This window comes from Gadus morhua, chromosome 22 (genome assembly GCF_902167405.1).
Source record: "Gadus morhua chromosome 22, gadMor3.0, whole genome shotgun sequence".
Taxonomy (NCBI): Eukaryota; Metazoa; Chordata; class Actinopteri; order Gadiformes; family Gadidae; genus Gadus; species Gadus morhua.
Genome location: NC_044069.1, coordinates 23,022,121 through 23,094,209, shown reverse-complemented (window position 1 = coordinate 23,094,209; position 72,089 = coordinate 23,022,121). Strand labels below are relative to the sequence as shown.

Genomic DNA, 72,089 nt, shown 5'->3' with positions numbered 1-72,089 from the left:
GGGTGTTTAGGACCCAGCGGAATGCATTCTCTCCAGTGCTGCCCGAGCCAATGAGGTAGCTGTAATAGGTTGTTTTCTGAAGTTCAAGCGCACGATTCCTACATTTAAAGAAAGTAATTGATACAATTATATTCTAAATATACGGGAGATAAATACAAACGGGTGATAAGCGGGATAACGGCCTTCGAGGTCGACCGGTTCGATGGAAATAATGGACAGGTAGAGGCAACTCTGGCTTCATGCTGCGCTCGTCGCCAGAGTTCTAAGCCTCGTCGGCCGTTATCCCTTACATGTTACACTCAGTGCACCATGTTTTCAAATGCATTTAGGGGAACATTTATTGCACAAAAAAGCCTTGCAAGTTGTCTGATTGCAGTCAATTAACACATTGCAAATAGCCTGTGGGTCTCATTCATTTTTGTGTTTCTCCCCCAAACCCTCCGTCAAAAAAAAGTCAGCCTTTTTACTACCACGGACATGATCCTAATCCGAACCGTATCCAAAACCGAGGCCCAAAACGGTTATCTGAACCGAACCGTGGACACACTGATCCGTTTCACCCCTACTATCTACCCCACTAACCAATACTCTATTTCTGCGGAAATGTATCGGTGCAGGTACATGCAGAGTGTAGGGATCCTGCTTCAGCAGCCATTTCTTGATATATTTTAGAGGAGGTACTGCACCCTCACTATGCGCGAGGGCTGTTCGTAGCTTATTGATACCTCCGTAACCCCCTGGTCCAGCGGGGTCATAATAAGTCTTGTCGCGATTGCTCTATGATTTGCTCTCCAGACATTGGTTCTTAGACAGGTGAGGGGCGTGGCGAGCTGAGCGGGGCACCGCAACGTGGGACACCTGGACTTCATCAACTAATCACACGCCTTCTTAAGCCTGGCGGGGACTTCTCGTCGGCGCCAGATTATTCCGTCTCATTCGGTATTTTGGCTGACGTGTATACATTGATTCCCTAACCTAATCCTTTGATTCCTAACGTCGTGTTATCCTTTCATTCGTTCCTCGCCAGTGGATGATCCCCGGACTGCAACACTCTCCGGTGCCTCCGCCAGCTACGCCCACCCGCTCCTGTCTTCGCCTTGCACGCTGGTTATCTCTTGAGTTATTCTTTACTGACAATAAACCGTGGATTGTCCGTACTGACTCTGTCTCTGCATCCTGGGTCCTAACCAACCTTTCGCCAACCGTAACAGAATAATCTGGCCAACATGGACCCCGCGGAGTCAGACAAGGTTCGGCAGGCGCTATCCTCGCAGGGCACGAGGATCGGTCAACACGACGCCGCATTACAGGAGTTTTCTGAGGTTCTTCGAGGTTTCTCCGTCGGCATGACTCGGGTTCTGATGAGAACTTTATTGACTTTGATTTTTGTTCTCAGGCCCAGCTGAGACTGGACCTACTCCCTGAGCCCAAGGAGGTCTTTGCCTTGGATGGCCGCCTCTTGGCTCGGGTCACTCACCGGACCACTCCTGTTTCACTCCTGCTCTCGGGCAACCATCAAGAATTAATTAGTTTTTTTGTTATTCCCTCCCGCACTTCCCCCGTTGTCCTCGGTCTTCCCTGGCTGAGATTGCATAATCCCCACATTGACTGGTCCACCTCATCCTTAGTCAGCTGGAGCACTTTTTGTCATTCTCACTGCCTTCGGTCGGCCACGCCCCCTAGTAAGTGTGCCGTTCCCCCTCACTCACCTGACCCCATAGACCTCTCTGGAGTTCCCTCCTCTTACCATGACCTCAAGGAGGTATTTAGTAAGGATAGGGCCCTGTCCCTGCCCCCTCACCGTCCCTATGACTGCTCTATTGACTTGTTGCCCGGTGCCCCCCTGCCTTCCAGCAAACTGTTCAACTTGTCTAAGCCGGAGAGAGAGTCCATGGAGAACTATATATCCGAGTCACTGGCGAACGGTCTCATTCGTCCTTCTTCCTCTCCCGTGGGAGCAGGATTCTTCTTTGTGGAGAAGAAGGACAAATCCCTGCGCCCCTGTGTGGACTACAGGGGAATAAACGACATCACGGTCAAGAACAAGTACCCTCTTCCGCTTCTTGATTCTGCCTTTGCTCCTCTTCACCAGGCCACCATCTTCACTAAGCTGGATCTCCGGAACGCCTACCATCTGGTTCGCGTCCGGGAGGGGGACGAATGGAAGACGGCATTCAACACTCCACTGGGTCACTTCGAATATCTCGTTATGCCTTTCGGGCTCACAAATGCACCAGCCGTTTTCCAGGCTCTAATCTATGACGTTCTCCGGGATATGTTACACCGATTTGTAGTAGTCTATCTCGATGACATTTTGATTTTTTCTAGGGACCTCGCTGAACACAAGCAGCAGGTTCGGTTGGTGTTACGGCGGTTATGGGAGAACAAGCTGTTCGTCAAGGCGGAGAAATGTTCCTTCCACACCGACTCGGTCAGTTTCCTGGACTTCGTGGTGCAGAGGGGTCAACTGCAGGCGGATCCTGAGAAGGTGAGGGCGGTTTCTGAGTGGCCGGTTCCTACCACTCGGAAACAGCTACAGAGGTTCCTGGGATTTGCCAACTTTTATAGGAGGTTCATAAGGGATTATAGTCGGGTGGCTGCTCCCCTAACCCAATTAACCTCCACTAAGGTTCCTTTCGGTTGGCCGCAGACGGCTCAGTCCGCGTTTCTGCGGCTTAAGAAATTGTTCTCCTCGGCTCCAGTACTGTGTCATCCCGATCCAGCTGTCCAGTTCGTGGTGGAGGTGGATGCCTCCAACTCTGGGGTGGGAGCAATGTTGTCCCAGCGCTCGGCGCTGGACAACAAATTACATCCCTGTTCCTTTTTCTCCCGTCGTCTTAGCTCGGCTGAGACTAACTATGACGTTGGTAACAGGGAGCTGCTAGCAGTGGTGCTGGCATTGCAGGAGTGGAGGCACTGGTTGGAGGGAGCGGCGCATCCATTTATCATGTGGACGGACCATCGGAACCTGGCCTACATCCAGACCGCCCGTAGGCTGAACTCCAACCAGGCGCGTTGGGCTCTCTTCCTGGGTCGGTTTCATTTTACCCTCACCTACCGTCCAGATTCCAAGAACGGCAAGGCCGACGCTCTCTCTCGCCAGTACGACTCCCCGGTGTTGCAGTCGGAGGAGGAAAGGATTCTCTCTCCCGCCTGTGTCATCGGGGCAGCCCGATGGGAGATTGAGCGGGTGGTGCTGGATGCCCAGCAAGGACTACCTACCCCCGAGGGTTGCCCTCCGGGTCGTATGTTTGTTCCACCGGCGCCCCGCACGCCCGTTCTCCAGTGGGGGCACGAGTCCAGAGTTGCCTGCCATCCAGGGTTTCTCCGCTGTCTCTCTCTTCTCCGACAGCGGTTTTGGTGGTCCTCCATGGCTGCCGACACCAAGGATTTCGTGGCTGCCTGTTCCGTCTGTGCCCGCGGCAAATCATCACACAGTGCTCCGGCTGGTCTTCTGCGTCCTCTACCTGTTCCACACCGGCCGTGGTCGCACATAGCGGTGGACTTCGTGACTGGTCTGCCGTCCTCAGACGGTAATACGGTCATACTGACTATTGTCGATCGTTTCTCCAAGGCTGTGCATTTTGTTCCGCTCTCAAAACTCCCCTCAGCTCTGGAGACGGCGAACCTGCTGGTCCTGCACGTGTTCCGGCTCCACGGTATCCCCCAGGACATTGTGTCGGACCGGGGACCGCAGTTCTCCTCACGGGTTTGGAAGGCGTTTTGTCAGGCGTTAGGGGCGTCTGCCAGTCTCTACTCCGGCTACCACCCACAGACTAACGGCCAGACAGAGCGAGCTAACCAGGACCTCGGGTCGGCATTACGTTGCGTCGCCGCCGAACACCCTGTCTCCTGGTCCACTCACCTGCCGTGGATCGAATACGCCAGGAATTCTCTGGTCTGCTCCGCCACAGGTATGTCTCCCTTCCATGTGTCTATGGGCTTCCAGCCTCCACTCTTCCCGGTGCAGGAGACAGTGGTGGCGGTCCCGTCAGTCCAGGAACATCTCCGGCGCATCCGCCGGGTGTGGCGCGAGGCGAGGGAGGCACTCATGCGCACGGCAGCCCGGAACAGGCAGATGGCGGACCGTCACCGCACTCCTGCTCCCGACTACCAGGTGGGGCAGAGCGTCTGGCTCTCCTCTCGGGACCTGCCCCTTCAGACTGAGTGTAAGAAGCTGACACCCAAGTACATTGGTCCGTATGTGATTTCGGGTATCATTAATCCGTGTGCTATCAAGCTCAAGCTACCCCCTGCGCTCAACGTTCATCCAGTCTTCCACGTTTCACTGCTAAAGCCTGTTTCTGCCAGCATTCTCAATCCTCCGTCCGAACCCCCTCCACCCCCTCGGCTCATCGATGACCACCCGGCCTATTCTGTCCGGGAACTGTTGGATGTACGCAGACGGGGTAGGGGGTTCCAGTTTCTGGTGGACTGGGAGGGGTACGGGCCGGAGGAGCGGTCCTGGGTCTCCCGATCCTTTATTTTGGATCCTGAGCTTATCAGGGAATTTTATGAACGTTTTCCAGATAGGCCTGGTGGGCCGCCAGGAGGCGTCCGTTGAGGGGGGGGTACTGTCGCCTTTGCTCTATGATTTGCTCCCCAGACATTGGTTCTTAGACAGGTGAGGGGCGTGGCGAGCTGAGCGGGGCACCGCAACGTGGGACACCTGGACTTCATCAACTAATCACACGCCTTCTTAAGCCTGGCGGGGACTTCTCGTCGGCGCCAGATTATTCCGTCTCATTCGGTATTTTGGCTGACGTGTATACATTGATTCCCTAACCTAATCCTTTGATTCCTAACGTCGTGTTATCCTTTCATTCGTTCCTCGCCAGTGGATGTTCCCCGGACTGCAACACTCTCCGGTGCCTCCGCCAGCTACGCCCACCCGCTCCTGTCTTCGCCTTGCACGCTGGTTATCTCTTGAGTTATTCTTTACTGACAATAAACCGTGGATTGTCCGTACTGACTCTGTCTCTGCATCCTGGGTCCTAACCAACCTTTCGCCAACCGTAACAAAGTCTTATGCATCAGTTTATCCATGTCGTATGACTGCAACAAAAAACGAATACTGAAACAATGATCAGAGTTATCCATCCTTTTATTTAAAATGTCTGTCCACGCGATACAATGCGCAGATATAGTTTACAGGCAGTTTTATTTTTCTGCACCATTTTACAAGACATCATGCGAGCAGTTCTAATACCCTCTGCGTTTGAGGGATTATTCAACTTCAAGACATCCGATACAAAAGCACATATACACATGACATGTCCGACGGTAAAACAGTCCCCATCGGGGAAATGGGTAAATATTTCAGCTAACATTTGATCAGTAGGTTTATCATACAAGAATTTCATGACCAAATCATTCCAATCCTTATACATACATCTGATATAAGCATTATGATGGACATACGTATCATTTTCTATGGCAGCATACATCAAAATGGATAGTCTATCTGATACATACTTGCTATCCGCATCATATGCATAAGAAAACAACACCCCCATTATAAACAACGCTTGACACCAGGCCTTGTATTACCGAATGACAATGTATTACGCCACATTTGTGTGGCTTCATATATCAAAAGCAGCTGTTCATCGGGCACACCTTCGCTGGTTATTAAATCCAGTTTTTTGGTATCATAGGTGGTGCCCAATAAATCACATAGAAAAGAATCGTCCACACCATAGATTTTTCCTGGGGACACAGTCAACCCTATGGTCTTCTTTAAAACAGTTTCTAAAAGTAGCAGGAATGGGGGTCTATCCAATATATCACATATGGTATCGTAATGGGATTCATAGTGATGATGTGTCGATCCTTGCATGCAGCAATGGCGTCGTTGACTTGGGCAATCACTTTGGCACCCCCAGCAGTCCGCTTGCTTCTGATGTGTGATGATGGCTGCCACGCAGATACCAGTGGTAAATCGCAGAACACCCAGTGCCGCAGGGTTAAGACGGATCTGTGTCGATACAGGCCATCCGTCATCTCTCATAGCAGTGTCCACCTCCAGCTCACTGTCCTCTCCGATGTGTAGGAAGGACAGATTCAATCCGGCCAGATAGATGGCATATTCCTGAAGCCAGTGGTTGTACGGCTTGTACGGCCGGGTTGTACGGCCTTTAAATCACCAGTCTCCATAGCCACGCCCCCACTTTGTACATGTTCATCATTGTCCTGTGCTGCATAGCGTATCAGAATATATCATTAGAATATGAACAAAAAAAAAACACATTTAAAACACACTTAATACTACTAATGTAGCGGTATCGTATTCACTGTGTATGTTGTATGGTGCGTGCCCCCTTTAAGGGAAGGGGGCGTGGCACCCACCTGGTGTTACAACGCAGGTCTTAAGGAACGCACCTCTGGCTGTGCGGGTTCTGTGTTTTGGGAAATAAATCCTTCTAGTGTTTTTCACCGGCAATCAAGTCTCCGTCTCCATTTCATTGCGATCTCCTACATTGGTGACCCTGACAGTTTCCGGACGTTTTACCGAATTACTGTTCTATGCGCTGGAAGAGCGAGGACGCGCAGATCGGAGATTGGGCTATGGAGTTCGATTCGGCGGAAGGTTCCTGTGTCTGCTGCTCCGGTGATGGCAGTCTCCCTGAAGCTCCCGGAGTTTTGGGAACGGCAGCCGCGGGTCTGGTTCGCGCAAGTGGAGGCGCAATTCGCGCTGAAGGGGATTACTGCGGTTGAAACCAAGTTTTATTATGTAGTCTCCGCGCTTGGTGGCTCGACGGCAGCCAGAGCGATGTATATTCTCGAGGACCCCCCGGCCCGTGGGAAGTATGCATTGCTAAAGGGGTTCCTGATGGAGACGTTCTGTTTGTCGGAGGCTGAACGGGGCGAGCAGCTTCTGGCATTGAATGGCCTCGGGGACTCCAAACCATCGGAGCTCATGGATCACATGCTCAATCTCCTGGGGAGTAATAGGCCTTGTTTTTTGTTTCGGGCTTTATTTATGCAGCAGCTGCGAGTGCGTGTTAGGGCAGCTCTAGCCAACAGCGACACCACAGACTTTCGGGCTCTGGCTAGGGAGGCGGATCGCTTTTTCGCCGCCGGGCGCGAGCGCTGCACGGCCGTATTGGCTCACACCAGGTCACACTGGCGACCTGGAGATGACGGACACCATCGCTGTGGCCGCGGCGACACGACGACAGCCACAGCAGTCTGCAGGCCTGTGCTATTTCCACGCCCTGTATGGACCCAAAGCTAGGAGGTGCCGCCCCCCGTGCAGTTTCGTGGCATCGGGAAATGCACGGGCCGGCACTCGCTAGCTGCCGTGTGTGTCGGCCGTTCTGGGGGTCTGTTATTCATCACAGATACAGGCTCTGGGCGACGGTTCCTGTGTGACACGGGGGCCCAGGTGAGCGTTCTGCCCGCGTCACGCATTGACAGAATAGGGGGCGGCCACGGTCACTGATTGCCCTGACCACCGACGCTTCGGACTATGCTGTTGGTGCCGTGCACGAGCAGTTGGTGAACGGCGTCTGGCAGCCGCTGGCATTCTTCAGCCGGCAGCTCCGCCCCTGCGAACGGAAATATAGCACCTTCGATCGAGAGCTCCTCGGCCTTTACCTCGCCATTAGGCATTTCCGTTTCCTGTTGGAGGCTCGGCCATTCTCCGTTTTCGTGGACCACAAGCCGTTGACGTTCGCGATGGCGAAGGTTTCGGAGCCGTGGTCTGCCCGTCAGCAGCGACAGCTGGCCTACATCTCCGAGTTTACCACGGACATCCGCCATGTGGCGGGTAAGGACAATCACGTGGCTGATTGCCTCTCCCGGGCCATCGCAGGAGCTGTCCACCTGGGAATCGACTACACCAGCATGGCAGGTGATCAGGCCTCCGACCCGGAGGTCCAGGCTCTGAGGACAGCTGTCACGGGACTCAGGTTGGAGGACATCAAGTACGACAACGTCGGTGCCACGCTCCTGTGTGACGTCTCCACTGGACAGCCAAGGCCGGTCGTGCCCGGCAGTTGGAGGCGTCAGGTTTTCGATGCCGTGCACGGCCTTGCCCATCCTGGGCGGAGGACATCACAGCAGCTGGTGGCCGGGAAGTTTGTCTGGCATGGCCTTAAGAAGGACATTCGGGACTGGGCTCGGGCCTGCGTGGTTTGCCAGCGAGCCAAGGTGCATCGGCATGTGACTGCTCCGCTGGCGCATTTTTCAGTGCCGGAGCGGCGGTTCGACCACGTGCATGTGGACCTGGTGGGGCCCCTGCCGCCCTCTCAAGGGTTCAGCTACCTCCTAACGATGGTGGACAGGACCACCCGCTGGCCGGAGGCTGTCCCGCTGGCATCCACTACGACCTCTGACGTGGCCCGGGCGTTCATAGGCACCTGGGTCGCCCGGTTTGGCCCCCCTTCTGATGTCTCCTCTGACAGGGGACCTCAGTTCACTTCCGAGCTGTGGAATGCGGTCGCCGGGGGCCTGGGTGTGCGGCTCCATCGAACAACCGCTTATCACCCCCAGGCTAATGGGTTGTGTGAGCGGTTTCATCGCTCCTTGAAAGCTGCACTCCGGGCCAGCCTTACGGATGACGGTTGGGTCGATAGGCTCCCCTGGGTCATGTTGGGCCTCCGGACTGCCCCTAAGGAGGACCTGCGGGCTTCGTCGGCCGAGCTGATTTACGGACAGCCACTACGGGTTCCTGGGGATTTCATCCCCACCGCCACAGCTCCCTGGTCGGCAGCCCAGGAGCGGACCTCGCTCCAGGACAGGGTCCGGGGTTTCACGCCGGTGCCCACCTCGCAGCACGGCCTCCCGAAGGCTTGTGTGCCGCCCAGCCTGCGGACGGCGGGGTATGTGTTCATCCGCCATGATGCCCATCGGGGTCCTTTCCGTCCTCCCTACGACGGTCCGTTTCGCGTCCTGGAGGCCGGTGACAAGGCCTTCTTGGTAGACATCGGGGGCAGGCCTGACTACATTTCGGTCGATCGCCTCAAGCCAGCCCACCTGGATCTGGACCAGCCCGTGGGGTTGGCTCTGCCCCCGCGGCGGGGTCGTCCTCCGGTTTCCAAGCCACACCGCCTCATGACTCCTGCACTGCCTGCTGTGGCCCCCGCACCGGTTCCGCTGAGTCGTTTCGGGCGGGTGCTCAGGGCTCCTTCCCGTTGGCCTTGACTGTTCGGGAGTGTGAATTCTGGGGGGGCGTCTGTAGCGGTATCGTATTCACTGTGTATGTTGTATGGTGCGTGCCCCCTTTAAGGGAAGGGGGCGTGGCACCCACCTGGTGTTACAACGCAGGTCTTAAGGAACGCACCTCTGGCTGTGCGGGTTCTGTGTTTTGGGAAATAAATCCTTCTCGTGTTTTTCACCGGCAATCAAGTCTCCGTCTCCATTTCATTGCGATCTCCTACACTAACATGTATCCCACTTTCTTATACCTCTAAGACATTTTCTAATGCTAACATCGTCCTAAACATACTCATACACACCATATACCCCATCATCATCCCCAGTCGACTCAAACAGGCGCATTCTGTATTCATCAACAGTTGTGCTCCATGGTTCTTCATTCGCCTTAGCCATAGAATCAATCTCTGCAAAAATTCCACGTAGTGCAGACAGATCAGCCCACTGAATGAAGAAGACATTATCAAAATTATCAACAGCTTCTAAAACACTGGTGCGTAGAGGCAACACATTCTCACTCCGAGCGCGTCGATTTCTGACGAGCGGTCAGTGACTTTTGCTTCAGTTTCTGACGCAAAAGGGTACCCTTGCGCTGCTTTTTTAGACGCATGGGGTTTTCAACTAGTTACAATGTAACCCTTTGACGGGGGACCCGATGGCTGCACATAGAGACGCTATGAGCATTCATCCCATTGGCTAACGGAGGACATTGTGCTTCTTTTTTCGACGCAGGGGTTTTTCCACTCATTACAATGTAATCCCTCCACGGCAATATATGAAGCTATAAGCATTCATCCCATTGGCTAACGGAAGAGCCGATGGCTGCACAATAACGGCGATTTTACAGTGACATCTGTGACATTCCTCAACACAACTTGTCCTTGTTAATTACACAACATGTATGGGTTAAGGCTCTGGGCATCAGTTGTCCTGTTTGGTGCTTTGATTGAGAGAAACAATCGTTTTTTTGATCAGTGTTGGGTAGCTGAGGCTGATGCACATTCTCATTCCGAGCGCGTCGATTTCTGACGAACGGTCAGTGACTTTTGCTTCAGTTTCTGACGCAAAAGGGTACCCTTGCGCTGCTTTTTTAGACGCATGGGGTTTTCAACTAGTTACAATAACCCTTTGACGGGGGACCCGATGGCTGCTGAAAACCCCATGCGTCGAAAAAAGCAGCGCAAGGGTACCCTTTTGCGTCAGAAACTGAAGCAAAAGTCACTGACCGTTCGTCAGAAATCGACGCGCTCGGAGTGGCTTCAGTTTCTGACGCTGAGGTCGTTGCTATAGAGGCCACGTCCGTGCGCTTTTTTTGACAACTGACAGAGCAACCCTTTCTCATCAAAATTACGTTCCCAGAGAACTATTCGGCATTCTCAATTACGTTTGTCTAAAAAACGTATTTTGTCCGTGATTACGTTTTATTGAACATATTGTAATGACCTCGCCGGTGACATAACGATGTCGAGTCATTAGTAATTGAAGGAACTTTTAATGAACCAAAACCAGGTCACTGAAACCCGTAACCAACGGCAGAAATCCCAAACAAAACAAACCCCGGTTACCCCGGCAACCCCCAACACGGTCTCACTCATGTGCAGGCCCCCACCCTCGTGTTCTTCCAAGGCCCTCCCCCAGCTGACCTAATGATTCGCCCCCACACTGATTGACAAGAAGAACATTACAATACATGCACACAGAACAACTGGCATAACGGACAACGAAATACAATGCAACACATAACACACAAACTATTTAACTGTCCCAGGGTCGCTACAATATCGTAAATACGAATTCGTTCTCAGCCTATTTTTGCCATTTATTTACCGTGTTACTATGGCAGAATAAAGAATAAATTAATGCATTATCATTCGTCTTGAACATGTGTTTTTACAGTATAGAGTGGTGGAGAGGGATGACGTATGTTGGCAAACCCGGAAGTGAGCGTCGCCCTCGGTTCCCTTGACAAAAAGCCAACGGGTTTTCCATTGGATTTTGGATTATTGCAGAAAAATCCTCAACTCCTCAAAAACGGAAAATAAAAAAAATAAAAAAAATAACCGTGCTCCAAAGAACGAAGTGTAAACCAATGCATTCTGAATGGGAGCGTTTCTCCGATTTTTCCATGCTACACAACGAAATGTAAACCCATGCAAATAAAGACTTCATGGTCATAATAATTTAAATATCATTAATCTACTACTGAGTGTGTAGGGAGGTAGGCTATTCTATTTTTTTCAACGGGGCTGAATCCAGTCACTTGACCGTCATGGTTGCTATGGTGGTTGCTATCGACCGCCCCCTCTAATACTCGTGGCTCACGCGGCAAAAGAGCTGCCGTCAATTGGGTTGTTTTTGTCGTAAACTAGGGTCCGATGGTTGAAAAATAGACAGATACTCCAAGGTATCCTTGAAAGGCAGCTTGGATGTGTTTATTTTCTGCAGTTTAGACTTTTTCTATAACTAATTTTTGAAAGCAAAACACCAAGCTCATTGATTTAACGAGGGAGGGTTATTTGAAACAATTTATTAAATAAATATTTGTGAGATTTCATTCCTTCTCCTGATTTTACTTCCTATTTATGTCTAGGGTAAACCCCTACTGTCCACAAGCATCCCCCCCCTCCCCATATGGATTTGGAGAATTGTTGCCACGTCCCAGTGGTGGAGGTATCATATATATATGAAAGAGGGCATTCAATTATAGCCTACAATGATCAATTAGGAGGCCGAAGCCTTAAAGGAAGTGATGCAATAGGTGACTGAGTCGACAACATTTAAGTAAGCTGTATATGTATAGGGTCTCTTATATATCAAAGAGGGTCTCAAAGGACGCATACGCTTCAACCTGTGGCTCCAGCACTACAGGAAATGACTCAGCAAGTGCTCCATCTCGTTGCAACTCACCCAGCGGCTCGCTTGCAAGATTTTGGCCTGAAGTTCTTCCCAGACCGACACCCTAGCCATCCAACATGCATATCTGAGAATCAGGCCTCTCTTTAATAATGACAAAAAGTTATGAGAGAAACACACATTAACTTTTTGTTATCTCATAAGCGGCGTGGTGCCGGCTCCTTTTGACCTTTTGACCCCCGACTTCAAAAACGTGGCCACAGGCCAGCTGTGTCTACACACCTTTAGCCACAAATGTACACCTCCATCCCACAAAAAATGGGGACTAGAAACTAACCTCTGTCTTATGTACATTTACTGTACTGTTGGAGGTCACGCCCCTTTGCCGACCTTTTCGAGATAGCTAGGGATGCTAAAATGTTTACACACATTTCCCGGGGCCCCGTGAACGACATATCCGAGATTTGGAGTTCTAGGCCTTAGAGAAAAAAGGTTTTCCCAAATGGAGTGTCATTTGGACAAAGCCCCTCAGAAGTGTAGCCTGCAAGACCTAATGGTTCAGTATGTGGTGGAAAAACAGTTTTTGAGATAGGAAGGTCCTACCGCCCTGAAATTTTAATACCTTATTCTAGGGCCTAACTGGGACCTCCGCACCGAAACTTGGCCCGGTCGGACCCCGAGGGCAGGAAGGGGGGGGCCTGCCCTCGGGGTCTGACCGGGCCAAGTTTCGGGCAGGAAGGGCCCCCCCTTCCTGCCCTCGGGGTCCGACCGGTCCAAGTTTCGGTGCGGAGGTTAGTGTGGCCGTACCATTAGTCGATGGATCCATGATGAATGCAACAATTGCCTCGCAACTGGCTGTTTATATCTAGCCGGTGCCTTGTTTGGGTGTCTGTGCCGTAAAGCATTTTCGAAACTACAATCTGACTACATTTTCGAGGATACTTCCGCTGCGTCACATCCGGATTGTGTCGGTCCGAACAGATCAAGTTGCATATGCGCTTTTTCACTGGAGAGGCGACATGGGTAAATGACACACCCACCAATTGACCCAGAAATGGATGCAGAACCATCAGCATAACTCTCAACCTGCATACTTAATGTAATTTTGGCTAAAAAAGTTGCATAGTGGGCCTTTAAATAGTTTGTGTGTTATGTGTTGCATTGTATTTCGTTGTCCGTTATGCCAGTTGTTCTGTGTGCATGTATTGTAATGTTCTTCTTGTCAATCAGTGTGGGGACGAATCATTAGGTCAGCTGGGGGAGGGCCTTGGAAGAACACGAGGGTGGGGGCCTGCACATGAGTGAGACCGTGTTGGGGGTTGCCGGGGTAACCGGGGTTTGTTTTGGGTGGGATTTCTGCCGTTGGTTACGGGTTTCAGTGACCTGGTTTTGGTTCATTAAAAGTTCCTTCAATTACTAATGACTCGACATCGTTATGTCACCGGCGAGGTCATTACAATATGTTCAATAAAACGTAATCACGGACAAAATACGTTTTTTAGACAAACGTAATTGAGAATGCCGAATAGTTCTCTGGGAACGTAATTTTGATGAGAAAGGGTTGCTCTGTCAGTTGTCAAAAAAAGCGCACGGACGTGGCCTCTATAGCAACGACCTCAGCGTCAGAAACTGAAGCCACTCCGAGCGCGTCGATTTCTGACGAACGGTCAGTGACTTTTGCTTCAGTTTCTGACGCAAAAGGGTACCCTTGCGCTGCTTTTTTCGACGCATGGGGTTTTCAGCAGCCATCGGGTCCCCCGTCAAAGGGTTATTGTAACTAGTTGAAAACCCCATGCGTCTAAAAAAGCAGCGCAAGGGTACCCTTTTGCGTCAGAAACTGAAGCAAAAGTCACTGACCGTTCGTCAGAAATCGACGCGCTCGGAATGAGAATGTGCATCAGCCTCAGCTACCTAACACTGATCAAAAAAACGATTGTTTCTCTCAATCAAAGCACCAAACAGGACAACTGATGCCCAGAGCCTTAACCCATGCATGTTGTGTAATTAACAAGGACACGTTGGTGTAGTTGTGTTGATGAATGTCACAGATGTCACTGTAAAATCGCCGTTATTGTGCAGCCATCGGCTCTTCCGTTAGCCAATGGGATGAATGCTTATAGCTTCATATATTGCCGTGGAGGGATTACATTGTAATGAGTGGAAAAACCCCTGCGTCGAAAAAAGAAGCACAAGGTCCTCCGTTAGCCAATGGGATGAATGCTCATAGCGTCTCTATGTGCAGCCATCGGGTCCCCCGTCAAAGGGTTACATTGTAACTAGTTGAAAACCCCATGCGTCTAAAAAAGCAGCGCAAGGGTACCCTTTTGCGTCAGAAACTGAAGCAAAAGTCACTGACCGTTCGTCAGAAATCGACGCGCTCGGAGTGAGAATGTGTTGCTAGAGGAGAGCTACCGATGCAATGCATATCACAGCACTGTGGTAGCTCATCTGTATCAACACAGCGTCTGAAAAAAAATGATCTCCTGTGGTCTCTTCGTATGATAGTTTGTATCCACTCGATGAATCCTCGACTCATACTCAAAAGTCCATTGGATTACATATGTTCCTGCATTCCAAGTGTCCCGGACGTCGGCTAGCTTGGGGCATAAATTCTCAAAAAAAAAATCCCACTCGTGAATGTTCAACCGCCACTCTGTAGCACAATCTTTAACTTTCAAAATAACACCTCCATCGACCCATGATATTACGTACTCCAAGCCGTATTCGCCAACGTGTGTGAATGAATCCCCAGCAGTCCGGTCTCTCAAGCCTGGAACAGGCCTCGTCTTTTTGAGCGGAGCATTTAGCAGTGCCTCATCTCCATACCTATTGACATAGTTAGACACAGGTGTACTAAAGCCGGACATACCCTCAGACAACTGGCTTTCACCGTCCACAATGCTCGATGTGTAGTCCTTGGCGGGAGAAGACAGGGGCGACAGGGTGCGAGGGTCCCTATACATCCATTTAGTGCTGTTTGATCCTTGGGTATCTTCTGATGAGCAGTCCATGTTTGAACGAAAAGAACACTGACGACAATCTGTTGAATGCTATGACCCTACAGCAGGCGTCTCACCCCTTTTTAAACTATTTGAGGTACACACCCACAATACAAGCTCACAAGCCCCCTAAGTGCACACACAATGCCCTTACAGATCCCAGCACCCTGCGACCCCTACAGGCGCAACGCAGACATTATACATGACATAACAACACAAAGGGGTCTATATATTATGACAAGTCATAAACACCCCCACCACCCCCCCTCCCCTCCCCCCAACCGGAAGTTGCTATTTTCATAAACATACCCAGGGAGTGTCTATTATATACTACTCACCAGGACCAAGAACGCACCTTATAAGAGCACTGAGACTTTTAACTACACATGTATCGCTCCACTTTACAGGTGTTGTAAATAAGTGATAATAACTTGTAGAACGTCGCCGGTCATTATCGGGAAAATAAGCCCCTTCAGGGCGAAGCAAGACACCTCCGATTCGCATAAGGGTTATTTTCCCGATAATGACCAGCGACGTTCTATACATTATCCCACTTATTACACAGCTACTTGCCAAAACAAAAAGACACACAGTGTGTATTTTTACAATTCATTTGTAACCAGCAAATTCGCAGTGTTGATCAGCAGAGAAATAGTCTGCCAAAGACGTTGACGTCGCTCAGCAACCGAGTACGCCGGGGTTGATAAGTTACCGGACTACTTGCAGAATGGTACGAAAGACGTCAAAAAAACAACAACTTTCCTTGACAGCAGTCTTTATATGCTTAGCAACGGTGAATTATCAAAAATAATTTACCTCCGGAAGTTGCGAAGGCCCATGCAAGTGAACGGAGCATTCCAGAGCATTGAGAAGAGCCGTGTAATAATGCTTAACTAGAAAATGCATTACCTGCAGAAAATGCGGTGAGTGCTGTTATTGTGCAAAGTGAGGCTGAAAATATTTTTTAATAAAGCCACATTAAGACATAAATAAAATGGCTTAAATCAAGTGAAGGGATTTCAACAAAGGTTCAAAAGTCTAAATGGAGTAAACAATGTAAACATGCCCACCATTTAAGAAAAGTAAATGGTTGGAAACAAATTAAATGACCGCTGATGAAAAGCGCAAAGCATTGCTAAAAATGCAGAAATGTAAAATGAATTGAACTGAAGAATCTGAAACGTGAAATGTATTGCCCTGCACTGTGTGTGTGTGTGTGTGTGTGTGTGTGTGTGTGTGTGTGTGTGTGTGTGTGTGTGTGTGCGTGTGCGTGTGCGTGTGCGTGTGTGTGTGCGTGTGTGTCTTTAAGAGAATAGCTAGCCGGTGTGATTAAAGTAGCTCAATAGAGTGGGAAAAACCGCCCAATCAGGCAACACTGCCTGATCGTCCTCCAAAAGCAGCCCAATCTGGCGGGAAAACCGCCCAATCTGGCAACACTGCTGAACGTCATCCCCACCGGCGTCAACGTAAATCAATGAGACCAACTGAAAACGAAGCCGGTGTTGTGCCGTATTATGCACCCTTGGCGTGAAAAGCACCCCCTCGCGGGAGCGCGCTTGAGCCGCTCCGCTGTTGGAAAAGTGAAGCAATTCGCCTCAATATCGCAAACAAACACTGGGGGAAATGCTGCCTCTTGATTAAATGATTTGTAATTCGCCTCAATATCGCAAACAAACACTGGGGGAAATGCTGCCTCGTGATTTAATGATTTGTAATTCGCCTCAATATCGCAAACAAACACTGGGGGAAATGCTGCCTCGTGATTTAATGATTTGTGAAGGGAATAGAAGGGAATGACATTGGTTCGCGGGACTTATTGAGCTCTAATGCTCAGTATAAAATATATAAAAATTAATATAAAAATTACATGTGTTCAAATGCAATAAAAAAAGGTGAGAGTCATAGAGGAGGCTTAGATCTTCTGTTCTGTGTTGATTTTGAGCAAATAGTTCACATGACCTGGGAGTTATTGAGCTCTAATGCTCATATTTACAGTATAAAATATATTAAAATTAATATAAAATATTGCATGTGTTCAAATGCAATAACAAAGGAGTGTATCATAGAGCAGGCTTGGCTAAATATTATGTAGCTTTTCCTGCAATTCAGGTTAATTTAGGTCAACAACAATAACATTCTGATCTAGAATGTGGCCTGCAATGAAAAGGTAAAGGTGAAGGAATTTGAAGTGCACTGATTGTCATGTGTTTCTCAATATTAAAGGATATGCTCTCTCTGTCTTGTTTTTAAGATATGAAATATTTTTCATGCTGCTTAATAAAATGAAATATAATAAATATATCCACATCTGTAGCCTACGCTGTTTAAAGTACCTGATGCTGGGATAAAAGAGGCAGGGCAGGGCTGTGTTTTTCTACTTGCCACGATGTGCACCCCTGGTTAACTTGAACTAGGAAAGTGTCACATGGATGAAACTCACTCTGGTTATACACACTAGTCCCATCTCTAGACTGTGAAAAGCGTTTGATGCTGGGATCAACCAAAAAGAAACACAGGGGGGGGGGGGGGGTGCTTTTCAGGGCAGGGCTGTTTTGTTGTAGGCTACTTGCCACGATGTGCACCCCTGGGTAACTTGAACTAGGAAAGGTCCACATGGATGAAACTCACTCTGGTTATACACACTAGTCCCATCTCTAGACTGAAAAGCGTTTGATGCTGGGATCAACCAAAAAGAAATACAGGGGGGGGTGCTTTTCAGGGCAGGGCTGTTTTGTTGTAGGCTACTTGCCACGATGTGCACCCCTGGGTAACTTGTAGCCTACAACAAAACAGCCCTGCCCTGAAAAGCACCCCCCCCCTGTATTTCTTTTTGGTTGATCCCAGCATCAAATGCTTTTCACAGTCTAGAGATGGGACTAGTGTGTATAACCAGAGTGAGTTTCATCCATGTGACACTTTCCTAGCTCAAGTTAACCAGGGGTGCACATCGTGGCAAGTACAACAAAACAGCCCTGCCCTGAAAAGCACCCCCCCTGTATTTCTTTTTGGTTGATCCCAGCATCAAACGCTTTTCACAGTCTCGAGATGGGACTAGTGTGTATAACCAGAGTGAGTTTCATCCATGTGGACCTTTCCTAGTTCAAGTTAACCAGGGGTGCACATCGTGGCAAGTAGCCTACAACAAAACAGCCCTGCCCTGAAAAGCATCCCCCCTGTATTTATTTTTGGTTGATCCCAGCATCAAACGCTTTTCACAGTCTCGAGATGGGACTAGTGTGTATAACCAGAGTGAGTTTCATCCATGTGGACCTTTCCTAGTTCAAGTTAACCAGGGGTGCACATCGTGGCAAGTAGCCTACAACAAAACAGCCCTGCCCTGAAAAGCACCCCCCCCTGTATTTCTTTTTGGTTGATCCCAGCATCAAATGCTTTTCACAGTCTAGAGATGGGAATAGTGTGTATAACCAGAGTGAGTTTCATCCATGTGGACCTTTCCTAGTTCAAGTTAACCAGGGGTGCACATCGTGGCAAGTACAACAAAACAGCCCTGCCCTGAAAAGCACCCCCCCTGTATTTATTTTTGGTTGATCCCAGCATCAAACGCTTTTCACAGTCTAGAGATGGGACTAGTGTGTATAACCAGAGTGAGTTTCATCCATGTGGACCTTTCCTAGTTCAAGTTACCCAGGGGTGCACATCGTGGCAAGTAGCCTACAACAAAACAGCCCTGCCCTGAAAAGCACCCCCCCCTGTATTTATTTTTGGTTGATCCCAGCATCAAACGCTTTTCACAGTCTAGAGATGGGACTAGTGTGTATAACCAGAGTGAGTTTCATCCATGTGGACCTTTCCTAGTTCAAGTTAACCAGGGGTGCACATCGTGGCAAGTAGAAAAACACAGCCCTGCCCTGCCTCTTTTATCCCAGCATCAGGTACTTTAAACAGCGTAGGCTACAGATGTGGATATATTTATTATATTTCATTTTATTAAGCAGCATGAAAAATATTTCATATCTTAAAAACAAGACAGAGAGAGCATATCCTTTAATATTGAGAAACACATGACAATCAGTGCACTTCAAATTCCTTCACCTTTACCTTTTCATTGCAGGCCACATTCTAGATCAGAATGTTATTGTTGTTGACCTAAATTAACCTGAATTGCAGGAAAAGCTACATAATATTTAGCCAAGCCTGCTCTATGATACACTCCTTTGTTATTGCATTTGAACACATGCAATATTTTATATTAATTTTAATATATTTTATACTGTAAATATGAGCATTAGAGCTCAATAACTCCCAGGTCATGTGACCTATTTGCTCAAAATCAACACAGAACAGAAGATCTAAGCCTCCTCTATGACTCTCACCTGTTTTTATTGCATTTGAACACATGTAATTTTTATATTAATTTTTATATATTTTATACTGAGCATTAGAGCTCAATAAGTCCCGCGAACCAATGCCATTCCCTTCTATTCCCTTCACAAATCATTAAATCACGAGGCAGCATTTCCCCCAGTGTTTGTTTGCGATATTGAGGCGAATTACAAATCATTAAATCACGAGGCAGCATTTCCCCCAGTGTTTGTTTGCGATATTGAGGCGAATTACAAATCATTAAATCAAGAGGCAGCATTTCCCCCAGTGTTTGTTTGCGATATTGAGGCGAATTGCTTCACTTTTCCAACAGCGGAGCGGCTCAAGCGCGCTCCCGCGAGGGGGTGCTTTTCACGCCAAGGGTGCATAATACGGCACAACACCGGTATGAAACTAAAACTGTCATTCTGAAGAAAGTTTAAATCAAATCGAAATTCCGTTTAGAATAGAATAGAATAGAATAGAATCTTTATTTGTCATTGGGTTAAATGCAGTGTATTTACACAACGAAATTAAGGTGCAGATCTTGTTCAGTGCTTTTTTTTTTTAATTGAAAAGAATAATAACAATAACCCCAATAACCCCTTCCCCTGCATTCCACTTAAGGCACATTTAAGTGTCCGACGCCCTCCCCTCCCTCCCAGACAACAACCCTGCCGCCCACATATGTCTAAATAGCAGCAGGGCCAGGAAGGTCAGCATAATGAGGAATGTCCAGAGGTAGTGGTGATCGTTCATGTGGTTATTTATATATTGCACAGGGGTTATTATTTGTTTAGTGTACGTATGGCCCAGGGGAAGAAGCTGTTGGTTAGTCTGGTGGTGCATGATTTCATTGACCTGTATCGCCTGCCAGAGGGAAGCAGATCGAACAGGTGGTGAGCAGGGTGCGCAGCGTCTTTTAGAATGGACCTGGTCCTGTTTCGGCAGCGGGAGCTGGCCAGCTCTTTCAGGGAGGGCAGTGGGCAGCCTGTGATCTTCTGAGCTGTGCCTATGACCCTCTGAAGGGCCGTCCTGTCTGCCGCCGAACTCCCAGCATACCATGCTGTGATGCAGTAAGTGAGCACACTTTCAATGGTTGACCGGTAGAAGGACACCAGCAGCTTTTGTTCAAGATGGTTTTTTCTGAGAATTCTCATAGTCGCTGCTGGTCCTTCTTTTTTATTGCTGTTGTGTTTGTGGACCAAGAAAGCTCCTGAGAGATGTATGTTCCCAGGAACTTGCAGGACGGAGCCCTCTCCACGCAATCCCCGTTAATGTGCAGGGGGGCATGGGCTGTGCTGTGTCGTCTGAAGTCTATGATGATTTCCTCAGTTTTTGATGTGTTTATTTGGAGGTTATTTGCTGAACCCCATGCTGACAGCTGCTGGACCTCATCTCTATATGCCGTCTTGTCGCCCCCAGAGATGAGTCAGACCACAGTGGTGTCGTCAGCAAATTTTATAATGAGGTTAGAGGGGTGGGAGGGGGAGCAGTCAGATGTGTGTAGAGTATACAGAAGTGGGCTCAGCACGCAGCCTTGGGGGGAGCCAGTGCTGAGTGTGAGGGGGGAGGGGAGATGGGGGCCGAGTCTCTCTTGTTGTGGTCTGTTGGAAAGAAAGTCCTTTATCCAAGTGCAGGTGGAGGCAGGGAGGTGTAGGCCGCGTAGTTTATTTATCAGGATGTCCGGGATTATTGTATTGAAGGCTGAGCTGTAATCTATGAAGAGCAGTCTTGCATAGGTGCCTGGGTGTTCGAGGTGGCTCAGTGTAGAGTGGAGGGTGATGGCGATGGCGTCCTCAGTAGAGCGGTTAGACCTATAAGCAAACTGGTGGGGATCAAATTATGCTGGGAGGCAGGCCTTGATGTGCTGGGCAACCAGCCTCTCCAGGCATTTCATCACCACTGACGTGAGTGCAATGGGCCTGGGGTAATTTCCGCTTTTGCCAGCTGACGTTTTTGGGACTGGGATGATAATTGCTGATTTCCAGCAGGATGGGATGGTGGCTAGGGACGGAGAGATGTTGATCTTGGTGAGAATCCCTGTGATTTGGTCTGCACAAGCTCTGAGTACTTTCCCCGGTACGCCGTCGGCTCCAGCCGCCTTCCTCGGGTTCACTTGCCTCAGTGTCCTTCTAACCTGATGTTCCTGGAGGGTCAGCGGGGTGTTGGTGAAGGCTGGGGGGGGCGTTGGTTGTCTATCCGCCTAAAACCGGGCAAAGAAACTGTTTAATTCCTCTGCCCTTGTAGCATCAGAGTTGGTAGTTGTGATGTTGTGGCCCTTGTAGTTAGAGAAATGCTGTATTCCCTGCCACACCTGACGTGGGTTTTTGTCCATGATGTAGCCCTCTATTTTCCTTTTATATGCTAATTTAGCAGTTCCAAGCCATTCCAAGCTATTGTGAATATTTAAAAACGTGAATCTAGTCTCTAGGCAAAAGATTTAGGAAGGAGATAGGTCCCAAAGTTTGTAGAGAATAAGAAAGAAAGAAAGAAAGAAAGAAAGAAAGAAAGAAAGAAAGAAAGAAAGAAAGAAAGAAAGAAAGAAAGAAAGAATTATGAAGAACAATAGTTGAATCCTGCATGCAGCACTCATGCAGGTAATTAGAACACCTGTAAAGCATAAAATGACCGCTGTCAAGGAAAGTGGATTTTTTTTGCCGTCTTTCGTATCACTACGCAATTAGTCCGGTAATTTATCAACGTCTTTGGCTGACTATTTCTCTGCTGATCAACACTACGAATGCTGGTAACAAATAAATAGTAAAAAGGCACACCGTTTGAAGTTATCTTTTCGTTTCGGCAAGTAGCCGTGTAATAAGCGGCATAATGAACGTCGCCGGTCATTATCGAAAATAAGCCCCTTCAGGGCGAAGCAAGACACCTCCGCTTCGCATCGATGTCCTGTCGGGCTTATTTTCCCGATAATGACGGGCCTTCTATCGATTATCATGATATCACATTCGGGGGGAGTGCTGTTGTACTGAATAGCACGGCTGTGATTCGGTTGTAGGTAGGCCTACGAGGCCGTAGGCCGAGTGCCGAAGATAATCACACTGTGCTGATATTCAGTATAACAGCAGCACAACCTCTAGTGTGATATTGCTTTTATACAACAGTTCTAAAAGCACCATTAATTAGTTAACAGTAATAAGCAACAACAGATTATGATTTGTTTATTTAATGATTTATATGGCTCCGCCAACACAAATAGATCTGTTACTGGACTGGGACTGAACTGTTGCCAAGCAACACATAAACACACTAGCTTAATAACATTTGCACATTTGCACTATACATGTATCACTCCGCTTTACAGGTGTTTTAACAACCGTTAATGATATTAACAGTGTTTTTCGTTGTGAATATGACATGAACCATCTTGAAAAACAGCCACATCCTTTGTTTAAAAATGAAGGCATTCAAAATTGACTACTGGTCCTCCAAAATTTTTACATGAATATGCCCGTCCTTGGAAACAAAAAGGTTGAGAACCCCTGATCGAATCCATTATAGAGCTACTAATTATCTGCACTTCATTGACATCACGTCAGTCACGCACTGGGCGGAAGTGACGAATAAGGCCAACAGCATGACGCTCGTGACGCTCGACAATACAACACGGAAGTTGGCATTATTGAAGAAGAGCATAACCCTCAGACGCGGTGTTTTTATTTGTATAAACCCAATTTGTCTTCCACTGTCAATTATCGGGGGGTACAGGGGGTACGGTCTCTGTGGACCCACCCAGCAGCCCGTGTGTCCGGACATCTGAACACAACAGCGTTTAGCCCACTAGGAGCTATGAACACGGACGTTGAGTTCCACATCAGGCAGAACGACCCGTGGAGCAAGATACCAGCAAACGTCAAGCAGGTACTATCTTGTCCCTTATATGATATATTAACCTGTCAGGGAAGGACACCGTGCTGTGCGATCGAACCAGCTGTCAGTTTCGAGACAACATGCACAAGAAGGATGCATGCATTGAACCGAATAAATCAACATTATTTATTTTATTCTAGGGAGCAAAGCCATGTCTATATTATAGGGAGCATGTCTTTATTATAGGGAGAATGTCTTTATTATAGGGACCATGCGTTTTAATATAGGGACCATGTCTTTAATATAGGGAGTTTGTCTATAATATAGGAACCATGTCTTTAATATAGGGAGCATGTCTTTATTATAGGGAGCAGAGCCATGTTTTATTATAGGGACCATGTCTTTATTATAGGGACCATGTCTTTAATATAGGGACCATGTCTTTATTAAAGGGAGCGTAGCCATGTTTTATTAAAGGGAGCATGTCTTTATTAAAGGGAGCAGGTCAATGTCTTTAGACTCGAGTCGTCACATGATCACCGGTTCACAGTTCTTCATTATATAGCATCAAGACTTTTCTCCACAATGTCGATATATATCAATGCATTCTGTAGCCGCTACCGTGATGCTGTTAATGACATGGATTGTAGCTCCAATACGTTTTATTTATTGGAGCTTGAGATGTTCAATGTGAGACTGAATTGAGCGGATTTGAATTCCGCTCATATTCCATCGGATAAATCACATCTCCGATTACCGATGACCTGCTGAAATGTGCATTCCTTCCTTTTCTTTCTGCAGAGTTTGGGAAACTCTCAGCGGGAGTATGAGAAACATGTCCTGCTGTACAGTATCCGCAACCAGCTGCGATTCCGCAATAACCTAGGTGAGCACATTTACTACACATGTAAATGGGTCTTGATGGGCCACCATGAAAGATTACATTTGTACCTATAATATAATCCACACCCGTTATACCCTAAATTATATCAATCCTATTATTCCCGACACCAGAAAGGTTGTAGCGAAATGAATCCACCTATATTTAGCTTGTCTCTTTATATAAGTTTTTGTGTGATGAAATGATCTTCAGCAAGGTTTCAGTACCCCTTTTTATACACGCAAATACCAACAATAAAGAGGTGTGTGTGTGTGTGTGTGTGTGTGTGTGTGTGTGTGTGTGTGTGTGTAGTGCGTCACGTGAGGAAGGATGAGCGTAAATACTATGAGGAGCTGCTGAAGTACAGCCGGGACCACCTGATGCTGTACCCCTACCACCTGTCTGACATCATGGTGAAGGGCCTGCGCGTCACCCCCTTCTCCTACTACATAGGGATCATGGAGGTAAGGACGTACTCGCAATAGAATAACTATGCAGACAAAATGCTCTGGGTTCAAACCCTAGTGTATGGCGGGCTCCTTGAGGCCTAACCCCCACCAGCTCATAAATTACATGCATCAGAGAAAATAAACAGTGACTTTGGATACGTTAAATGGCCTAAATATATGAATGCATAGAGTAAACTTTGGCAGATGGTTTCTTCCAAAGCAACTTTAAGTTATTGAAATGATATGCACTGACAGAGAAACCCACCAGGCTTTGGTTCCAGTCTGTTGAGTGGCGTAGCCCTGTTTTTCCCCTGGACCTCTCTCATTGAAACGCCAACTGCAGAAACTCTAGTTGTTAGTTTATTTCAGCCTGGCCCTTGGGGGGCTAAAGCAGCACAACCTAAACTTTGTGTTTCTTACTGGTCAGAGGAGATTGAGACTGGTTTTGGTTATATTTTAAAATCCTAGTCTTTCGGTCTCATCTAAATCTTCTTCAGAGATAACCATTCTCAGAACCATTCCGAAATGGAGAATACAATTATGGATTCAAAGCTCATTCTATTAATACACAACAAATACTATCCCAAGTTAAAGCAATAATGCCCTTCCAGAGGTGTGTGTTCAAATAAATCCCTTAATCATGGAAACTTGCACTACTGGGAAAGAATTAAGCAATATACAGTACAGTGATGTTGATAGGTTTTCAATGTAGTGAGTCCCCGGGACCCACAGGTGGCGAGTTGGGTGGGTCCCTGAGAAATTCAATGGGTCCCGAGTCGACTCCCCAGTTTAAAAAATGTGTTTCTTTTTTATTATTATTCTATTTCTTAAATTAAATTAATAGTGTTAAACTCCTTGATGGTGGTATGATATGGTTAGAGCTGGAGTACTCAACCGTTCATGTTTAACACTAGAAACGCCGGGCCATTTTTACTTACTCCTAGCGCCGCAAGAGGGGTCAAATGACCCCCAAGTCATTTTAATGAGAGGCTGTGCATTTGCACATAATGATCACTAGGTGGCGCCAATGAGCTATTACCGCGCGAGCGCCACATTTGTGTGTGTGTGTGTGTCACAAGCCTAGTCCTCACGATTTTGTCATAAATGTACATATATTCAATCAGAAGGATTGCCAAAAAAATCCTGTTTGATTTGCTCATTCGACACGAATGAGCACAGCATCGAGCAGTGGAAACGTGGGTTTATTTACTATGAAGTTTGTATTTTAATTGTTGAAATGAAATCAGCGGTGACGAGCTAGTTGTTTTGGTAGCGGCTAAATTAGCATGTCGCGATACCTTGTACAGGGGATCACGTCTGCGCCAAGTAGATGCGCAGAGGGTTGAAACAGCGCTTGTCCGATCTGCTCACAAGAAGGTTTCTTTGGCCAGTTACTGTGATTAAACACGAGTTGTTTAATGTTCACAATGTATCGTTTTTCATGGGGAAAATGAGATGCGTCCCCGGGACGCATGGATAGTGAGTTTAGTGCGTCCTTTCAGATTTTAATGCGTCAGGGACGCAGGACGCGTGCCTAGCAACATCACTTAATACATCAACTAACATAACATAATAACTAGGCCATGAAACAATAATTCATTCCACTGCATTTTGAACATGCTTAAAAACAAATTGATATCTCAGATAGATTTTCTATTCTATGATCAAAAGGCTAAACTTATTCTAGTCAATTTATGAACAAACCACCCCTTTAAATGGTATTAGTTAATCAATCCCTCACCTGACATAACCAGGAAGCCTAAATATAGGTGCTTGTGTTATCTATGTCGAGACCAGAGCTCCAAAAAACATTTTTTAGCCATTCTAGATGCAAGGAATTGGACTAAAGAACTGAAGTGAATCAAAACATCGGTTACATCCTCTCTACTTAGGCATGACTGTTCACACATGTATGCCGTCATGCTCACCTGATATTAAATGTCTTGTTGTGGACTCTGGTTGGCAAGAATACCCCTCAGGTGATTTGATCTTAGTTGGGCACTAGGTGTCACTCAGACTCTGAATAAATCTCTGCTACAACTGGCCGTGATTGAAATACACTGACACCATGGAGAATGTGAGCTCTTTGCACTGTTTATCGGTCTTTGTTGATGAGCCGATAAGCATGACGCCAACAGGCTCTTATTTAATGTGAACTCTGACCTGTTCATCCGTTCTCATCCTTTTTCACGTTGAACTGCATTGTACTATAAAGAATTGATTGACCAATATTAAAAATATAAGGAAATTATATTCCTGCCATAGCAACTTTATTATGAGTAGCTAAGACAGGAACATTGATTTATACTGTGATACACGCATTGTTCTCTTGTTCTATTACAGTTCTCTCTCTGAAGATTTACAACTCGTAGTATTTCAGTTGAGCTTATTCATGCCAACACTACCGATGTAAACCGCTTACACTGCCCAGGGCCACAGCATTTTTTCTGTTTAATTTAACGAACTAAAGTGTGGAACATGAAGGAGTGCAGCAGCCTTATCTTAATCCTGGTATTAATCAGAGAAAGGAGACGCACATAAGGGATTGAGATGAAGAAATTGGTTTAATTCTCCCCTTTCCCTCCAGGACATCATGAACAGCGAGAAGAGCTACGACTCACTGCCCAACTTCACTGCTGCTGACTGTGAGTTTCCCCCCCATCTCCTTCACTTCAGAACTTTTCTCATACTCTTTCCTGTCAGCCTGAAACGTCTACTGGGCTTTCATCTCTTTAGCGCAGTCCGCATCTCACTCAAATAAGAAATAGAATCTGGCGCGTGATGCGGTACCGACGCCTCAGAACAAGTCTGGGAACGCTGACCTTGAACAGTTTGACCCTGCCGGGCTTTCATCTGGTGACTCAAAGCAGCGTTTGATTTTGCAGTAACGTTTGCGATGCTTGGAGTGCGTTTATCTACAGAGAGGTTTGGAGAGCTCTGGAGTCCACACAGGGTTTCACTCGGCTACGCCAGGAGGATACTGTTATTTCATTTTTCCATCGAGAATGAGTCAACATGAAAAAATGCTACTTTTCTGTATCTTTCCTTAAGGTCAAGATACAAACCCTGCTAATATCTTCCTGAGATCATTTATGATTTTGTTGTGAACAGCTTCAGAATGTTCTATAAAACGGTACTGTACACGGAGACCATACACAACTGAGCTTGTTATTTGTCAAGTTTTGTAACTCGTATTGTAAAAACAACATAACATTTCTCTGAAAAGATTGAAATCATATTGTCTGCGTTTCGAGAGAGAGAGAGAGAGGGAGAGAGAGAGAGAGAGAGAGAGAGAGAGAGAGAGAGAGAGAGAGAGAGGCACACTCACAGAGTAATCCCTACAGCCCTCTTATTGTTCTGTTAGTAGTAAGTGATGGTGTGCCACTGGAGAGATGGAATGAGACACTCTCCTGGCCACTGGGTGCCTTCTCCAATCAAAATAACTTACCAATATGAGGCTGTCAATTTGTCCTGAGGGTCTGTAATTTAAAAATGCCAAAGATACTTTCCTGCTAGCAGGGCTGCAGCATGGATTGGCTGTAGTGTTTTGCGCATGTGTACACACAGTAATCATTGAGAGTGACCATGGGGCATTTATTTGACTCAACCAAACTCATCCCCAGGTCTGAGGCTGCTGGGCATCGGGAGAAACCAGTACATCGACCTGATGAACCAGTGCAGATCTTCTAAGGTAAGAAACGTTCTGTTTCCTGCTATTCATCCACTCATATAGTGCTGTTGAATTCCACTGCCAACCGGGTGGTGTTTTTCTCTTCCCTCCGTGTTTGAACCTCAGCTCACCCACTTTTCCTCCCCCCTCCCCCACCCTTTTATCTCTCTCTATCTCTCATTGCTCGCCAGAAATTCTTCCGCAGGAAAACAGCCCGGGACCTGCTGCCCGCCAAGCCGGTGGAGATCTCGGTTGAGCCGTGGTGGGTGGCCCAGACCGGCTTCATCACCGAGGACGACATCAGGGTAGGAGGAAGGCCTTATTGTTCCAACATTTGGGATCCTTTTATTGAGATTCCCAAGATTCACGTCTCCCAAACCTATAGAGATCTTTAAGTGATTGTATGTCAACCTTGGAAGGTGACTTTGTTTTTTGCGACGATATCAAACCTCTAAATACTATCACAGTTTTATCCAAATCACCTTGGAACAAAGGTCTAATCCATGAGGGGAGCGGACATTTGGGGTTCAGCGCGGTCGGCTTTCCCTGGGCCCCTAACACCCTAGCCCCTACAATAATTTTTCATTGGGGGCCACATAAGAAATTCTGAATACCTTTGCGGGTCGAGGACATTCTGTCAAGTCTTAACTATAGCATAACATTAGATTGGATTAAAGAAAATATATGATTGTAACTCTTATTAAGCATTTTTAATTAAAAGTCATTACAAATTTATATGAATAAAATAATTAAATGTATGTGCACAACAGAATTGCAGGGACATATAATGCCCGACCACATCCTGCTCTACACCATCCTGCCCCAACACCTCAACACCTTTTTTTATTGTAGTGATGTATTCTAACATTCATTCAGGAGCTGTTTTAATATCTCAGTTCCCGTTGTTGCATCAATTACATGTCTAATGCAACCATAGAAAAATCTATTTGCTTTAAACGAATGTCCCTGCAAACTGCATTTTCCACTGTGGGGAAAAAATCCCTCTAGCAATATGGAATTTTTGGGCAATCTTCAAATTCAAGGGCTCTGATTAAAATGACCTTTTCTGCCACTTCAAGGCAACTGGGGCCCGCTTGGGGTGCTTATTCTCTCTCGCTCTCTCTCTCACGGTCCTCCTTTGCTGTCTGATTGCAGATCTGCTCCCCGGCCGAAAAGAAGGCCATTGATAAGATGATAGATACAGGTCCCCAGCTGCTCGGATCAATGGAGTATAATGTGGTCCTTAGTGAGTACCTCTCTCTTTTCTTTAACCATCCACTGTTCTGATCTAGTAGCAACAATCGGTGAATCTGCAGCCAGCTGAGCAACCACCCTCCTCATCCAACCATTCTGCTGGGCTGGCCTGTATTTGAATGGTGCTGTCACGTTAAAATTGTACCGGGGGCGAAAATTGTACCGGCCTACGTCATCAGTTGTTGACAACTTGACAACTGATTTGATTGGGTTGTCCGTTGCCGGGCAGGTTTCAAAAAACATTCAGCTCATGTTTCCAAAGACGAAATAACATAATACAGATAACGGATCGCTAGATAACACGTGTTTTTACTTTATATTTGTATTGTATTGAATTGTTTAATCGAATTTAGCTAGTAAACTGAGTGTTTAAGGCAGGTTTCAAAAACCATTCGCGCTTATGTTGCCGAACACCAAATAACATAATACAGATAACGGATCGCTAGATAACACTTGTTTTTACTTTATATTTGTATTGTATTGAATTGTTTAATCGAATTTAGCTAGTAAACTGAGTGTTTAAAGCAGGTTTCAAAAACCTGTTTTGTCACGCTCAATGAAGGAGTGCAATGAACGAGCATGAAAGTTCGCGAATGTTCAAGAACCTTCCTACGTCATTCGACGCGATCGCCCGTTGCCAGGCAACAGACGATCGCGTCGTCTGTTGCCAGGCAGGTTTGGAATTTGTCAACAACTGATGACGTAGACCGGTACAATTTTCGCCCCCGGTACAATTTTAACGTGACAGTGCCAGTAGTATTTACGTTTTGTGAAAAAGCGACTTAATCACACCAAGGTTGTTTTAGGTGACTCTAGCCTGTGAATAAATTAGTTAAACAAAACACAATCGGGAATCATCAGCTTTGGTCAAAGTCCCTGCTTGCCTATTAAGCCTATTAATTTTTTCAACAAACGGCCCTTAATGCATCCATAGTTGCAAACTACATTCACAGACCTATAATTATTGCTAATTTATGTGTATTAATTATTAATTTTGAGAGGAGTCTGCGCTGAAGCCAGTGTTAATGCATTTCAGTACGTCAATATCGGTGGCCTTTAATAACATGACTTTGTGCAGTTGTATCGCAAGAGCTTCGTTTTGGATACCAGCTTTCTCGGAATGGGGGATAGTTTACTTTATTTTAGGTAAGGTATGGGAAATACCCTCCAACGCATAAAAAATTATCATAATTCCCCTTTTCCACCAACTGCAATCCACTACACTATTTTAAAAAGTGAAAATCCATTTCATTTGAATCTGCTGAATGCATTGGATCCTTTAGTGAAAGGACGGAGTAGGCCGATTTTCACATTAAGCTTCTCCGACACTTTTGTTGACAGCGTTGGGTGAACTAGAACCAGCCTACAAGCTAGGGCTGGGAGATTTTCCATACAAATAAAATCTCTGCTTTTTCCTAACCAAACCCAATTATCGATTTTAATATTTCTTTTCTACAAATGACAAATATATATACATATATCTTAAGTTTGGATTTAATTTGAAGACAAGCAATGATTAACAAAAGCAAAATAAATGACAAACATCTCCCACTCTGCTGCGTGCTTCAGTTTAAGATATTGGGATAAATGTGTTGTGCTGCTGCTTTTGGTTGCCACAGACTTTAAGCAAACTCTACACACACTTTTTTGAGCGCATGCTGAAATGTTGATATTTAGCTTTTTTTTTAAATAGTTCATTTAAAAAAATAAATTTGAAGACATATAATGGTGTTTTCCCAACAAGTAAACATAGTATATGAGTTCCAGTCTCTGGTACTTCCACAATAAGTAAAGACTCGTAGTGGGGGTTGTCTCGGCCATGGTTGAGAAGAATTGGGGGAAAGGAACTTTGGCTTTGACTCTCTGAAGTCCAGATTGAACCGCGATATGGAGGAGAAAGGGATAGTTCTCCCGAGCTGTGGCTGGACTGCCACGAACATCCCCTGCCAGAGCTATCGGACTGCCGCCAGAGCTTTGGCAGCAGTCCGGCATCACCGGCGGGGGGAGCTCGTGGCAGCTCCCCCGGATGCCCTGCCAGGCAGTCACATGGCAAACTTACAAATTAGACATCTATTTTTGTATGGCATTTCCCTTCTTCTGAAATGCTCGAACATCTCCTCCCAGCGCTTGTCCGCTGGTCCACAAAATCGTATCTATGCTCTGATTGGACGGGGGTGGGGAAGTGGGAAGTATATTCAAATGTGCCTCCTTCCTACATAGGAGGGGGCACCCAAACTGACTCGCTCGTTTGGTACTGAAGGTGGGGTACCTTCAGAAATGCATATCTCACTGAAAAAATCATGTACAGACTTATTTCAAAGTTTGAATGCGTGTGGGAGCACCAGAAATCCAAAACAACACCCCAAATCTCAGGAAAAGAGTTGTTTTCATAATGTCCCCTTTAATAATCGATTTTCTTTTTAAAAAATTGTCCGAAACCATAAATTCGAATTACAATTAAAAAACGATTAATCTCGCAGCTCACTACAAGCGGCCTACTTCCGTCAGCGCTGAAAAGAATGATCTGGAAAACCCATCAGGATCGGCGCTCTTAAACGGAGTGCAGCTGGACTGTAGTGACACCTCTAGGTTGGAGAACGAGACCCTATGATGTTGGACACGGTCACAGGAGCATATTCATACAAACAGAATAAATTCTAATCTATTATCTTTGTCTTCACCTAGGTCTATACAACCGTGGCTTCATCTATCTAGATGTCCCTATATCTGAGGACAGCTGCATCTCAGGTGTGTGTTTGTGTGTGTACTGTGTACAGATTCATGCATGTGTGTGTTCTTGTTGCATTTAAGTAATAACTTGCTTCTGTAGCACCAGTTATCATCCTGATTAGCCTTTAAGCACTATCTAATTCACAATCATGGGAAATGGGTGTCTCATCGATCCGGCCTAAGCTGCAGACCGGAGACCACAACAACGCTCACTTAGTGTAACGTCTCTGTCCCCCTCAGTGCCCCCGCTCGAGGGCTTCGTGATGAACCGAGTCCAGGGCGATTACTTCGAAACACTCCTTTATAAAATCTTTGTTTCAATTGACGAGCAGACCAACGTGTCAGAGGTAGGCTCTTATCTATTGCTGTGGTCGCATATCTCGCCCCGTTAACTGTTGTTGGTCTGACCATCGTCCGCTGGTTTGTGTGCGTATCGATCATGTGAACTGCTTCTTTCTTGGTTCCATAAATAGGTTTTAATTGGTTTCTTTTGTTGTGTCCCTCCCTTCTGTCGTTCTGTACTCCTCTCTTACCCTGATTCTCAGCTGGCCAACGTACTGGAGATTGACCAGGGCTTGGTTAAGGTGGGTAAACACTCTTCACTGACCTCTGAGAGAGTGATGAGGAAGAGGAAGGTTGTATTGTAGCATTTAGCTTATGTCTCATCTGTACGATAATGCTCTGTTTTAACGGGTGTTCCCACAATGTGTCTGATGGGCTTACTGGTTCACATTAATATGGTTCCATGCCTGGTGGGACATAGTGAAAAGCGTGTAAGTGTAAAATGTAATTGAACAATAAAAAACCTGAATGGATCTGACAAATTGAATCTTACATTAACCAATGGGCGTTTACTATGGAAGCATATATGTAGCAAAATTCAAATGGCAATGCAATTTGCAATATTGACAATTCATTATGCAATTTAATAATGAAATGAACGTTATGCAAAGTGTATTTTAATATGCAAAGTGACAATGAAATCCTCAATAAAATTTGGAGTTCCATTATTCCAATTGATAAGCTATAGCTTCCTCGTGATTTCATTGCACATTCACTTGGGATTCGAACTCATTCCATTTACTGGGGGTCTTTCAAGATGAGATTCCATTCCATCGTGCCGTTCAGCCACAAGACTTGATCAGCTGCAGTACTAAAAAGTACTACTAGACTTCCTAAGAGCAGGAGGCAGCCAGATCAACTTGTGACCCGACTGTCCATGTTATTATAGACCATGGTATTTGTCTCGTTTCCATTAAGAAGAGGCCATTACACCAGTTATTCAACACCTAATGTGTTTCCCTCCACTGCCTACAACCCAAACTAAAATTATGTTATTCGATCTTTCACTATCATTTCGGTCGCCTGATGTGTAGTCTCTTTCTCTGGATCGTCTCTAAGCAAAGCAGTGAGCTCGAGAATCAATGTGAGACCAGGCAGGCAGTATCACTCGAGACAACGTTTATTCAGATCAACAAAGCATACCTACAGATCGTCCAAGGGAGATAAGGCCCCTGACTAATTATTCCAGTAAAGTAGCACACGCGGTTTGCGCACCCTTCACCGGTGCGATCCGGTGCAGGCATGTTGGTCGCTGTTTCGGACCCTGCATCCCGCTGCTTATCTAGAGCTGCAGAGGCCCCCCGCAGCAGCTCCGCCGCCGTCTTTTCACCTTATTATTTTTGTAAAACTTTCGCCGCGCTCCGTGTGTTGCAAAATTCAAATTACATTTCAATCCGCCAAACGTTTTGCTAAATCTTTTGCAAAGCGTTTTGCATAATCTTTTACAAAACGTTTTGCAAAATCTTTTGCAAAGGGTTTTATGGATTGAAATGTCATTTGAATTTTGCAACGGACGGAGCTTGGCGAAGTGCAATGCAATCACGGGGACGCTAGCTTTTCAATTTGAATAAAGGAACTAAAAAAAATTGACAAAGTGTTATTCTATTTTTATTTATTATTCACTTTGCATATTAAAATACACTTTGAATAACGTATTTACAAATTATATTATTAAATTGCATAATGTAATTTCTTATTGAATTGCAAATTGCATTTCCATTTCAATTGCAAATTGCATTGCCATTTGAATTTTGCTACATATACAGGTCCTTCTCAAAAAATTAGCATATTGTGATAAAGTTCATTCTTTTCCATAATGTAATGATAAAAATTAAACTTTCATATATTTTAGATTCATTGCACACCAACTGAAATATTTCAGGTCTTTTATTGTTTTAATACTGATGATTTTGGCATACAGCTCATGAAAACACAAAATCCCTATCTCAAAAAATTGGCATATTTCATCCGACCAATGAAAGAAAAGAGTTTTTAATACAAAAAAAGTCAACCTTCAAATAATTATGTTCAGTTATGCACTCAATACTTGGTCGGGAATCCTTTTGCAGAAATGACTGCTTCAATGCGGCGTGGCACGGAGGCAATCAGCCTGTGGCACTGCTGAGGTCTTATGGAGGCCCAGGATGCTTCGATAGCGGCCTTAAGCTCATCCAGAGTGTTGGGTCTTCCGTCTCTCAACTTTCTCTTCACAATATCCCACAGATTCTCTATGGGGTTCAGGTCAGGAGAGTTGGCAGGCCAACTGAGCACAGTAATACCATGGTCAGTAAACCATTTACCAGTGGTTTTGGCACTGTGAGCAGGTGCCAGGTCGTGCTGAAAAATGAAATCTTCATCTCCATAAAGCTTTTCAGCAGATGGAAGCATGAAGTGCTCCAAAATCTCCTGGTAGCTAGCTGCATTGACCCTGCCCTTGATAAAACACAGTGGACCAACACCAGCAGCTGACATGGCACCCCAGACCATCACTGACTGTGGGTACTTGACACTGGACTTCAGGCATTTTGGCATTTCCTTCTCCCCAGTCTTCCTCCAGACTCTGGCACCTTGATTTCCGAATGACATGCAAAATTTGCTTTCATCCGAAAAAAGTACTTTGGACCACTGAGCAACAGTCCAGTGCTGCTTCTCTGTAGCCCAGGTCAGGCGCTTCTGCCGCTGTTTCTGGTTCAAAAGTGGCTTGACCTGGGGAATGTGGCACCTGTAGCCCATTTCCTGCACACGCCTGTACACGGTGGCTCTGGATGTTTCTACTCCAGACTCAGTCCACTGCTTCCGCAGGTCCCCCAAGGTCTGGAATCGGCCCTTTTCCACAATCTTCCTCAGGGTCCGGTCACCTCTTCTCGTCGTGCAGCGTTTTCTGCCACACTTTTTCCTTCCCACAGACTTCCCACTGAGGTGCCTTGATACGGCACTCTGGGAACAGCCTATTCGTTCAGAAATGTCTTTCTGTGTCTTACCCTCTTGCTTGACGGTGTCAATGATGGCCTTCTGGACAGCAGTCAGGTCGGCAGTCTTACCCATGATTGCGGTTTTGAGTAATGAACCAGGCTGGGAGTTTTTAAAAGCCTCAGGAATCTTTTGCAGGTGTTTAGAGTTAATTCGTTGATTCAGATGATTAGGTTAATAGCTCGTTTAGAGAACCTTTTCATGATATGCTAATTTTTTGAGATAGGAATTTTGGGTTTTCATGAGCTGTATGCCAAAATCATCAGTATTAAAACAATAAAAGACCTGAAATATTTCAGTTGGTGTGCAATGAATCTAAAATATATGAAAGTTAAATTTTTATCATTACATTATGGAAAAGAATGAACTTTATCACAATATGCTAATTTTTTGAGAAGGACCTGTATGCTTCCATAGTTTATAGTTTTTTTTTCTCCTACTTGTGTAATATCATCCTGGTCATCGGAGCTCCAAATAGATAAGATATTAAATTGACAAATTGATGCAACTGTGTAAAATATCACATATCATTATTTCATAAGCAAACATCATTGGTGTTTTGATTTCCATTTAAAATTGTACTCCTGTCTTGTTTGAAAGAAATCAAATGGAAATGGATGCCCTTGAGTTTGGTAAGGAAGGCACATTGAGAAGCAAGTTGAGATTCCTTCCGTTTTCATTCTTTTTTCGCTCTTCCTCTCACGGACAGAGAAAGAGAGGGAGAAAGATGAAATGTTTAAGATCCAGCATGCCTTATGGCAAAGGAGCGTGTGAATAGCCCTCTGATGTTGAGATGGTTTCTCTTTCTAACTGGTTTCGACCTAGTTTCCTCTCATTGGCTATTCACTGGCTGTCACACAGGCCCATTGGCATAACCTCCAGCTTAATGACTGAACCCGACCTGTGATTTGGATCCCAAGGGGAAGTCAATTTCTGGGGGGTCGCCGTTGCAGGCATTCCCCTTAGCAATGGAATTCCTGGAAACATTTTATTTATTACTATTTATTACTATATATTTTAGTTATTCTGAGGAGTTTTCCTTTTTCTATATATAAACTAAATTAATTCCAAATCATGTCGACATCCTTGCGTAATTAGGCAGGTATTGAATGATTAAAAAGCAATCAAAGTCTCATTACCAGTTTTGCTAACTAATGAAATTGAAAAGGGAAGGCAAAGTTTTGTGTTTTTAATAAACTTGATGATTTAGTGGTTTCATTCTTTCACGGATTGATCGGAGGGAAAACTTTATATATATTTATATAAAGTTTTATAATATATAATTATATGTTAACATGCAAACGCCTTTCGTCCTACCAGTTTATTCACAGTTTCTAAGTTTGAAATCGCACCTGTATCTATGAAATGATCACAATCATCCAATCAGAAAACACAACAGCAACAACCACAGTATTGACGCGCTAGCTAACTGATTATTCTTCGGCTCTTCCCTCTACCAGAATGCGGTTTCCATGTATTGTCGTCTGGGTTTTGCCATAAAGAAGGGCCAGGCATTCAGCTCCGACCAGCTCCACCTGACCTGGAAGAGCGCCCCCTCTGTCAACAGACTGAAGTATGCCCCCCGTTTAATATCAGTTAGATACAATTCTAGAGATAAGATTTACCGCAGCCAGCTGCCACTATGCTGCTCCCATCTTAATTATCCCCTTGTCCATTCATTCACACCTTTATAGATTTTTTAAATAATACAGACCTCAAATCCCCGACCCCTTGGATTATATTTTGGTGGACTTTGATATTTATGCAAGGAATCGCTGAACTATCTTTGTGTGTGTGTGTGTGTGTGTGTGTGTGTGTGTGTGTGTGTGTGTGTGTGTGTGTGTGTGTGTGTGTGTGTGTGTGTGTGTGTGTGTGTGTGTGTGTGTGTGTGTGTGTGTGTGTGTGTGTCAGGAGCACAGTGGACCCCCAGAAGATGCTCCTGTCCTGGGAGCAGGGTAGCCCCGTCATGGAGGGTGGGTCCTCAGCCACTGACACGGACACCACCAGTCTGGAGGACCAAGGTCTACACACACACACACACACACACACACACACACACACACACACACACACACACACACACACACACACACACACACACACACACACACACAGCTGCTTAGATGCAAACTCACATAGAAATACGCACATACACACAGACATCAATGTCTCCAGATTCTGTGCAATAAAACCGTTAATTGAGGCATTCATTACTCTTGGGCGGTACCAATTTTGTCATACCTTCCTGAAATTTCACCGTGACATGTTTTTTTAAGTCTGCGATAATTTCCACCGATGCACACATATGTACATCGGTGGAAACTGTATTCTATACAGTCTAAGTGATTTATACCCACACCACCCTGGCCACCCAGTCTCTACCCTGCTGTTAATGTTGTACAGCTGGCAGGATAGAATCCTAAACAGCCATTACATTTGTTTTAAACGTAACGTTGATCCCGTCTTTAGTTCACTATGTCACATCTGTTGAAATCCAATATCTTTCCAACTTAAACCATACATACTTTCAAACAATATAAACTGCTATTGTGATGTGTGATTGTTTTAATACACCATCATAGCAGCAGTGTGCTGCTATGACTGTCACTCTTGATGACGTTGGGGGTGGAATGCCACTTATCGTTGGCGACCACACCCTTTTCAGTCTCAACAACAATGCAACGGCTTTGACTTTAGTTTTGGATATTTTGACTTTTTCCTTTTGACTCTGAGGAAGGTAGGTTGGCTACCCAAGGAAAAAGGTTAACATTTTAGTCAACACATCTACAATGGTGGGTTGGCTGACCCAAGCACAAAGGTCATCATGTACATGACTCTGAGGATGGTAGGTTGGCTACCCAAGGAAAAAGGTTAACATTTTAGATGACACATCTGCATTGGTGGGTTGGCTGGCCCAAGCACAAAGGTAATAATTTAGATGACACTGAGGAAGGAAGGTAGGGTGGCTAGACAATACAAGAAGTAGGAAACACAGCTTTATATGACTAAAAGGAAACAACATATGGATTTTTTCATCAAACCTGTGATGCCACCAGAGGCCAGTATACATATAAACTGCTTCTAAGAATACACCGACACAATGAAATCCACTGCGGTGTGTAATGGATAGGAACCAGATGCAGGTGCAAAAGCACATGGCTGAGAGGCAGAGGCTCTCGGATTGATGCTTCAAACATTGACACAACAACAGCGCTAACGAATCCCACTGCAAGTCCAATGGCATTCTCTCATCCTCCATGTGAACTCTGTTAGCTGGAACGTTTGGAAACGTCAGTATTACATATGTTCAAACACTAACAAACACATCGGATTGCCATCAGGGTGTCTGTGAATACTTAAGTGAACACTTGATTTTTCATGTGCAGCTCCTTCATGTGTCCACACTCTGTTGTTAGTGGTTAGGGGGCAGAACCCAGAGGGCAGCCTCTGGGTTAGCCTCTGGGTTGGCCTCAGGGCACGCCCTGATTTGATTCTCTAATTAAAAGTAGATTCACTCAGTGTCTGTAACCAGCAATGTTGATGGAAAGATGACCGATAGAAAACTTAGACATGAAGATTTTAATGTTTGGACGTTAATGGGTCAGTAAAAACATGAAGAGCTCGGCAAATTTTTTTCAGCATGAAGACCCATAAAATAAGCCCTCCAGACAATTTTTTTCGTTGATAATCGAGTATAGAGCTTGCCCGCGAATGCCCGGAGTAACAGCCCAAATGGCTTCCATGTTAATGGTTAGGGGCAGTGTAAATTCTTCCATATCAGCATTTATTAATCATTAATATTGATCAAAATAGCCCCAAACCTCTGCAGTAGCATGACAAGGGTCCCTACACATATATCGAAGCATCAACACTGTTTTTCAAGTCTTTGCCTTACCCGGTAGGTCCATGTTTCCAGGAAGTCCACACAAGTCGATTACTGGCTACCGTAAATAATATAATAGACGCGCCAAAAATGTTTTCTTAACAATCTCCCCTCTTGATACTTGACTTTTTTAATGTTTGTACTGTACTGGGTCAGTAAAAACTTGACAAGCTTAATGTTCTTTCTGTAGTGGGTCAGTAAAAACAGGAAGAGCTCAATGTTTGTAGTGAAGGTCAGTAAACGTGCTTTGTCTCTCAGTGGTTCTGTCAGCTTCAGACACACACACACTGTCATTCTCGCGCCACACATACACTGCTCCTGTAACAGAAGCGTAGTGTGTACTGAATGCATGTTGATGATTATACACTTCCTATAGGGGGTAACTACATTGGCACGACACCGGCTTCCTCCATCACAACATTTCTCGCGATCGACTCCAACTCAGCCCGCGATTGACTGTTAGACTACGATCGACTTGTTGGGCACCCCTGTTATAGAGGTTGGCAACTATCAGGTTGAATAACCAGCAGGAGAACAACTGCCAGCTATGATGTAAATGCCAGTGGGAAAATGCATGAATTGACTGCCCAGAGGGGAGGCAACTCACAGGACTCTGGTTGACAGATTATCTGCTACATCCTGATTCCACAGTACTAGTATATGGCAGTTGGCAAACCTGTCTAAAGAAAAAACAAACACAAGCATAGCCATGCAGTGGAAACATGTCATGGGCATAATGTAGTTAACTAGCCATGGAAGAGATGGTGGTTCATGGCTCAGGGTACATTCAACTAATTGATGTGTCTTAATAATAAGATGTGTTCAGTACAGTTCTGCAAAATGTGCAGCTTGATACACCAATAGAATCCCACTTAACACATGTGATCTGCTAATGTCGCCATAGCAGCTGACACAGCCAGCGTCAGCAGCCTCAGCATCCCGGCCGGCCCCACCAAGAGGATCGCCTTCCTGTTCGACTCCACGCTCACCGCCTTCCTCATGATGGGGAACCTGTCCCCGGTCAGTACAGACAGACGTACAGACAGACTGAATAAAAAATTCTGTTTAAAACTCAAAAGACTGGGCTGCTGACACTGGTCTGTCAGCTGGAGAGGAATGATGTTACACTATTTAGTGCTGCTGTACTTTCCACAGTGACAGACGTACAGACAGACGTACAGACAGACGTACAGACAGACGTACAGACAGACGTACAGACAGACGTACTGACTGACGTACTGACTGACGTACTGACTGACTGACTGACTACTAAATAAAAAATTCTGTTTAAAACTCAAAAGACTGAGCTGCTGACACTGGTCTATCCGCTGGAGAGGAATGATGTTACACTATTTAGTGCTGCTGTACTTTCCACAGTGACTTGTAATGAATTCAGATCCATTTAATTATGGAGCATGTAGAGGCTTCTTGCTCAAGGGAACACCCTTTCCACTACACTATCCTGTCTAAGTGGTACTTTAAATGTTCAACAGAACCTGAAGAGCCACGCCGTAACCATGTTCGAGGTGGGCAAGCTGTCCGACGAAACTCTGGACAGCTTTCTGGCCGAGCTGGAGAAGGTGAGAAATAAAGATATTGATGCGCTTGATCATGAAGATCCTTTTGTTTACTTAACACTTTTGGATTAAATAAATATTTAGAATTATGTTTTTTATGATAATCCTTCATAATGTGTTTGTTTGATGTATGTATACGTGTCCGTCCATCTGTCAGGTGGAGAGCACGGCGGAGGGTGAGGCCCAGCGCTACTTTGACCACGCTCTTACCCTGAAGAACACCATCCTGTTCCTGCGCTACAACAAGGAGCTCACCCAGGACCAGGGCCCCGACATCCCCAACATAGGTACTGACCAGTACTGACCATACCACAACCCTCAACATATAAGTACTGACCAGTAGTAACCACAACCCTCCACAACCCTCAACACATGGGTACTGACCACAACCCTCAACATAGAGTGCAGCAAGGGAAGTGTGTGTGTGTATGTGCGTGTATCTGTGCGTTATTGTGTGTGTGTGTGTGTGTGTGTATGTCTGCCCATCAGTATTGTTGTGCCCAGCTCGTTGAAGAGCACAACCAAGAACTGGAGGTCCACACAGCGACAGTTAACTGTCCGTTACCTTTATTTAGTAACTCAAAGAAAACAACAAACAGTTAAACTAAGCTAAGAGAATGCAAACCAATGCTAAAGGGATGGAATAGCAACCCGAATCTTAAATCCTGTTGGATGCCAGGCAGGCCCCAGCCTTTCAGGTGGGAGAGAACGCCATGTTGGATTCCCCCCCACCTTATGCAGGCTTCCGGCAGGTGTGTTCACTCCCACAATGAGGTGGGAGGGGCCAGGCAATCAGCCTCCCTGGAAAGAGAACAGTCCAGCAGGAACGTTGAACTTGTTATGTTAAATCAAAATGTGATGCTTCAATTGCTTTGTCTGAGTCTATCTGTAGGCAATTGGAATTTTTGGCATAGAAGGTGGAAACAGCCAAGTCCCTCTCTATGACTGTTGTCGGGTGCTATAGGCCTCCATCTGCCACCAAGGAGGCATTATCGTCATCGAAGCATCTTTTGTCCAAAATAAATTATAATGAACTTTTAATGGCTAGAGATATGAATTGGGACAGTCTTAATGCAGTTTCTGATGAATTTAAATCTTCTTCACTTGAGTGATCATTTTGTTGTTGCTACTTGCAGGGAAAATAAAATCCTCAAATGTAAACCTCTTATTATTTTCGACGAGGAATTAAAAACAATTATATAATGAACAAGCTTATCATCATGATTTATCTTTGGTTAATTGGGGGCATATAGGTCTGTTGCCAGAAGTTGAGCTAACTTGGACATTCTTTGTGGACAATGTTATGAAAATTGTAAATAAATATGCTCCTATCAGGAAATTAAGGGTGAAGGGAGGAGAAAACCCCTGGTTTTCCCCAAAGTTGTCAGATACCGTCCATCAACCAAAGCCAGAAAAATCTATTTGGCCCCTGGTCTGAATGGTCTAGTTGCCTATTTTCAGGCAACTAAGGAACAAATGCACTTCTCTTATCAAAAAAGCTAAATCAGAAGATTACTAATCTTGCACAACTGAGAACCTCAATAATCCACAGCGATTTTGGAAAGTGATTAAGTCTTTATCTGTAATTAAAAGTCTGCTTTTCCGACATTTGTTTTAAAAGACTCGGTCCCAGTCTATGATAAAACGGAGGTCCGTAATTGCTTTAACAAGCATTTTGAATCATCTGGTTCTTTGTTTGCCCCTGTGACTCCCTGCACAGACCCCCCCCCCCAAGGTTTTCAGGAGAACCCTTTAATTTTGTAGCATTTAATGTGCAGCATTAGCATAAAGCCCTCAAAACGTTAGATCACAGAAACCCCCTGGACCTGATTTGATAGAGCTCTATTTCTTTTTCAAATAGCAGCTGATTTTGCAGCACAGCCTCTAACAATCCTTTTTAATCTCTCAAGCTTTTGACACTGGACCTTGTTGTTTTAAAGCATCCTGGTTCCTGGTTCACAAATTATTTGAGTGACAGGACTTAGTGTATTATGTTCTACAGTATTATATGATGGTCTGTTTTCTGAATGTTTCCACAAGGGAGTGCCACAGGGTTCGGTATTAGGACCCCTCCTGTTCATTATGTACATTAATGAGTTGGGAAAAAATGTGTTGGATGCTAACCTGCATTTTTATGCCGATGACACAATTATTTACTGTTTTGGATCAACTCATGCTAAAGGTGTTGAATCTCTGCAGATAGCTTTTGATGTGGTCCAGCACACACTCCTCCACACCTCCTAAAACTAGTACTCAATGCTGACAAGACTTAGTTTATTGCTAACTGTGGAGCCCTGACCAATCATTGTGAATTGTATTCTCGCTTGGGATGGCCTTCTTGGTCCACCAGGAGGCTGGGACACTAGTGCACTTTTATTTACAGGGCCATGCTTGGGCTACTGCCCTCCTACATCTGTAATCTAATCATACAGAGACTTGTTGATTTTTACGGTTTGCGTTCAATAGATCAGTTGTTGCTGTCTGTTCCATTTGCCCACACAGAACTGGGGAAAAAGGGCTTTCATCTACTCTGCTCCTTCTACATGGAACATGCTGCAAAAAGACTGGAGAATAACTGAACTGATTTCTTTGAATACTTTTACATCCACCTGAGATGACCTCCTTTACTTGTAACTGTTTTATATAATTGCTCTCTGTATGTTGTAACTGTAACTTTTGTTGCCTTTTTTGCTGCCTCTTGGCCAGGACTAAATAAATAAATAGGGTCTTCGTGTTATCAAATTGGAGCTTGATAAAGTGCGTCGGCCGTTACATTGTCACAACCGTAAAACACAAAAGTCTATGATTGTGATCCGTATAAATCGTCACTGGAACTGAGGGGAAAATATACACTTCAAAGTTTTGAAGTGCCCAAATCAACGCTGGTGCCTCCAGGAGATTCAATTCCCCCTTCCACTTCCTGTAAGATGACCGCTCCCGCACCAATCTTGCTGGCATCCACCACCTTTCAAAACATCTAATTTAGTCACAAATGTTGCACTTCCCACTTGATCAATGCAATCCTCCATTCAAGGAGGATTGCTTGTTCAATAACAGTCTGATTTGGTGACTGCATAAACCTTTCTGAAAACTGAATCGATTTGACCCATCTGCCTTATTTGCCAGCAGTCATGGAGAAGCCCAACTGGAGCACACCGGCTGTGCTATCCCATTTTCTAACATGTACTCCACCTCCGTCTCCATTCGCTGGCATTTTCCATGTGCAACCGATAGGGACGTTGTCTGAAAGGTCGAGCATCCCCGACCTTTATGTAATGCTCAACAAGGTTGGATCTTGTTGGTGTTTTTTCAAATAGATTCAAATGAGAACCAACCAATTACACCACATCCTCCCGGTGAGTGACACAAATAACTCGACTGCTCGTCTACATGTTTAAGGAATTCAGAGTTGTTGAGTCTCCCTGTAGGAATAGGTTCAGATGGAACGTCAAAATCCGTAGGCAAGAATCCAACTGTGGCTAGAGACCTTACAGATGTTGCAGCAACATTTTCTGTAGAAACCAGGTGACCTCTTTCCTGAGTGGCAGCATTAAAAGAATGATAGGGTTTCAATGAATTTACATGACACCATTGAACCTTCTTCCTTCTATCTGGTGTGTCAATTAGATCGACTTTTTGTGGGCAGTGGCACAGGAAATACAGTCTACGGCAAAAAAAGGTTTACATAATTCAACACATTTTCTGGTGGCTCAGGATGTTTCAAATCACCACGCAGCACTGCTAATGGACCTCACACTGTGTGCCCATATGCATGTTTTTTGGGGCTGAACCCTGTACTCTCCTGGGCCACATCCCTGGAGGCAAGTAACAGCCACGGAAGACCCTCCTCCCAATCCTGCAAAAGCTCAGTGCAAAATGAACGCAACATATAATTCGATGTCTGAGGAAAACACTCAATGGCGCCCTGCGCATCCGGGAGGTATGCCCTCGACACCTGATGCTTAACCTTTAACTTTTTCAAGACCTGAGACAAAATGCGAGGCATGAAGTTACTCCCCTGGTCAGTTTGCACCACTTTTGGGTCTCCAAATGTTGTCATAAAATAAGTTAAAGCTTTCAGTACTGGTTTGGTCTTCAAAGTCGCAGGATACCGAGTACTTTTACACATCACTGTTACAATATTTATTACCCGCCTTACTTTTTGGTAGCTGACCAACACAGTCAAGCCGCAGATATTCAAATGGTTCTTAACCACTGCAATAGGGTACAATGGAGCTGGTTTAATCTTCTGATTTGGCTTTCAAGTTAGCTGACAGGTGTTGCAAGTAGTACATCGTTACGTCCCTTTTCAGAAGAGGCCAAAAGAATTACGGAGCACATGTCAAAGGTTTTCTTTACCCCTAACGATCTGCAATTCCATCATGTGATGTGCCAAGTCCGTGAACTTTGAGGGCACCACAACCTGAACCACTTTGTCTACTTGCACCTCTTTCACTACACAAGCCCATTTCCTTAACAGCAACCTCTCCTCAAAAAAATACCCATTAATAACACCTTTGTGTTCATTTTCTGGACGGATCAATTCAAACAATAATAATGAGGATCTGAAGCCTGTTCTTCAATGCAGTCCTCTATTAAGGAACGGCAACGGGATGGAAAACTATTGTACCTGATCCCTTTTCTCCTTTTCGGAGAAAACTGTGTCTTTTCAGATGCCTCTGATTGTTCTGCTTTTGCTTTAATCATTGCCTGCATAAAGGCACAAGAAAATACAACCTCAGGGTGTTTTTCCAAACACACCTCTGGGCTCTCCGAGTCCTGCGAGTCCTGCAAGGGTGAATTTGCCCCCAACAATAGTGGACCATCTTTCCACACCTTCGCCCCAGCCAAATCATTCCCCAGAATAATATCAATGCCTTGAATTGGCAGGTGGGGACGGATACCCATAGTAACCTCCCAACATACTAGATCAGACAAGAGATGACAATTATGCAAGGGCACCAACAGAGGAACCAACCCAATTCCAAGTACTGATACATTTCTGACAGTATCCCTATGGGTTGAAAATTGCAAATCCTTTTCCACAGCAAAACTTCCGCAACACCGGTACCTTCTCTTTTCCATCCACCGACAGAAAACCCTGTGACACAAAAGGTGCACACATTTCCTTTAAGATGGTGCTATAATGAAGGGAAAACCCTCTAACATGTTAACGCTACGTACGGATGACACCAGGCCAGCCGACTTCATATATACACTAGAATCAGCAGATTTCTGGCCAGCGTTATTGATTTAGCATTCCCATTTCAAGTGTCCCCTGTTTCTACACCCATGACAAACCGTTGCTAGTTCCAACCTACCGTCTGTTACTGGTACATTCCTCACTGCCCTCCATAGCTGTTTCTTGAGTGCCACTTAGGGACTTACTAGGCCTAGACCTGAAGTTCTCCCTCTGCTGGTCTCTTCTGTGAATCTGACCCAAAGTAGAGCCAGTAGCATTGGGTTAACACATATTCATCTGCCAGAACTGCTGCCGCAGCTGTTGTATTCACCTACTTTTCGCATATACAGGTAACCAGATTAGCAGGCAGTGAACTTTTGAATTGGTCCAACGCAATTAAGGCACACAAGACCCCATAATTGTCCACCTCAGAAGCAGTAGTCCAACAGGTAAAATGACGAAAGATCTCTCTTGGGAAAAAAAATTGGTGTGCGCGCCAACCATCATCTGGTTTCAAAATCTCTGTCTATATGCTTCAGGAACTAGTTACACTTTCAACACTGTTGCTTTAACCTTAGCATAATCATCACTTTCATCCTAGCTAAGGGCAGAAAAAAATCTCTGAGGCTTACCGGTCGAAACACATTGCAACATCAAAGTCTGATGACTAGCAGGCCATCCCTTAACCTCTGCTACACGCTCAAACAGTGTGAAAAGCGAGTCTGGGTCTTTTCATCAAGACCCAGTAATATCAATACCCCTATCGGCATTTGTCAAACCATCCCCATTAGCAGAGTTCTACGCTGTTCTCGCTCTTATCTGCTCCAGTTTGAACTGCTCTGTTTTGACTTTCTCCCTCTCCAATGCTATCCCAGCCCTCATTTTCTCATGCTCCAACTCAAATTGTATTCTATCCTTTCCCATCTTTAATTGCATAAACTGTTCAAATGACAAAGTGCCACCAAAAAGCTCTGAAACTTTTGAGGACATTGGAGTTTGAAGGCCTTCCAGAAGTTTGGCAGGCATAGCCAACCCCTCCACAATATACCTCAGTTCCGCCTCTTTGGTAATTGATTTCGTAAAGATCGTTCCCACCCCAAATGTAATGGCAAATCCACCAAATCTGCTTTTGTAAATTGGGGTAAAGTACCCCGATAAGGTATTTAAAAAAAAATCGTAGACCCGTGAATTACTATGCCCAGTATCCATAATTACCCTGTCCCATTTATAACCCAACAAGCAGAAACACATGGGGCAGTATGAGTCACACCGTAAACAACTTATGTGAGACAAACTGGTTTTGGAGTGTCCCCTCCAAACTGCCTACCCCAAATTGACTAACTGTGCCTAGTCTTCATGTGAAACACAGAAAAAATAACAAAAGGCCCTAGAAAAAAAAGGTTCCTGGTTCAACTTCGTTGGCGAGCCCCCCCTTGTTGTGCACAGCTCATTGAAGAACACAACCAATAATGGGAGGTCCACACAGCGTCAACCTTTATTTAGTAACTCGAAGAAATACATTAACATTAATAAATGTTGGTCATCAACAAGGTTGTTAAGTAGTAACTTCGGGCACATCTATCGAAATAAATGTTTTTTCCTTCCTACGTGTTTACGATCTTATTCATTCATTGCGCTGCGGCCGAACCGACAGGGATATTCTCTGATATTATGAATCCTAAAGACTGCGTCGGGTTCTCCGACGCAGTATTTAAATAGTCTTTGTTTCCATATGCGTAAAACCGAGGGGGTAAAATCCCCCTTCGTCAAGGAGCCTGCTTTCTTGGTTTGTTAGAGTAGGCGGGATTAAACCTCATTCAAATAATTAGAATACTCCGAATGTTTTTATTTTCTTATTATTCAAGCCACACGCATACACGAATGAGTGTACATCTAAGTGAAGTCTACAAAACGCGATTAACTATTTACAAGTGCAATTTTTTTATCCCGACAAAAGCCTCATTAGGAAAGTTCCTCTGGTACTTTCTCGTAGATCGCACCACTTTTCCCCATCTTCCTTAAATGTGACTGCATCACCTTCTCTCACATGATGGTCAGCAGCTCGCGGATTTCACCGTCTCTCCAGTTAGAACTTCTCATGTTGATGTTGCTGTATTGTCTCTGTTGTAGAGATAACGCAGCAACACCTCTACCCTCTATTCCCACCCCTGGAACCGCAAAGTCGTCTAATTGCATTTACAAGACAATGAAACTCCCAATATGTGAAGGGTCCGAGAGGGTAAATTGGGGTGCCAAATCAAGCCGGTATAATAAAAAAAGCCGGGCATAAGACAGGCCTATTTTGCAGTGCAAAAACGTATAGAAAGAGCGAGCAACAGATTCTCCCCCTCTCTTTGGACCACAACAAGCATATCCCTCCATTTCCCTGCAGGCACCATTGTACTAGCAGACGCTGTTTGTTACCAAGTTTGTTTAGTGTTGGCTGGGTGCCTACGTTTGTATTGTGAGTTTCCCACTCATTCTCAGCCATTCTGCTGCTGTGCATCTGATTTACCGTCAGTAATTGTTTTCATCCGATGGTGGTAATTGTTGAGCTGCAATCCCAGTTGAATGGAGGTGCCTGGATTGGTATTCAGAGACCACACACTGATCCTGTTTGCTTGTTAACGGTGGCCACCTTAAATTAGTAGTAAAGTAACATCGTTCAACTGTACCACGTTAAAAGTTTGATTTGGTCTTCTGATAACCAATAAACTAAATGGAGATGTTTCTGACTTGATGATAATAATCTAATTGTAAAATGTGTGTTATTTTTATGTAGCCCAACGACACATAACATAAAATGTAATAAAAGCATAGGACAGTTTAAGTGAATGTTCAGACTCCTCCTGCTCCTCTCTCCAGGCTTCCCCCTGGACATGCTGCGCTGTGAGAGCCTGCTGGGGCTGGACCAGGCCACCTGCAGCCGCGTCCTCAACAAGAACTACAAGCTGCTCGTCTCCATGGCTCCCCTCAGCAACGAGATCAGACCCATCAGCAGCTGCACGCCCCAGGTACCGCCGGGAGGGGGGATGCAAGGTGTGGTTTGCTAATGACTGTGTGTGTGTGTGTGTGTGTGTGTGTGTGTGTGTGTGTGTGTGTGTGTGTGTGTGTGTGTGTGTGTGTGTGTGTGTGTGTGTGTGTGTGAGAGACACAGAAAGAGCTGGAGCACAGCCAGCAGTGGAACTGCTTTGAACTCTCTTTTTCTTCCTGGATCCTTCATAGCCTTAGAGTTGCCAACTGGATGCTTACACACAAACGCCAAGGTTGTCTCTTCCTTCTGGATACACACTCACAAATTCACATGCAAGGGTACGATATGCTGGGGGGGTTGCGTGGGATTTCCCCTTTTCTTGTCTATACATCCCTGCCTCTGCTGTATCTCTCTCCCCCCCCCCCTCAAATTGATCAATGTTACTTCACCAGTAGACCATATAAAATACCTAAAATATAAGTATTTTTTACTTTAGCAATGTGTTGTGAAGAGTCAATTGAGCGATAGAAAGATGAAATTGACCACCCAATTTCAGAGCTCAGGTTTGTGAAACTATAGACGACGTCTACAATTTTCTATTGGATATTAAAGTTTTTAAATAATTAGGAGGATTTAAATCTTGCATGTTTTGTTTTGTTGTGCATGACCACAGCCCCTTTTTGTCCGCATTAGGAAAGTTCAAGATAGGCAATTAGAGGCAAAATATTGAGCTAGGCTCAAAGTTCTGACATTTGTGATTCATTTTCAGGAATAAAATGTCTCAAAACATCTGTGTTCTTTTCACAAATCACACACTGCGCGTACAAATAGCAATGGGAGCATTGGTGAGAAGACGGAGATGTTAAACTGGCCATTCATTCATGTTCTTTCTTCAGGGCCGCCGGTACTGTTGATTAGTTTTTCCTCCTAACTTATTTTCCTTCCATTCAACATTTGTTCAGACCCATCTAGGCCCCGCCACTGCCTCCTGCTGTACACAAAACCACAAATACCCCTTTCATTTCCCTTGGGGGGTTTCTTTTCAATTCTGTGTGCTTGTGTATGCTTTTCATTTATTTATTTATTTTTATATATAAAAATGTTATACGTATATTAATTATATATCATATAATTTTGTTTTCTTGTCATCGTTTCTTACGTATTCATGTCTTCTAACATGAAGGTGCGTGTGTGTATGTGTGCGTGTGCGTGTGCGTGAGCAGCACATCGGCCCAGCCATCCCAGAGGTGAGCTCTATCTGGTTCAAGCTGTACCTGTACCATGTGACCGGCCAGGGGCCCCCCTCTCTGCTGCTCTCCAAAGGCTCCCGGCTGCGCAAACTGCCCGACATATTCCAGGTTATTGTGGCTTTTAACTACTGAACTAGTGCGTTATTGTCTTTGAATAAATCTGCCTCCAAATATCTCTGCGTTTCAGATTATATTTTTTTAAACTCCTTGTTATTGTTAGGTTAAGGTTAAAAATATATTTAAATAAAGGTTGATTGATTGGTACACAGATTAAGTTGAGGATTTTCACATTGGACGCATCACCATTGTAATATAATGCTTAATGTTATTTACAGATAGATTACTTAATGGATCCCTGAGGAAATGATTTGTAACAGTTGCTTTGGTCAAGAAACATAAATATAGTATAATAAGAGGGCAAGAAATGAAAACAAAAAATACTGTATAAATATTGTAAGATGAAACATGCATCTTACCAACAGCTGAATGTAAGGAAAACTAAGTAACATAGCAGACACATTTTTCAGGTTTATGACAGATTGTTGATCACTTCCTGGGGTCACGACCCGGGAGTTGTGCCGACATCCAACGTGCTGGCCATGCTCAACGACGCCCTCACACACTCTGCAGTGCTGATCCAGGTACACACACACACACACACACACACACACACACACACACACACACACACACACACACACACACACACACACACACACACACACACACACACACACACACACAGCATTGTAATGGTACAATGCGATGTAACTTTATTGTTTTGCTGCTTGTAAAACATGGTCTCTTTCAATCCAAGGTAGAAACTACAATAAATGGATCAATATCATGTATTATTCCCTTTGATTGAGGTGATAATATTTGTATAATTTTTCACATCACCCAGTTTGAGCAGTGATGCGCACATCAAAGCTATTGCTGGTAATAAGGGATTCCTGAAAACGTGCGTAATGAGCGAGAATGTGTTTGTGCGAGCCTTGTGGTTTGTTTGACCCTTTTTAATCTGAATCATTTTAACAAAGACTTATTACAATACCTCTTCAATAATTCAGTTTTGTGGATCAAGTTTTACTCTGGTTTGAACTGTGTGTGTGTGTGTGTGTGTGTGTGTGTGTGTGTGTGTGTGTGTGTGTGTGTGTGTGTGTGTGTGTGTGTGTGTGTGTGTGTGTGTGTGCGTGTGTCAGGGTCACGGGATGCACGGCCATGGAGAGACGGTTCACATCCCATTCCCGTTCGACGAGGAGGACCTGAAAGGAGGTGGGGTTGATCTCTTTTCTCCCACTCTATTTCTATTTGTATCCCTTATCAAAACGGAAACTGCACAAGATTCTGATACATGTCTTAAAGTATCAGGTACCAGACAAATTTGCGAGCTCAGGATGTATTTGCTCTGGCACACCACCGTTTATCTTATAGGGCCGGGATTTAAACCATTACCCATTTTAACAACAGAGATCTTTATGTCCTTTTCCCTCTAAACACTTTTTTTTTCCAATTTAAAACCCCAAAGATTAAGATCAGATAGTCATCCTCCAACAATAGGTTTGGTGTCAAGGTCTAGAGCGACTGGACACAAACAAAGTAAAAAATGACTCCGTAGCAGGAAGCCTAGGGGACCCTTAAAGTTTCAGTGAAGACAGTGTTCAGCTGGAATTGGAACACAACAAGATTTAGAATGGGCAACACACCATTGCGTTATACTAGAACTGTTCGATAAGCTTAACCGTTACTCAGGCATGGATATCAAAATAAACCACTGCTCAGAAGGAGCTTCACCCTCCACACATACAGAAAAATTATATTATAGTTTCCGGGAAGCCTGACCCTCCCTCTGACACAAACGTCAAAATCAACGGCCGTCACAAAACGTGTATTAATCATTCAGCAGTCGGCGCTGCAAGCTGATGCTTAGTTGCACAGCGGTCCGTGAATATTGCCTTTGATAACCTGACGCTGTGCAGTTGCGTCGCAACAGTTACGTTTTTGGATAAGAAAAGAGTGATGGCCTACATGTAGTTATCGCACGGCGAAACAACCACAAAAACAAAAACATGGATGTATGCAAGAATGCACACCAACTTAATCTCCCTCCGCCAACCATCAGTCGCTTCTTGGACACCTCGTATAAGTAGCTAACTTAATAGTGAAAGGCCACGGTGTGTCATTTAATTTACCACGTTAATTTACCACGTTCATTACAACACTCATAAACAAAGGAGGTATTAAAGTATGATAATGCGTCGTGACCTTGGGAATAATCCCCCCCCCCCGCCCCCCACTCAATCCCTCTTGGCCCAAAATGTATATTTCAGAATATTATCCAATTCTAGCTCAACAAGAGGGTCCCCTACACTTTAATTTGAAGTTGATTTTAATTAATCATTATAAGGCAAGGAAAACATAACAATTCTTAATTTCACAGGAATATACTCTAAATAATTTATGTAATCAATGAAATATTATATTCCGTCTCTGTTCTGTCCGTTTCGCTACATGCCACTAATGTCTACACACTGCACCATTTTATATTGGTGGTGCAAATAAATCAAAAGATTGACTGAGATGGTGGCATTCAGAATTAATAACATTATATGATAGTTATCATTATACACATATTTTAACATAGTACTTCACCAATAATAAAATACTTAAAATTCAAAGACCCCCTGAATGTACAACTATTTGATAATTAGGTGGTTGGTGAACTCTGAACCTTTTGCGTGCAAAAACCTTATCCACTAGACCAGTGCCAACCAAGTCTACTTGTAGCTATCCTTGCACAAGCCTTCGACCCCCGACCTGCTCCTTAAAGTGGGAATGTGCCAGACTGAGCCCCTCCCAGTTGGTAGGCTGGAGACTTTCAGAATAAGAACAGTTCCCAGGGTCTGTCCAATACGCTGTGTAGCTGTGTTATGAGAAGCCGCGTGGCTGGGCTGGATGACTGCAGTGACGGAGAATCAATAGTTGTAAACAAAGAGAGATATAGGGGCTGGCAAGCAATATTTCTTTCATTATTCAAATATAAAATAGATACGTCCTGGTAATTTTTATATCCATGTATATGTATCAATATAAAACCATCAACTTACCAAAGAACTTGTCGCATCCACTGGTAACCATTCCCTTCTTGGCTCCCTCCGCTGCTTAGAGTTCTCCTCGTCCAACATGTGCGTGCATAAGGCCCTGCGCACACTGCAGGAGAGCGTGGACCTGAAGCACCAGTGCGGCTACATCACAATGCTGAACCCCAGCAACAGGCACCGCCACAGGGAGAGCGACGCCAACGACTGCAGGGGTGAGGACCGCAGCCAAGGCTTTATACCTCCTCCAACGTCAAGCACTGATGCACAGACACACAGACACACACACAGACATCAGACATCGTTCTCATCAGTCATCCGCTCCCTCACACAAACATGTGCAAAGTAATTTAACCATTATAATACCGTTTCTGCATAGTTTCTCAGAACTTGTGGGTCCCTGTGGGAATGCAACGGCTAACCCAGGCTTTGTTAATGCCATGGTCTACCAGTTGAGCAAGCCGGGACTGCATAATGACATTCTCGAATACATTGTGTCCGAAATCTTCCAGGCACACAAACTGCAGCCACACACACGCAAACACCCGCCAGCTGTGCTGGGAAGTATTTGCTACAAAATGGGCCCCATTTTTCATAAACCCGCGCTGTTCTTGAAAAGACTCTGAGACGCTGTGCACCTGCTGGGATTGTTGTACCAAGAGGTTACCAAGACGCTGTTATCCATGCAGTGGGCTGCTCAGCTAAAGCTTTAGCGTACATCTGACGGAGCTGGACGTAGCCGGAGCTGTGGTCCCTGAGCCTTATTGCCATTGAAAGCGGGAATTAAATCAGAATGACCTCCAGCCTGGTTTAATTAGGATGTTTGTCTATTTAATTGTGTATCTTTATTGTGGCCGCCTGTGAGGACTTTCTGATTTAATTTTGCCAATGCCACTCTAATCACAGAATTAGTAATCGCTGAGGCTACACAAATGGAAACAATGTGTTTTAATGCAGCACAGAAGGTATTTTAGCCAGGGAGGGAGGTGGTATCACTGCTTCAGCATGCAGGATGGGAACCAAATAATAGCAGTTGAGGTTGGAGTGGGTCATTGTTATCACACTCTCCTTGTTACTCTCACACACTGCAGCAATCTGCTAGTTCTTTACTTTATTTTGAGTTTGAGGCTCCTGATGATGACAACAATAGAAGTCCTGTAGGAGACGGGTTGGGCCTTCTCTGCCTGAAGAGCAACACCCCAGTCACCACACTCATTCTGCACCTATATATAGCCATGTTTATTTATACGATTATAAGTCTGTTATTTAGGACACCTCGTAGCGTGTCGTTTTTCTTTTGAATATCATTAACACACAGATTTCCCCTTGAGATGTCTCCTTCCACACGGAGACCTTCTTCCGTTGTTTATTAATGAAGTATGAAGAGATGGGGGCGGGGCGCGGCGTTCTGAGTGGCAGGAAGATGATTGATGATATCGTTGTTTTCCCCTCCCAACCCCACCGCCCCAAGGTGACACTCACCTGGGCGGAGGCTTTGACACCAACGGCAGCACCGAGTCCTTTGAGCTGGTGGCCGAGGAAAGTGCGGGGGAGGCCAGGGCCAAGACGGAAGGTAGTGGCTCCCTCCCTCCCTCCATCCCTAACTCTCTTCTCCTGAATCATTCAGAGGGGCTTAGCTGTACTGAGCTCTGCCGTTGCATTCACTTCTGGAATAATAAAGTATAATTCTATCATGTTTTTATGCCGACGACAGATTTGGCCTATTAATAAATAAGATGTTTGGTTCAAAGGTATCGTAAAAAAGCGATGCTTGTATTATTATTATTGTTATTATTATTAACGTCATTGTATTATGATCAAATTCTAATCTTCTTTTATGAATGATATTCTCCCATTGTCTCTATGATGACGTTCCTCTCCTGGTGTGGTTTTCCTCAGCTCTTCCCACAGAGGATGAGTGGGTTCCCCTGGAGCTGAGCTTCGGCATGCCTCTCTTTAGCTCGGAGCTCAACCGCAGAGTGTGTCAGAAGATCGCCTCGCACAAACTCTGCGGCAAGGACAGGTACAAACCATCACGCAAATATGAAATATAATAAAAAAAAAGAATAAAAAAATCAAGTGACAGCAGGGAATTCAAAATAGAGAATCAGAGAATAGAATTTCAAATGGAATTGCGATTAATGGAATTGTATATTTCATAGAAAGGAAATTTTAAATGCACTTTGAGGGAATATACATTTGAAATACAATTTGAGAGAACAAAATTGTAAAGTAGAATATCCAAGATAATAATAGACTTGAAACTGTTTGAGAATTGAATGAGTCATTCTTCTGTTATTCTGTGGTTACAGTCTTCAAGAGCTGCTTCACGAGAGCCGGAAGCTCTCACTGAAAGTTCTGAGCTTTGTTCAGTCATTCCAGGTGAAGCCTTTGTTCCCCCACCCCCCTCCCCACACCACTCACCACACCCCTCAAACATAATACTAAAACTACTTCAACTGTTGCAGAATTCATAAGCCAAAGAATGTGTGAAGAGTTTGTTTAGCCCTGAACAACTAAGGAGATTGAAACAATGTGTTTTTTTGTTTTGTTGCGCACACAGGGTGATAATGTGACTTTGTGTTTACATTTTTAATTAAGCACAAAGATATGTTGTGGTTTTAATCACACTTTTTCTTCGTGAGATTACTTTTGTGTGTGGGCGAAAATTGTATTTATATCGCATTTAGAGTAGTTACTATCAAAGTTCATCACCATGACGATGACCCCTGACCCTCCTCCCTCCTCTCCGCAGGACTCGAGCCAGTCAGCGGACCCCGAGAGCGGCGTGTCGGGCCCCCTCAGCCAGCCCCCGGCCGAGTCCGGGGTCCCTCTGCCGGCCCTGAACCTCCTCTTCAAGGACGGAGCGCTCAGGGAGTGGAACGGCCGCGCCCCTCCCGCCCTCAACTTCGCCGCCCTGCAGCGGGACCAGCCCACATAATTCCGCCCCCCCCCCACCACCCCTCCACCCTCTAACCAGGCCTGGAGATTCAGTTACAGGAACAGTGTTGCCAGATTGGGTCATATTTCCTGCCCAATCTTGCAACCCTGACTGGGTTCTAAACCCTAACCCCAATCCTAACCCTTCAGTAACAGAAAATAATCAAATTAACCACATAAGCATTTCTAGGGCTCCCCGGTCCGGGGAACGTCGCTGCCTCGCACACTCTTGATGGCCGTTTGTTTTGATCTGGTCACAAGGCAGTATGGTGTCCCTCCCAGGCTTCCTCCTGCTCCTCCTCCTCCTCCTCTCAGTGATCTGCCGCTGGAGAACAGAATGAACCCCAGCCCCCCCCCCCCCTGCACCACGTGTCTCACATCTCTGGGGCCATTTATCAAAATGCTGGGGAGATATTAGCAGCTAACCTCCCCTTTTTGCGGCCGCACCCATATTGTAAATTGAGCGTGTTTGTAATAAAAGGCAGTTTCGTGTACGGTGGTGTGGTGCTCTTGTTGAAGTATAGACCCCTCACCCCACCTCCACCCAATGTGCAACCATTGTGGTGTTCAGATATGACAGTTTCAACAACCACTTGAGATTGAAGTACTAGAGAACGCAAGGACTTTGGGTTCAGGTCTTTATCCTAGCATTCAATGGATGTTTTTATTATTATTATTAATATAATCATCATCCTCGACAGGAGGGTGAGTGAAATATTATTAGCTTAGATGTAATCAACCCATTCTATGTGTTGAGTGGATCAGCTCAACTGGTTGTAAAAGTGTGAGAATGGACCAAGACCTTGGCCTGGCCCGGTCACTTCTGGTTCCCCCTGCCCATCTTGTATTGTCTCATCTGATCTGATGCATGATACTGTTGCACAAACCACGTCATGAGAAGGCCCTTGTCCAGTCCCTTCTGTTTGTGGGACCCCCTTTCTTTATGTGTCCAAACCCCTTTGGAAGAAGTAATGGCATATGTTCTACTTTTGTTTTTGTTTATGATTGTTTTTTTTATTGCCGTTTTTTGAAGTGGGTGGGGGATTGCTTCTGGGTTCTATCCCTCGAATGGGCTGTGGTTGGTTGCCAAGCCATAGCACAGGTGGTGAAGCATTAGCCAATCCTCATGGAGCTCTGATCTCCTCTCCATACAGGGATTCCAGCTCCTCCCAGCGCCTCTCGTGACAACAAAGACTCTCTTATGTTTTAAGCACGTTTCGATTTTTTTATTATTGTTTCATGATGGTTATTATTTTGTCGCCTTAACACTTATTTTTCACATCACCATTCCAACGTCCAATAACAATTAAAAACTTATTTTTTCTCCATTCGGTTCAATTATTGGGGCAATTCCGGTCATTAGACATGAAATGAGGAACCCCTCCCACAACCACATCAACATATTCTCTCCTCTAGATTAACCAAATTCACCCAACGTTACCAATCAGGAGCCCAGCTGGCTTCGCCCAGGTGTGTGAATCGGCTAGGCTCTTTCCTTGGCCTGGTTCCACGTTGTTTGTTCTGGGTGACACACTGTCCCGTCTGTGGATTGTTTACAACATCGTGTCTTTTTTGGGGTTCTGTGTCCATTGATGAGATTGGGGTAACTTTGTCCTGACCCCTAGGGAGTAGGCCATGGAGCCTGATACACATACTGTCTGAGACACATTGTTGCTCAGAAAGTGTTCTTTCTTAGCGATGCTTTACGGACGTAAAGTTCCTTTCAAATCGCATTTGCAGCTGGAAGCCATTCTTTGTTAGTTTGCCTTTGTTTTCCCTTTCAGTTTTTGTACTTTCCATGATATCCGCTTCCGTAAATATTTTCGACCCATTTGTTGTTAATAATGCTGGTGACAATGTAGAAAAAAGGACTTCATAGGAGGTCCAGTTCAAGCATGATAATTGTTTAGAGATTTAAGTGTGTATGTGGTGTGTGTGAGTGTGTGCGTGTGTGTATTGTAGCCTACATCATTGGAGACATTATTTTTTCTGTTTTTTTGTATGTGCCTACCATCACAAAAATTGACCCCTGACCTTTATCTCCCCGATAACCCCTCCATCACACAGTCACCCCCTATCCCTAGCCCCCTTCTCTATCCTAGAATCATCCACCAGTGTTTTAAGAAAAGAAGTACAAAAATATACTGTTAGTTTTATATATCAATCCACATTTAGAAAGTCTTTGTCTTGCTCGTTTGATGGGACTGTGAATATTATTGACTGAATAATAATACTAATTCTAATGATAATGCAAATGAAATGGGTTCCCAAAAAAAAGACAAAGGAAATGTCACCTTTCTCGCTACAACACCCATTATTCCGACACTGTCTAGTTCCTCTCGAGAAAAGTGTTATTACAAAAAACAGAATATGTAAAAAGTATATGAAAATATGAATAAATAGAGAGAAATCTCTCCTTCAACCAAAATGTATTTGTGTGTGTAATATTGCTCTTTTTGTGATGCAAATATTTTCTAAACATCTCTATTACAGTGGCGTTGGATTGACCTTCGATATCACCAATGCCAACGGGAAAATGTAGCATAACTTCTGATAGAAGTTCATCATGACTACTGGCTGTGTGCGTGAGATATTTTCAAAAGAGTGTGTTTAAGATAAACAGGATTCAGGAGTCTCCAGCTTCTCTCTAACAGCCATTCACAGTGCGTTCATTCTCATTAGCTCTTCATCAAATGTCACGCACCCCTATATCGAGGTGCACGCAAGGAACTTATTTTCATTTGCCATCTGACCAAACTTGATTAATAATTAGGGGGACCTCTCGTTGTTTGTTGGTTTTTTTTGTGCATTTGACTGAACGATCCAGACAAAACATGGCCGAGCTTCAGCGGGGACCACCACAGTGAGTAACCCCCTTTGTTTTCCTTTCTGAGACTGTTGAAGTGGTTTAGACTGGTTTGGGCTGGTGGATTTAGGTGAACCTTGTTGTGGATTTGTGCAGCGCCACATAAGACTGATCTCCCCATACACAGACACATTCTATTGGTATGTCTGTTCATTCTCTAACGCTTGCATGCATTTTACCTCTATTACAGGCAACCTTGATTGGCCTTTTGTAGCATCTGTTTTTAAGTGCAGTGTTGTTGGCCTAGTACTATACACTACCTGGCCCCTCACTGGAAATAGGAAAAGTGTCTTGTGGTAACTGGTGCTGCAAATAAAAGGAAGAACTTGGCGCTATGGGGAAGGAACTGTGGCAGCTGCATTGGTAAATGTAAACCATGGCATTAAGTTCAGCTCTATCAGACAAGTTGGTCAGCATCCCAAGGGGTGGTTTTATTGATGAATCTATTATTCAGATGAATAGATTAGGTTAATGCTTCTCCTGGAACCGTCACCTTATCGTGGTGGAGAGGTTTGCGTGTCCCTGTGAACCTGAGAGCTGTGTTGTCTGGAGCCTTGTGCTCCTGGTAGGGTCTCTCATGGCAGAGTGGTCTCAGGTGAGGGGCCAGACTAAGAATGGTTAAAAAAAACTCCAATGAATAACTGTAAAAGAGGAGATGTGACCCGGCCCGGAGGAAGCCCGGGGCCCCCGTCTGGAGCCAGGCCCAGACGGAGGGCTCGATGGCGAGCGCCTGGTGGCCGGGTTTGCCACGGAGCCCTGTCGGGCACAGCCCGAACAAACTACGTGGCACCCCCCCTCTCTTCCTCCCATGGGCCCACCACCTGTGGGAAGACCCGTTGGGGTCGGGTGCGCAGCCACATGGGTGGCAGCGAAGGTCAGGGGTCTCGACGGACCAGACCCGGGCGGCAGAAGCTGGCTCTGGGGACGTGGAACGTCACCTCGCTGTGGGGAAAGGAACCGGAGCTTGTGAGGGAGGTGGAGCGCTATCAGTTAGATCTGGTGGGGCTTACCTCCACGCACAGTCTCAGCTCTGGTACCGTACTCCTGGATAAGGGTTGGACTCTATTCTTCTCCGGAGTTGCTGAGGGCGTGAGGCGCCGGGCGGGTGTGGGGATACTCATAAATCCCCGGCTGAGCGCCGCGGTGTTGGAGTTTACCCCGGTAGACGAGAGGGTCGCCTCCCTGCGCCTAAGGGTTGTAGGGGGGAAAACTCTGACTGTTGTTTGTGCGTATGCACCAAACAGCAGCTCAGAGTACTCTGCCTTCTTGGAGACCCTGAATGGAGTCCTGTATGGGGCTCCAGTAGGGGACTCCGTAGTTCTGCTGGGAGACTTCAACGCCCACGTGGGCAACGATGGAGACACCTGGAGAAGCGTGGTGGGGAGGAACGGCCTCCCTGATCTAAACCCGAGCGGTCGTTTGTTATTGGACTTCTGTGCTAGTCATGGATTATCCATAACAAACACCATGTTCGAACATAAGGGTGCTCATAAGTGTACCTGGTACCAGAGTACCCTAGGCCGAAGATCGATGATCGATTTCGTGATCGTGTCATCTGATCTGAGGCCGCATGTTTTGGACACTCGGGTAAAGAGAGGGGCGGAACTGTCAACCGACCACCATCTGGTTGTGAGTTGGATCAGGGAATGGGGGAAATTTCCGGATAGACCTGGTAAGCACAAACGAGTAGTGCGGGTGAACTGGGAACGTCTGGAGGAGGCCCCCATCCTAGGTATCTTCAACTCACACCTCCGGCGGAGCTTTTCTGGCATTCCTGTGGAGGTTGGGGGCATTGAGCCGGAGTGGGCGGTGTTCAAAGCCTCCATTGCTGAAGCTGCGGTGGCTAGCTGTGGCCTCAGGGTCTTAGGCTCCTCAAGGGGCGGTAACCCTCGGACACCGTGGTGGACACCGGTGGTCAGGGAAGCCGTCCGACTGAAGAAGGAGGCCTTCCGGGATATGATATCCTGGAGGACTCCTGACTCGGTTGCAAGGTACCGACAGGCTCGAAGGGCTGCAGCGGCTGCCGTGTCGGAGACTAAGCAGCGGGTGTGGGAGAAGTTCGGAGAGGCCATGGAGAAGGACTTTCGGTCGGCACCAAAGTGTTTCTGGAAGACTATCCGGCACCTCAGGAGGGGGAAACGGGGAACCATCCAAGCTGTGTACAGTAAGGATGGGACTCTGTTGACCTCAACTGAGGAGGTCGTCGGACGTTGGAAGGAACACTTTGAGGAACTCCTGAATCCGAATAACACGCCCTCTATGTTGGAGGCAGAGCTCGAGGTTGATGGTGTTTCGTCGTCAATTTCCCTGGTGGAGGTCACTGAGGTAGTCAAACATCTCCGCAGTGGCAAAGCCCCAGGGATTGATGAGATCCAGCCAGAAATGCTAAAGGCTCTGGGTGTTGAGGGGCTGTCATGGTTGACACGCCTATTCAACATCGCGTGGGAGTCGGGTACAGTGCCAAAGGAGTGGCAAACCGGGGTGGTGGTTCCCCTGTTCAAAAAGGGGGACCAGTGAGTGTGTGCCAATTACCGGGGTATCACACTTCTCAGCCTCCCTGGTAAAGTCTACTCCAAGGTGCTGGAAAGGAGGGTTCGGCCGATCGTCGAACCTCAGATTGAAGAGGAACAATGCGGTTTTCGCCCCGGACGTGGAACTACGGACCAGCTCTTCACTCTCGCAAGGATCCTGGAGGGGGCCTGGGAGTATGCCCATCCGGTCTACATGCGTTTTGTGGATCTGGAGAAGGCGTATGACCGGGTCTCCCGGGAGAAACTGTGGGAGGTGCTGCGGGAGTATGGGGTAAGGGGGTCTATCCTCAGGGCCATCCAATCTTTGTACTCCCAAAGCGAGAGCTGTGTTCGTGTTCTCGGCAGCCAGTCAGTTTCGTTCTCAGTGGGTGCTGGTCTCCGCCAGGGCTGCGCCTTGTCACCAATCCTGTTTGTAATATACATGGACAGGATATCGAGGCGTAGTCGTGGTGGGGAGGGGTTGCAGTTCGGTGGTCTGAGGATCTCGTCACTGCTTTTTGCAGATGATGTGGTCCTCATTGGATCATCGGCCTGTGACCTTCAGCACTCACTGGATCGGCTGGCCGCCGAGTGTGAAGCGGCTGGGATGAGGATCAGCACCGCTAAATCTGAGGCCATGAATCTTAGCAGGAAACCGGTGGATTGCTTACCCGGGTAGGAAATGAGTCCTTAGCCCAAGTGAAGGAGTTCAAGTACCTCGGGGTCTTGTTCGCGAGTGAGGGTACTATGGAGCGTGAGATTGGCCGGAGAATCGGAGCAGCGGGGGCGGTATTGCGTTCGCTTTACCGCACCGTTGTAACGAAAAGAGAGCTGAGCCACAAGGCAAAGCTCTCGATCTACCGGTCGATCTTCGTTCCTATCCTCACCTATGGTCATGAGGGCTGGGTGATGACCGAAAGGACGAGATCGCGGGTACAAGCGGCCGAGATGAGTTTTCTCAGAAGGGTGGCTGGCGTCTCCCTTAGGGATAGGGTGAGAAGCTCAGCCATCCGTGAGGAACTCGGATTAGAGCCGCTGCTCCTTTACTTAGAAAGGAGTCAGTTGAGGTGGTTCGGGCATCTGGTAAGGATGCCCACTGGGCGCCTTCCTTGGGAGGTGTTTCAGGCACATCCAGTGGGGAGGAGACCTCGGGGAAGACCCAGGACTAGGTGGAGAGATTATATCTCAACACTGGCCTGGGAACGCCTCGGGATCCCCCCGTCAGAGCTGGTCAATGTGGCCCGGGAAAGGGAAGTCTGGGGCCCCCTGCTTGAGCTGCTCCCCCCGCGACCCGACCCCGGATAAGCGGATGACGATGAGGATGAGGATGAGGATAATGCTTGGCAAATCTCTTTAAACAGATATCTGCATATGAATGCAGAATCTGCAGGAAAAAGAGATTTTGGTATCAGAGGTGTTCTGGTGTCAGTTTGTACTCCAGCAATCATGTTTGAGCGGGCTTTGGTGGTAAATATGCCAATACCCCAATAACTATTGGGAGAGGAAGAATAATTAACATCAACCAAATGTCAAAAGTTGTTGAATGTGAAGTACTTATTTGCCTCCTTCCTCTAAGCGGTTTATGTCTTAAATGTAACTGGTTGAAAACTGCAGGTACCCTGTCAATTCAAATGATCATTGATTGTATTTTGTGTTAGAATTTTGCTAGAACTCGAACTTATTAACATAATTAAATTTGCCAGGGAAATTGGGGGAAAATATTTATTTAAGGTTTTCAATTCTTTCAATTCATTCAAAGGATAAGTCTGGTATTTTGCATTTTGAGCCTGGTTGTCTAGGATGAAACAGCGTGTTTGACATTGATATTTTGACGATTGGCCCTATCTCGGGTATTTGGCTCATTTCGAATCGCCCCTGCCTGCTTCACAATGGCTGGCTACGAGCATTCAATAACCTGTCCTTAAAACAACCCTAAACGTTGTTTTTCAGAAATGTGCAACTCACCGAGTGGTTAGTGGTGTTCGATATTCAACCTGAGCAGTGTTCTGAGCAGTCTTTCTGGCCTTGCATTTCCACCAATCCCCAAACCCCAGACTGGGCTTGGTGTAAACTGGGAGGGGGGGGGGATTGACCAGTTGATCTTTTGGTGCCTGAGCAGAATTAATTCCTGCAGCTGAATCCAGGTCATAGTGTTTAAATGACAAAGGATGATTGTTAAGGATTACCAATAGCAGTTATTATCGGGTTCTGTAACATAGCTTATTATCTGCATGTGAATGCACCGGGTGTTTAATGTTAACAAAACGACGACTGCAGGCTGCGAGTAACGAGGCCTCCATTAGAACGCCCTCCATGGACGCGGTCCAGGTGACCAGACTCCACACCCGGGGGTTCGTGCTCTGTCCATCTGCCTCGACACGCTCAGTTACAGCTTTAGAAAGTGGCACGCGGGCTGAATGCACAGTAGGTAAACACTCTATTGCTATCTCCCTCTCCCGGTTTCTCACTCTGTCGGACACTCAAGTCCTGGGAATTTATGGATGGTGAAGCTATTTTGGGCAAAGGTTAAGGCATCACTTCTAAATTGCACATGCCCCGGGCTATACCCTGGGTCACACCTCACGGGAATCAGAGCTGCTGCTCCAGTCAAATAAGATGAGGATATCACTTTGAATAACACCACAATCATGAACTTTCTTCCTAGATTTTCCGAGTTGTAAGGAATGTACCGAAATGGTTGTATTCTGTATGGAAATGACAGTGGCCGTACTGCTGGCCCCAGTAATTCTTGTTCAGGTTCTGTTATCTACAATGGTCTAATGGGTTGAGCTTATTCTTTGAAGCTAGGTACTTGTGGAATAAATGCGAAAATGAAAAAAATAAAAATACAATAGGCCTATGTATATTTAAATAACTGATTGATATATAGTTTAAACCAAACGGCATGGCACTGCAAAAAAAAGTGTTTAATGTGCAATTAACAAGTGTACATTAAGAACAGTTCTGACCTCTTCCAGTCTGACCCGATCACCCGATGGAGCTGCTGAAGTAGTTAAAGCCTTACTGCGGCAGTCAGAAACATACATTTTTCTACACTGTATCAAATACAGTGTTCGCCTAAGTGACTTTGATATTGCAATAAGCGTACAGCTGAAGCCATTAAACGGCTCTGGGTTAACAAGTTTAACTGGTTCATACACATTTAATAACAATGGAATGTCCATTCATTTCAAAGGAGTTTATGAGCTTAAATGTGATATGCTGTTGATTTTTAATAGTATCTAATTGTGTGGGCCAGAAATAAACCAATACTCTGACCATGAGCAAAGTAAAAGACTTGTGTCTCTAAGGACCTACAGTCTTCATTGTGTTGTATTGTGTTATGTGTAAACAAGAACTTGTAGTATCCCCAAGTCTTGGGGAATAGTACATGTCTTATTGTGCGTGTGTTTGTGACCATTCCCAGACACCGTCCCTCGAGGAGACACATCTCCCAGCCAGGTCGGTGAGCAGGCAGTGGAAAGTGGTGTTGCCCCTCCCCCGTCTGTTACCTCTCAGAGGAGGGCGAGAACAAGCATGTCTGCATTGACGCACACACACACACACACACACACACACACACACACACACACACACACACACACACACACACACACACACACACACACACACACACACACAAAGTGAACCACACAAACACAGAGGGAGATAGAGACAAACACGAGAGAGAATGAGAGACACACACACACAAAGAGAGACGCACACAAAGAGAGAGACACACACACACACACACACACACACACACACACACACACACACACACACACACACACAAAGAGAGACGCACACAAAGAGAGAGAGACACACACACACACACACACACACACACACACACACACACACACACACACACACACACACACACACACACACACACACACACACACACACAAACTTTTAAGGTGGACTCCTGATTTGAGGTGATGAATATGATGCAACAGATCCACCTATGAATGTACTATTGTGTAAAGTAGGGAGTAGGTGGAGTCAAGAAACAGCCACTTCCCCTTTAAAGAAAGCCCTTCACCAGTCGCCACTCGCCAGAGATCTGCCACCGAGCAGGTTTGCCAGCAGCGGGCTGTGGTTTATAGAGAATGAACCGTGATGGGGAACCAGGATAACGCAAACAGAGCGACAAGATTCTAGCTAATGTTTATTTGTTTTTGCATCACCAACGTCTTCAACCACCTGTTTATTTTGATATAACTTCGACAAAAGCAGGTGAGCCTCGAGGGACACCTGAGGGATTTAGAGCTACTGGATTCGAGATCACTTTGGCGTTCCGGGTTGTCGCATTTACTTCCAAGGAGGTCTACTTCATTACTGATCTGATCTCCAACGGGGAGGATCCGTGCGTAATTTTGAGGAAATGTCTCTCCAGTGTGGAGGACGGTGTCGTGGCGGTCTGTGATGTGTGCTGACTGGTAACAGGTGGAGCTCACACACTGCGGATCGCGTTACGCGGTGGAGTCGGAGCAGCGGGATGGGAAACCAAGCGGATAAGATTGCGCATTTAAGTTACGCAGGAGTTCCCACGGTGGACCCCAACGGCCTGGACCCAGAGGAGGGTCATCGGATCGGGGTTTCTTACATCTTCTCGAGCGACAACGATGAGCTGGAGGAGCACGTGGTCGAGAAGGACCGGAACCGGGAAGAGAAGCCCTACGACAGACGCGACGAGGTGGAGTGCGCCGTATACCACCGTGGAGACTGCATCTACGAGAAGAGCCTCGTGTCCAACGACTTGGAGTCCCACACCCCGGAGGACCTCCTCCACAGATGCACAGCGGGGGACCTGGTGGAGTTCGTGGCCGCCGGCCAGCCCCCCCACTGGGCTGTGTATGTTGGACATCTCCAAGTGGTGCACTTGCACAGATGTGAGGTCAAAAGCAGCTTCCTGACGGACGCCTGTCAGGGAAGGAGGTGCAGGGTGGTGAACGAGCTGTACAGGTTCAGGCCCCTCGGTGCAGACCTGGTGGTCCAGGCGGCTATGGAGCAGGTGGGCCTGAAGGACCGGGAGCTGAGCTGGAGGAGCTCCGAGTGCTTCGCCGCCTGGTGCAGGTTTGGGAAGCGAGAGTTTAAGACGGGTGGGGAGATAAGGATCGGAAAACAGCCATACCGCTTGAAGATGATTCTGTCCGATAAACATTGGCACAATCTGGAGTTCCAGAGTCTAGACGATGTGATCATGGAGAAGAGAAGGAACGACCACCTGGGCAAGAGCGCCGTGCTGCAGGAGCTGGCCCACTTCAGCGGTGTTGAGGTGATCAAAAGCGAGGGGTGATCAACAGTGTGGGGTGTTCAGAAGTGACAGGGTTAGACAAGTTGATTTTTTAATAGATTTTCTGATGGATGGATTCCCCTGTTAACAACGTAGGAAAGCCTTTACCAAACGTATTTTTTGATACCCTTCATTTGATCCTTAACAAACCATTTTGTGATTTAATTTCAATTGTCCATTTTTCAATATAACTTGATGTTAAGATCTTCTCGTATGCCTACAACGATGTGCAGATGCCTTAAAGCCAGAATCGTCAATCCTTTATGCATAATTAGCCTACATGATACATTCATTGGCTACAGTGTAGTCTGAATGGTATGACATTGCCTTACAGGTCTTTTTACAGGTGTCTTACATGACGACAAGAAATGTGACAGTTGGATTGTTTTTCTGTGATAATGTTTTCTTTTAAGGCCAAATCCCTGCTTTGCCCAAACATGTTATTGTTCTCTTTTTGCACCAGCATCCGTCTTGAATTAGGCTGACAATGTTAAATTGACTAATTGACCAATGGTCAAGGTGTCTGTCTGTCTGTCTGTCTGTGTGGAAAGGCTATGCAGTACTTCCTTTACCAAATGTTTGCTTAAATTCCATGGGATTGCAGCCTATCTGAATGTAATAACTGTTTCGTGAGCATTTAATGAATATTGAGCCATACATACTGTATAGCTCTATATGTTTATTCTCATCAGCCCAATATGTAATAAACTATTTTTTCGGCATGAAAAATGAGGTTCTCTACTAATGTACTACTGATTTTTTGCGGAATGTGGAAAATGTGTCCTTAAAATGTCGATGGGGTTGATCTATGAGGGTGTCAAAGGGGTGTCAGGGTGACTTTGAAGAGTGGTGTGGCAGACACTTTGTTTTGTTGTAAAATAAGTGCTATGTCTATAAAAGGAAACTTTGTGTTATTTGTACAATGTACAGCCAGTGTTTAGGGTTCCCGCCTCAGGTCCTTGTTTTTAAACTCTTATGTTTCAACACTGAATATATTAATTCTGTAGGCTTTGTGAAACCAATTAACATTGTTTAAAATTGTTAATGGGCATTCTTGAAAGTTTGTTTTAAGACACTTAACACTCCGTTTCATCATAGTGACCCACTTCATATTTTTGTAATATTGTATATTAGTTGATCTTTTCAAAGGGAATAGACATGCAAATAGAACTAACACCTGTTGCCAGGCTTCCAAAAATAAGGGAGATCTTGTCTAACAAATACCTGTTTTTTTCATTCAATTCATAGCAAAGTGCTTGCGATTAACTCCGGATATAATGAAGGGCCATCATCGCTTTGCTTATTCTGTTTACTCAACTACATTCCTTGGATTGGATTGGTTAATCACACCAAATGTAATTTAGATTTTCGAAATCATTAAGCAGTTAAATGTATTGACATGACAACAATTACACAAACTTATGTTAATTTATTCAATGTGCTTGATGAAACGATGAAAGTGTTTTGTAATTGGATTCCAACTGAGGTTCCTGTCTGTGTAGCTTGTGAGGTCTACCTCTGGATTCCCCCCCCCAGACACACCCCCCCCTCCGCCACCAGCAACAGGCTAAACACTAAACAGTATCTCGATCCCGATCAGAATAATACACTACCCAATGTGTTAGTGCACTCTCATGATCTGCATGTAGGGGTTACATATCCTGTTAAGAGGGATTATCTCTGCGATGCTTCATAAGCAGGCTGTCCGGTTGATTCCGTGATATTGGATCGGATTTAATGAAGGATGTACCATAACTGGCCTGATTAGACATTGATGTCGCTTTCCTACAGGTATCTGGGCCTGGGCTTTGCATCATGAGCAGAATATAGATTGGGAGCAGGAATTAGACTTGGAGTGTCATGTGATATTAGCCTACATTGAACACATATTGGCAGTGATACATAGTCTGTGCAGTCACACAATATTAGAGGAGCCGTCGCACAATGCACACCGATAAGTTCTACTCCTTGTTATATCCTTTGAAATCTTAACTGGTTTCAAAGGTGGATTCAGTTTAAAGCTGCTGTTGCTACGATTTGAGACTTAAAGAGAGCAGAAGAGAACAAATCCCTAGATAGATGGAGAGATGGACAGAAACAGATATTCTCACGGCAAATTTCTTTCATTAATAGCTGACGGGCAAGTTATGCTCAAATAATAGCGCCTAAATATTAAGGCACCATTTTAAGTAGATAAGAGGCACCATCTTTATCCTCTTATTTGGCTGATCATGTGACGTCTCTAAAACAAATACATACATTGTGGTAACCCGGTGCTCGGTTGGGCCAGGTTCCACGGAAGAAGACACTTTTTGCGTGCGGATACGCCGTTAAAGGCATTTATTGAGTACAACTTAAATACAATGAAGGAGACGCGGTCTCTAGGGCCTCCGTGGGCCTCTAGCCTCTAGCGGACACGAACACTTCCTCCTTGCTTCCGTGCCGCGCTGTGCTGTTCTGGACCTCCTTTTAAGATGGCTCCCCTGCCACCGGCCAGGTGTCCACCAATCACCCTGATTGGGGAGGCGAAAGGGATGCTCTACGTCGCCGGCTGGTGGGTGGTATATCCCGTCCCTCACGGTCCCTCGGGCCCGTCCAGGCCGAGGTTTATGTGGCGGGATGCCACACTCTTCCACCCTCTGACCAAGCCTCAGGTAGACGAGGGACCCGCCCAGGCAGGTATCTCGACGGGGCCGGGTGTGTCCTGCGGCGGCGGCTGCGTCCCTCGTGGCGGCGGCGGCCGCCCCTCTCGCAGCGGCGCCGGCCGCATCCCTCGCCGCGACGGCAGCCACATCTCTCGCCGCGACGGCAACCGCATCTCTCGCCGCGACGGCAACCGCATCTCTCGCCGCGACGGCATCTCTCGCCGCGACGGCAACCGCATCTCTCCTGCCTCGGGACTCTAGTGCCGGGTCCCAAAACCGGCGGAAAATCGGGCAGTCCCTCCCGTTTACCAACGGGACCGGTAGGTGGGGAACAATCCCCGCCCGGATCGTGAACACACCGTGGGTGGTGCGGACAACCACGTGGCACATGTCCGGGTGTCCCCGTGGACGCAGGCCACCTCCATCGGTTCCCCTGCCTTCCCACCCGCCAGGTCGGGGCGAAGGAGGGTAACCACACTGCCGGTGTCCAGGAGGGCCTGCGTGTCCCGGTTCATCACCCGCGCCGGGATGGTCGGACTACCGGACGTTCCCTGCGCCCAGCAGGTCGCCAGCATACAGGGCCGACCCGTCCCCACGTCCGCCGGCGCCGTCCCGTACCGGCCTCGCGCTGCGGCCTTCTCTCCCGCTGCTGCGGCGGCGTCCCTGGCGGCGGCGGCGGCGTCCCTGGCGGCGGCGGCGTCTGTCCCGTCCGGGTTCTGCACTCTTAATAGGTGGGGTACTTTACCGTGGGGGTTGTAGTGGGTTCTTCAGTGCCTGCATTCTCCACCATATGTGGTAACCCGGTGCTCGGTTGGGCCAGGTTCCACGGATAAACGACACTTTTTGCGTGCGGATACGGCGTTAAAGGCATTTATTGAGTACAACTTAAATACAATGAAGGAGACGGGGTCTCTAGGGTCTCCGTGGGCCTCTAGCCTCTCACGAACACGAACACTTCCTCCTTGCTCCCGTGCCGTACTGTGCTGTCCTGGACCTCCTTTTAAGATGGCTCCCCTGCCACCGGCCAGGTGTCCACCAATCACCCTGATTGGGGAGGCGAAAGGGATGCTCTCCGTCGCCGGCTGGTGGGTGGGGGTGGTATATCCCGTCCCTCACGGCCCCTCGGGCCCGTCCAGGCCGAGGTTTACGTGGCGGGATGCCACAACATACATACACACACAAACATGCATACATGCACACACCCACACAGACACATAGTTTACATCCATCCATACATATCTGTGTGTTTAAATCGCATGGAACCTCTCAGATGGATTGTGGGTAATTGTTGTGTTTACACCTGGCATTTCAAGTGAGTCATGTTGACAAAAGTGTGTGTGTGTGTGTGTCAGGCACGCCATGGCAGCTTGACTTTCCTGGTGGCCACTGGTTTGGAATGGTGTGATTTCACAAGTGTAGTGTCCTTGCGGATTGCCAGAAGTCAAGACCTTTCATGGACAAAGCAAACAGAACAGTGGTAGATCTGGGCTCCACCGCACAAAGGGCGGCCATTCATCTGCAAGCTCATGTTTTCTTTGCTCTGGCATACGCGTCTGGCCCCCCTCCCGCTCAAACAGATCTCCAGCACACCTTGCCCGGGTCATGCCAATCGCAACCATTTATCTAATATATGGGTTGTTGATCTAACATAATATGATGATCTAATATAAGAGCCGTTGATTTAATATTTAAGGGGTGTTTATCTAATATAATGGGCGGTGATCTAATATAAGGGGCGTTGATTTAATATAAGGGGCGTTGATTTAATATAAGGGGCATTGATCTAATATAATTGTTGTTTATCTAATATAAGTGGCGTTTGTTTTGTTCTTCATTTCAATAAAGAATCTTTGTTTAGCACTTGTCATTTATTATAAAGACGGAGCATCTTACATGCGACTTCACTATATGAACTCGGTACTAAATCTACCCTGTAACAGTAATCACTCATTAGTAGGACCGCTACCGACACCTTGTGGCAACATGTGGAACTACAGATATCACCACATCCCCCTTTCTCTGAAGCATGAAAAACTAAACGCATCACAAGTGTCAGTAATTACCTTAGACAACTTTTCCATTAAACTACATGGACTTCTTTTCTCATTATAGGTAGTAACAACAAACATCATAACTCATTCTTGGTATTTAGTTATGTAAGAAAAAACACAATGGCTAATTAATTACTGTAACTAAACTCAAACATTAATGCTATAACACATAACACATTAACTCATTTCTTTTTTTTTTTTTTACAGGTCAAGTCTCTCAGGTTTCTTGATATGTCTAGCGGATCTTCTTATCAGCATTTCACCTGGAAGAGAAGTATTAGTTAGATTATCAGTGTCTGTGTCTGTGTTGCAGTGTGCATTATGTGTGGAGATTGACACGGACTCAGCTTGGGTTTG

The 72,089-nt window shown here is 45.8% G+C and overlaps 2 protein-coding genes across 3 annotated transcripts; both read left to right on the top strand.

Moving 5' to 3' along the window:
* Positions 1-22,927: 22,927 nt before the first annotated feature.
* Positions 22,928-58,790, top strand: fam91a1 (family with sequence similarity 91 member A1). 2 transcript variants are annotated; one of them, XM_030347104.1, is made up of 24 exons: positions 22,928-23,210; positions 23,961-24,045; positions 24,352-24,503; positions 27,076-27,133; positions 28,112-28,179; positions 28,350-28,463; positions 29,314-29,404; positions 32,098-32,160; positions 32,383-32,489; positions 32,688-32,726; positions 36,915-37,027; positions 37,366-37,475; positions 40,245-40,357; positions 40,831-40,917; positions 41,072-41,201; positions 48,962-49,110; positions 50,294-50,428; positions 50,848-50,961; positions 51,523-51,595; positions 53,487-53,633; positions 54,890-54,991; positions 55,318-55,441; positions 55,731-55,800; positions 56,174-58,790. In XM_030347104.1, the coding sequence occupies exons 1-24, from the start codon at positions 23,139-23,141 to the stop codon at positions 56,357-56,359; spliced, it is 2,502 nt and encodes an 833-aa protein (XP_030202964.1). In that variant the 5' UTR covers positions 22,928-23,138; the 3' UTR covers positions 56,360-58,790. The 2 variants fall into 2 exon arrangements, with proteins under 2 accessions (XP_030202964.1, XP_030202963.1); XM_030347103.1 differs by having other exon boundaries at positions 40,242-40,357.
* Positions 58,791-65,783: 6,993 nt separating this feature from the next.
* On the top strand, positions 65,784-68,174 carry lratd2a (LRAT domain containing 2a). The gene has a single exon (XM_030347938.1). The coding sequence runs from the start codon at positions 66,239-66,241 to the stop codon at positions 67,037-67,039; it is 801 nt and encodes a 266-aa protein (XP_030203798.1). The 5' UTR covers positions 65,784-66,238; the 3' UTR covers positions 67,040-68,174.
* Positions 68,175-72,089: the final 3,915 nt, after the last annotated feature.

What these genes read in the sequence shown, in the direction of transcription:
- fam91a1 (XM_030347103.1), top strand. Translation starts at nt 23,139, where the DNA reads ATGAACACGGACGTTGAGTTCCACATCAGGCAGAACGACCCGTGGAGC. An exon ending in ACCAGTGCAGATCTTCTAAG is followed by an intron (nt 28,180 to 28,349) that starts GTAAGAAACGTT and finishes ATTGCTCGCCAG; the next exon opens with AAATTCTTCCGCAGGAAAAC. An exon ending in TTCTGGCCGAGCTGGAGAAG is followed by an intron (nt 40,918 to 41,071) that starts GTGAGAAATAAA and finishes TCCATCTGTCAG; the next exon opens with GTGGAGAGCACGGCGGAGGG.
- lratd2a (XM_030347938.1), top strand. Translation starts at nt 66,239, where the DNA reads ATGGGAAACCAAGCGGATAAGATTGCGCATTTAAGTTACGCAGGAGTT.